At 35.5% G+C, this 72,089-nt stretch overlaps 1 protein-coding gene across 1 annotated transcript; it reads left to right on the forward strand.

Moving 5' to 3' along the window:
- The first annotated feature begins 24,996 nt into the window (after nucleotides 1-24,996).
- LOC104645658 (uncharacterized) lies at nucleotides 24,997-25,542 on the forward strand. The gene has a single exon (XM_010317532.2). The coding sequence runs from the start codon at nucleotides 24,997-24,999 to the stop codon at nucleotides 25,540-25,542; it is 546 nt and encodes a 181-aa protein (XP_010315834.2).
- Nucleotides 25,543-72,089: the final 46,547 nt, after the last annotated feature.

Raw genomic sequence — 72,089 nt, forward strand, 5'->3', positions numbered from 1 at the left:
ATGGATGAGTACGAATTCTCAAGCCCTCAAATGGTTACCATTAGCAGCCCTGTGCAGCAGCGCGAACCCCAGCAACAACTCCGGTCAGCAACTGCACGGAAATGGCGGAACTCCGTGAGTCTTCTCCTTCCTTTTGTTTTCTCTTCTCCGGCAGGGACAGCCAACAGCAGCCGCAACCGGTGACCAGCACACCTCCGGTTAGAAGCGATGGTTCAGCCCCTCCAACAGCGATCTAAAGCAATCTCTAGCTCCGGCAGAGAGCTCCGTCAAAGGCTGAAATTTGGATCGGTGGAAGACGGATCTCAAACGATTCAATGTTTATTTTCAATAGTTAGTCTAAATCTAAGTGTTAGCATGTTTTACTCCTTAATTGAGTGTGCTTCTTTTGAAAATTAGAATCAAAATACTTGTTTAATGATGATGCTTTGGCTTCCTAGAAACTCCGATGTTTTGTTAGTTTTATGCTCTCTCATCTATAATCTATAGAGTTATGGGAACTGGCCGAAATTTGAAAAGTTGAATCATTAAATTTAGAATATTATTTTTATTTTTATTGTGATTGGTTTGCTGATTACTTCAAAAATCTTATACTGCGAATATTTTTAAGGTCTGTAATATTAGTTTATCCAAAATAATTATGTTGGCGTTTGATTGTATTAATTTACTTTTTCTTTACTTGCTTTTCATGGTGTATTATGGTTAACTAATTTTGTTTTTATTAGATAAAAGTAGAATTATTTCTTACTGTCTCCATTTGAGAAGAATAATATTTTTGACTCTTCTTTATTTAAGAAAAATAGTAATATTCTTCCTAATTTTATTCTTGTCCTATTAGATTTCTTACTTGTATAGTTTTGGTGAAAAATAATTTGGAATAAAGTTAATTTTAGCTTTTCTTTATCTAAGGAAAATATTACTATTCCTAATTTTATTTCTAATTGCTTAAATTTTGGTTAAAGATATTAGGTGGCTCTCTTAAAATAATTTTTTTAATTTTTTTTAATTTTATATATATATATATATATATATATATATATATATATATATATATATATATATATATATATATATATATATTAATTTATCCCTTTTCCTTACTTGAAAATTGACTATTTTCTCACTCGTTTATATATGGTAACGTAATATTATGTTGGCCCTTCTTTGAGGAAATAATATTACTCTTACTTGTTTATATTTGACAAAAAAATATTTTTAAAATTTTCTAATTTTTAGCTCTCCTTTAAAATAAGGAATAGTATTATAATTGACTCATTAATTTATTTATTTTCTTTATGTGTTCTCCCCCCTCTTTGTTATATAAAGAGACACTCATTCATTCACTTTTCACCACAAGTTCTTTCATCACTCCTCACTCACTCATTGCTCTCTTGCTACTCTTAAAATATATTAAGATTTCGGTAAAATATTCAAGTGCTCTTCTTTGCTCCTTTGATGTGTTCGGATCGAAAGTGGGATTAAGTTGTCTACATTGCTGATTTTTCTTTTCTATTTAACCAGTTAGTATTCTGAATTAGCATTTTACTATTGGTCAGCCCTCTATTATTTTTAAATCTCGCTTTTGCATATTTATCATTTGTTGTGTGTTGGGAACAAAACGGAAAGTATCCAATTAGTTTCCTTATCCTTTCTTCATATTTGTGTTAATATGTCAATGATTATGGTTTACCCTTTTTATTTCTTATATGTGTTGCCTATATATGTACATATGAGAGTAATTTGTTACTATAAGTGTTCTATACTACAATTATTTTTCCATTGTATATGTGTTACCTTACCTATGCTAGCAGATTTTGAACTTAGAGTTCAAGATGAGTGAAGAGTGGCCTAAAATTTTTTTTTGACAAAGCCGTATTTATTTCAATGTTGTGTATATTTTTATTTTGCTATTTTTATTACAATATGTGTAAACTCTGTAACCCTACATATATATGAAATAAATTTGGGGGATCACATAAGGGAGGGGGAGATTATGTGTTAAATCATTTCGTCATAATTTGTTTGATAAATTTTTATGTGAAAAAGTAATTGTAGATCTTATCAAAAAATAAAATAAATCATCTTTGCTTAATCATTTAGTTAATCTTGCTCAATTAATGTTTGAAGTTAATTCAAATTGGTATATTAAGTAATGAGTTATGACTAATTTACTAAAATGTTAAACAAATAATTTATGAGCATTTTGTACAAAATTCTTTAATTGAATAAATATTATGCCTATAGAATCTGTGTAAATTTTTTTGAACACCTAGAAATCCTCTTCTTAGGTGTATTTTAATAACTTTTGCATGTTTAAAAATGAGAATATTTATAAATATTTTTCTGTTCATTATAAATAATAATAAATTTCCGCCTTTATTTTCTGCATGTGCTTATCCTAAAATTTGAAAACTAATTAATATTTCTGCATCGTAATTAACCCAACTTTTATCTAAAGTTGCTACTAATTATTTTCTGCAACTAATAAAAATAACAGTCTGAGAAATATTTTTGCATTAATAATATTCTGCTTTTCTGATTTCTGCATTTTCTACATAAAAAATATATTTTCAGCATTAATAATCGACATATAAATCTGTCACTGTTTTAAAAAATAATTTTCTGCATTAATAATAATATTTCACGTCTCTAAAGCAATTTTCTGCATTAATAATAAATTTATTGATGTTCTTAAAAAAATAATTTTCTGCGTTAAATAATTAAAATATATTGTCTAAAAATAATCTCTACATTAATAAATAAAATTTGCTACTTTAAAATGCTTTCAATTAATTTATTTTTTTTTGCATGCCAAACATTGTTTCTTTTTTAATAATTTATTGTATTTATAATATTCTGCTATTACTTTTGAAATAATTTTTTTGCATTTGTAATCACTTTTTTTTATTATTTTTAAAACTAATTCATGACTTCCTTTTTTTTCTGTCCTTGTAATAACTTTGGATCTCTAAAACTAATAATTGAGTATGCTCATGAAAGTCTTTCATAATTATGTATTGTTTGCAAGCGTGTCTAATTAAGATTTAGAGGTCAAATTGAAACCTATCGTGCTAAATTAACATCTTGTTTGTTTGACTTGGTGTCTAGGAGGACCTTATATTTTATTTTGTCTAAACTCACCCTATAAAGAGTCCAATGCCTGTTGGACATTAAGTTGGGACGATTAGGCACCTTATAGGTACGAAATATATGTGGTGGTGGGGTACGGGTAGTTGGCCCTATGGAGATGATGAAATCGACTCAGGCTTGAAAATACAAACTTTGGTTTTATCTGCCCCTATACTGCAGCTATCAGAAAATAAAAACAAAAGTCGAGTGCTGATCCAAATAGTCTCTTAAAGTCTCCCTTCCCTTTATCCCTTTATTTGTTTGTTTAATTATATCTATTTGGGGTAGCTTAGAAAAAAATAACAAATTTTTTGCTTATTTATTTGTCTCTTTTCTATCTTCTCGCTTATCTATTTATTAATTTTTCAGTATATTTATTTATTTATTATTATCACTTAGACTCACATGTTTAAATATTAATTAAAATAATAATATGAGCTATTTGTTCGACTTGTTATATCATAGTCTGGTATGCTCAATTACATAAAAAAATGAGCTAAATTGTTTATTTATTGCTATCACCTAGCCTTGCATGTTAAATTAATTAAAATAATAAAATATATATTTTTTTTAATATTATGTTATCACCTCTAGAATATTAAATATAAAACAAATGAAGTGACCATATTTGCTACTTGTAACCCCTCATAAATTGCATGAGATACGGTCGGGATCCACATTTGTGGACCTTGAGGGATGCCTAGTGTAAGAACCTAATATCCCCAGCAGAGTTGTCAATTTATTGCGCCTCATTTTTTTTTTATCAAAAATGTGTTTTGTGCACGACCTAACAACTCTTTTGGGATTTTGATTTGAAGAGTCCTCATCTAACGAGTTAAGGCGTCTTAGGGCACCCATCTAACATAACTAAGTCTAGCTAAGGTCAACGAACCAGAGATTAGGGTAAGGGTCTAAATTACCTCGAGGGGAAGGTGCTAGGCATCCCTCAAGGTGTCACGACCCAAAACGAGCCGCGGGTGACACTCACACTTACCCTCCTATGTGAGCGAACCAACCAATCGAAACCCCAACATTTCAACCATAATAAACAGAAAATAATGTGGAAGACTTAAAACACATTACTATAACCAATAAATAACTTCTAAAATTTAATACTTATTATTCTCAAAATCTGGAAGTCATCACCACAAGAACATTCTATCCTCAATTACTAAATCTAAGAGTATCTAGGAAGCTAAAATAAGTAAACAAATGGTCCATGTTCGAACTTCAAGGACATCAAGACATGAATGAGAGAGAATCCAGTCCGAGCTAGGAAAAATAGCTCAACCTGAAATCTGACGTGATGAAAACTGGCTAGAGTTGAGGACGAGTCGAAGTCGATGGTACGTTTGCTGCACTCCACAAATAACAAAGAGAAACATACAAGTAGGGGTCAGTACAAGGCACAAGTACTTAGGTATCATCGGCCAACTCAAAATAGAAAGCAATATATATCGAATAATAACATAAAACCAACCAAATACTTAACAATTGACAACAACAAGTACCATAACCATTGGCCACAACACCAAGCACATCTATGAGGACTCAAGCGTCCATACCATACTCATTTGGGAAACAGGTTCTTTAAACCTGAGTATATTAGCATAATTCAAGATTCACTCTCTTTACTATCCTGGTGTCGGAACGTGACACTCTGATTCCCTCAATATTCATTCATCTTACTACCCGGGTGTCGGAACGTGACACTCCGATCCCCTACTATCCTGGTGTCGGAACGTGACACTCCGATCCCCTACTACTACGTGTCTGTTCGTGACACCCGATCCTCTACTATCCTGGTGTCGGAACGTGACACTCTGATCCCCTAATTCTACGTGTCGGTTCGTGACACCCGATCCCCTAATCTCATTCTTTCAGTTCATCAAGCCTTCTTTTATACCAAGGCATCATCATTAACAAAGAGGTTTTAAGTTTTAAGATTCAACAGCCTCATCATGCTAATTCATCACAATTACATAATCACATCATGCAAGCACACAATTAAGTATATAGAAGACTTTACAATACTACGTAACACATTTCATTTGCTATTAGAGTTTACTATGAAATAGTATAAACCATAACCTACCTCTACCGAAGAATCGTGATCAAGCAATCTACTTCTCCAATGCTTTGCTTTCCTCTTCGTTTCTCCTTCTCTCGTTCGTTATCCCCTCTTCTCTTTGTTCTTTCTATTTTTCCTTATTCAAACTCTTTTTTTTACCCTAATTACCATATAATTAAGTATAAAAGATGGTAAAATAAAACCACAATTTATTTCAAAGTTATCTCCTTTAACCCCCAAGTAATTGAATTATTAACATTAAACCACTAACTTTAAAATCATAAGCAGCAATAGTCCAAAACACCCCTTAAAAACTTTTAACAGAAATCCGACCCAGTCAGGGTTACGCAGCCTGTGACGGCCCATCGTGTCTGCGACTGTCCGTCCTGCTGCTTCCATCACAAAGTTCAGAGACTCAATTACATTAAAGACTCGGCGACGGTCCGTCGTACCTACGACGGTCCGTGCTGCTATTCCGTTGAGAAGTTCAAAGAGTTGTTCTCAGTACCCAAATCTCCCGAGTCTAAGTGTTTTGGAACGAGACCCCCTCGATGGTCCGTCGTGCCCATGACGGTCTGTCGTGGGATCCGTCGACCCAGACAGCTATTACCAGAAATAAACTCTACTGCTCAAAACGACTAAACAGGCCATTACAATAAATACCAATTTACCCATCGTTCGTGCTCGAACGATCACAAGAAGAAAAACAAGGGCGAGAAAGAGTACCTGAATCTGAACAGGTGTGGATATCTTTCTTGCATATCAGCCTCCCTTCTCCCAAGTGGACTCTTCAACTGGCCGATTCTTCCATTAAACCTTAATGGATGCAATCTCCCTTGATCTCAACTTGCGGACCTCTCTATCTAAAATGGCAACAGGCTCCTCCTCATAAGACAAATTTTCATCAAGAAGAACTGAATCCCAACGAATGATGTAGTTTTCATCCCCATGGTATCTTTTCAACATAGACACATGAAATTCTGGGCGCACTCCTGACAGCCCTGGGGGCAAGGATAATTCATAAGCCTCCTCCGCCACGCGCTTCAGAACTTCAAATGGACCAATATACCTCGGACTAAGCTTACCTCGCTTACCAAACCGCATCACCCCTTTCATGGGCAAAACCTTCAGCAAAACTTGCTCACCCTCCATAAACTCCAAGTCTCTAACCTTTCGATCTGCATATTCCTTCTGTCTACTTTGAGCCGCTAAAAGCTTTTCTTGAATGCATTTCACTTTATCTAACGATCCCCTCAGAAGGTCAGTACCCCAAGGTCTAACCACAAATGCATCAAACCACCCAATGGGAGACCTACATCTTCTCCCATACAGTGCCTCAAATGGGGCCATATCAATACTTGAGTGATAGCTATTGTTGTATGAGAACTCTGCTAACGGTAAGAAGTTATCCCATTGACCACCAAACTCTATCACACATGCACGAAGCATATCCTCCAAGACCTGAATCGTTCGCCTCAGACTGACCATCGGTCTGAGGGTGAAATGCAGTACTAAGATCCAACCTAGTACCTAATTCAGCTTGCAATGTTCTCCAAAACTTAGAAGTAAACAGTATACCTCTATCTGATATGATGGAAAGTGGAACTCCATGCAACCGAACGACTTCTGAGATATAGAGCCTGGCTAACTTCTCTGCATTGTAAGTCACCTTAACCGGAATGAAGTGATCAGACTTAGTTAATCTGTCAACAATCACCCGAATAGAGTCATACTTACCCATTGTCTTTGGAAGACCAGCCACGAAGTCCATTGCAATTCTCTCCCACTTCCATTCAGGAATGGGCATTCTCTGAAGCGTCCCTCCAGGCCTCTGGTGTTCATACTTTACCTGCTGACAATTCGGGCATTGAGCAACAAAATCAACAATGTCACGCTTCATCCCACTCAACCAAAAATGCTTCTTTAAGTCACGATACATCTTGGTTGCACCAAGATGTATAGAATACCTTCAGCTATGAGCCTCTGTAAGAATAGTGTGAATCAATTCATCGACGCGGGGTACACATACCCTTCCCTTGATTCTCAAAACGCCTTCCTCATCAATTTTTGCTTCTTTAGCCTCTCCTCGCAATACCTTATCTCGAATCCGAATTAGTTTCTCATCAGTAAACTACTTTCCCTTAATCTTGTCAAGAAAGGAAGATCTTGCCTCCACACAGGCCAAGAATCCCCCCTTCTCTAGTACTTCCAGCCTCATAAAGTCATTAGCCAGAGTCTGAACCTCTCTAGCCAATGGGCGTCTAGAAACCTGCAAGTGAGCTAGACTTCCCATGCTTCCTGCCCTTCTAGTTAAAGCATCCGCCACAACATTAGATTTTCCCAAATGATACAAGATAGTGATATCATAGTCCTTCAGTAGTTCCATGCACCTCCTCTGTCTCAAATTCAAATCCTTCTCAGTAAAGACATACTGTAAACTGCGATGATCTGTATAGACTTCACACTTAACCCCATATAGATAATGTCTCCATTGCTTTAATGCAAACACTACCGCAGCCAACTCCAAATCGTGGGTCGGATAATTACGTTCATGCACCTTTAATTGCCTCGAAGCATAAGCAATTACATTCTTCTCTTGCATTAGCAATGCACCCAAACCAGAATAGGATGCATCACAATAAACAATGAAATTCTTACCTTCCACTGGCAGGGTAAGAATTGGTGCAGTAGTCAACAATGTTTTGAGCTTCTAGAAGCTTTCTTCACACTCGTCCGACCATACAAATGGAACACTCTGCTTAGTCAAGTTTGTCAATTGGGAAGCAACAGAGGAAAATCCCTTGACAAATCGATGGTAGTAGCTAGCTAAATCAACGAAGCTCCTTACCTCTGTAACATTAGTATGTCTTACCCAACTCTTCACTGCTTCAATCTTATAAGGATCCACCATCACTCCATCCTTAGAAACCACATGCCCCAAGAAGGACACTAAATCTAGCCAAAACTCACACTTGGAGAATTTGGCATAAAGCTTTTTCTCCCTTAACATTTCCAATACAATTTTCAAGTGCTCCTCATGTTCTTTCCTGCTCTTGAGTATACCAGTATATCATCAATGAATACAATGACAAAGAAATCCAGATATGGCTTAAAATCCCGTTCATCAAGCTCATGAAAGCAGCAGGTGCATTCGTAAGCCAAAACACATTACTAAAACCTCATAATGCCCATACCTGCTCGGGAAAGCAGTCTTTGGCACATCCGTTGCCCGTATTTTCAGTTGATGATAACCAGATCTCAAATTGATTTTTGAGAAGGTACAAGCACCTTGTAACTGATCGAACAAATCATCGATGCGAGGAAGAGGATACTTGTTCTTAACATTTACCTTATTCAGTTTACTGTAGTCTATGCACATCCGAAAACTTCCATCCTTCTTCTTCACAAATAAAACAGGAGCACCCCAAGGGGATGCACTTGGTCTAATAAAGCCTTTGCTTAACAATTCTTGAAGTTGGGCCTTTAACTCCCTTAACTTAGTGAGAGCCATTCTATAAGGGGGGTATGGAAATGGGGCGAGTACCTGGCTCCAGATCAATACAGAAATCAATATCTCTATCCGGTGGCATACCAGGAAGGTCTGCAGGAAACACATCCAGGAACTCACGGACTATCAAAACGGACTCAATTGAAGGTACTTGGGTAGTATCATCCCTGAGGTGTGCCAAGAAGGATAAACACCCTTTACTAACCATTCTCTTAGCACGAAGAAAGGAGATGATACGAACTGTAGTGGAAGTGTAGTCACCCTCCCACACTAACGGATCTGTCCCAGGCTTGGCCAACGATACAGTTTTAGCATTACAATCTAAGATTGCAAAATTTGGAGAAAGCCAAGTCATACCCAGAATTACATCGAAGTCAACCATTTCTAAGATAACCAAGTCTACATGAGTATTGCTTCCCACAAAAGTTACAAGACAAGACCTATACACCTTTTCAACTATCACAGACTCACCTACCGGAGTAGAAACACGAATAGGCATGTCAAGCAAATCACAATGTAAATCAAAACCAGTAGCAAATGAGGAAGATACATATGAAAATGTGGATCCAGGATCAAACAATACAGAAGCCATGCAATCACAAACCAAAAGATTACCTGTGATAACAACATCAGATGTCTCCGCTTCAGACCTCCCAGGGAAAGCATAACAATGGGTCCTATCACCTGTCTGTCCGTTGCCCCTACTATGTTGTGCTGCAGTCGCTCCGGCATGCCCGCCACCCCGGTTGGTTTGTTGACCACCATTACCTTGACCAACGCGTCCTCCAGAATGGCGGCCTCTCCTATGACCACCTCTACCTCTAACTATTGGGGGTCTGTAACTCTGTTTTGGACAAAACCTCCTAATATATCCAGTCTCTCCACATCCATAACACTCTCTGGATTCAAGCATAGGTCTCTGTGAGAACGACGGAGTCTGGGGATAACCCCCAAACTCAGGGAAGTGTTGACCGGTCTGCGGTGGACCCTCAGCTACATCCTGCAGTGAAGATTGAATAGGTCGGGCTGGGTAACCTCCTGAACCCTGCCCTGTGGAGTAAGAACCATTAAACTCGCCTCCCTTACGAAACTTCTTAGGTGTTGATGTCATGGTGAAGTTGTCTGGATTCACTCCCTCCACTTCTATCACAAAATCTACCACCTCCTGAAAGGATTTTACTGCAGTAGCTACCTGTAAGGGTGGAATCTGCAAGTCTGACCTCAATCCCTTCACAAAATGGCGAATCCTCTCTTGTGGACTAAAGCAAAGATGGGTGGCATACCTGGATAATGCACGAAACTTAGCCTCATAAGCAGTAAACGACATCCTGCCTTGCTCTAGGCTCGGGAACTCATCTCTCTTCCTATCTCTCAAAGTTCGGGGTATATACTTCTCCATAAACAAGCTAGAGAACGATGCCCAAGTCATGGGTGATGCCTGTGCTGGTTGACACTCAACATACGATCTCCACCATATTTTGGCATTTCCCTGAAACTTATAGGTTACAAATTCAACACCGAATTGCTCCACTATGCCCATCTTATGTAGCAGCTCATGACAATCAACTAGAAAATCATAGGCATCCTCGGATTCAGCACCCTTGAAAACTGGAGGTTTCAACTTCAAGAACTAAGTGAAAAGTTCATCCTGATCGCTTGTCATTATAGGCCTTATAGTCAACCGAAGAAATGTGCCTATTTCCAATGAGGCATCCATACGAGGAGCCACAACAGTTGCATGTTGTACTCCCGGAACCTGAGGTGCTTGTGCAGAAAACACTGGAGGCGTTTGGCCTTAATCGGATAACCCGCTAAGATAAGCAAGAACCTGGTTAATCATCTCTGGGGTAGGTTGGGTGGTAATTCCTCATTCTGCACTTGTTCATTTTCCCTTTCCTCACCCTCTCTTACTACTTCCTCTGTCAGTGGAAGAGTCACCTCCCTAGTACTAGCTGGACCAGGTGCTTGTCCTCTTCCTCTAGAGGACGTCCTCCCGCGACCTCTACCACGGCCTCTTGCCACTGCTCCTCTTCGAGCTACAGCCTCAGTGGCTGGTTCAGACGCATCTTGTCTTGCCGGTGTTGGTGTTGGCGCAATTGTTGCTCTAGTTCTAACCATCTGCAAAATAGAGTGAAGATGGTCAGATACCAATTTGTATCACCTAGATACCAATTGGATCCAAGTAATAGCACGAAAGAAAGAAAGAATGGAATTTTCCTAAAGTCTTATATCCTCTCAAAGAAAAGTAAAGGCGTCCCCCTACCGTTCCTTAAGACTCTACTAGACTCGTTCTTGTGTGATGAGACCAACGAACCTAATGCTCTGATACCAAGTTTTTCACGACCCAAAACGAGCCGTGAGTGGCACTCACACTTACCCTCCTATCTGAGCGAACCAACCAATCTAAACCCCAACATTTCAACCATAATAAACAGAAAATAATGCGGAAGACTTAAAACTCATTACTATAACCAATAAATAACTTCTAAAATTTAATACTTATTATTCCCAAAATCTGGAAGTCATCACCACAAGAACATTCTATCCTCAATTACTAAATCTAAGAGTATCTAGGAAGCTAAAATAAGTAAACAAATGGTTCATGTCCGAACTTCAAGGACATCAAGACAAGAATGAGAGAGAATCCAGTCCGAGCTAGGAACAATAGCTCACCCTGAAATCTGATTGGTTGGTTCGCTCACATAGTTGATTTTATGATATTACTTGGTGTATATTGTTTTCTATTTTGAGTTGGCCGATGATATCTACTCAGTACCCGTGTTTTGTACTGACCCCTACTTTTATGTTTTCTTCTTGTTTATTTGTGGAGTGCAACAAACGTGCCGTCGTCTTTAACTCAACAGTAATTCTAGCCAGTCTTCGTCACACCGGATCTTCAGGGTGAACTAACGCTTCTAGCTTGGACTGGATCTTCTCTTTCATGTCTTGATGCCTTGAATTTCCGGCATGGACTAGCTTTTATTTGTTTTAGCTTTTTAGAATACTCTTAGTTTAGTACTTTAATTATAGATGTTCTTGTGGTGATGACTTCCAGATTTTGGGGATAATAATAGTTATTGATTTTATTAATGAGTTTAAGTCTTCCGCATTACTTTATGTTGATATTACATTGAAATGTTAAGGTTTAGATTGGTTGGTTCGCTCACATAGGTGGGTAAGTGTGGGTGCCAGTCGCGGCCCGGATTTGGGTCGTGACAAGAATCGTGATCAAGCAATCTACTTCTCCAATGCTTTGCTTTCCTCTTCGTTTCTCCCTCTCTCGTTCGTTCTCCCCTCTTCTCTATGTTCTTTCTATTTTTCCTTATTCAAACTCTTTTCTTTTACCCTAATTATCATATAATTAAGTATAAAAGATGGTAAAATTAACCCACTATTTATTTCAAAGTTATCTCCTTTAACCCCAAGTAATTGAATTATTAACATTAAACCACTAACTTTAAAATCATAAGCAGGAATATACCGAAACACCCCTTAAAAACATTTAACAGAAATCCGACCCAGTCAGGGTTACGCAGCCTGTGACGGCCCGTCGTGCCTGCGACGGTCCGTCCTGCTACTTCCGTCACAAATTTCAGAGACTCAATTACATTAAAGACTCGGCGACGGTCCGTCGTACCTACGACGGTCCGTGCTTCTCTTCCGTTGCGAAGTTCAGAGAGTTGTTCTCAGTACCCAAATTTTCCGAGTCTAAGTGTTTTGGAACGAGACCCCCTCGACGGTCCGTCGTGCCCATGACGGTCCGTCGTGGGATCCGTCGACCCAGACAGCTATTACCAGAAATAAACTCTACTTCTCAAAACGACTAAACAGGTCGTTACACAAGGTCCACAAATGTGGGTCCCGACCGTATCTCATGCAATTTATAGGGGATTACAAGTAGCAAATATGGTTACTTCATTTGTTTTATATTAAATATGCTAGAGGTGATAACATAATATTAAAAAAAGGATATTTTATTATTTTAATTAAATTAACATGCAACGTTAGGTGATAGCAATAAATAAACAATTAAGCTCATTTTTTATTTAATTTATCATACGATACTATGTGATATAACAAGTTGAACAAATAGCTCATATTATTATTTTAATTATAGTTAAACATGTGTGTCTAAGTGATAACAATAAATAAGTACATATACTAAGCAATTAACAAATAGATAAGCGAGAAGATAGAAAAGAGACAAATAAATAAGCAAACAAATTTTAATATTTTTTATTTTAAGTTGACCAAATAAATATAATTAAACAAATAAATAAAGGGGTAAAAGGGAAGGGAGAATTTAAGAGATTCTTTGAATCAGCACTCGACTTTTCTTTTTATTTTCCGATAGGCTGCAGTATAGGGGTAGACAAAATCAAAGTTTGAATTTTCAAGCCTGAGTCGATGTTATCATCTCCATAGGACCAACTATCCGTACCCCACCACCACATGCATTTCGTACCTATAAGGTGCCTAATCATCTCAACTTAATGTCCAACAGGCATTGGACTCTTTATAGGGTGGGTTTAGACAAAATAAAATATAAGGTTCTCCTAGACATCAAGTCAAACAAACAAGACGTCAATTTAGCACGATAGGTTTCAATTTGACCTCTAAATTTTAATTAGACATGCCTGCAAACAACACATAATTATGAAAGATTTTCATGAGCAAATATATGACTCAATTATTAATTTTAGAGATCCAAAGTTATTACAAGGACAGAAAAAGAAGGAAGTCATTTTAAAAATAATAAAAAAAATGATTACAAATGCAAAAAAATTATTTCAAATGTAATAGTAGAATATTATAAAAACAACAAATTATTAAAAAAAGAAACAATGTTTGGCATCCGAAAAAATTTTTTGAAAGCATTATAAAGTAGCACATTTTATTTATTAACGCAGAGATTAGAACAACATATTTTATTTATTTAAGGCAGAATATTATTTTTTAAGAACATCAACAAAATTTATCATTAATGCAGCAAATTGTTTTTAGAGAGATGAAAAATTTATTATTAATGCAGCAAATTATTTTTTAAAACAATGAAAGATTTATATGTAGATTATTAACACTGAAAATATATTTTTTAAGCAGAAAATGCATAAATCAGAAAAGCATAATATTATTTATGCAGAAATATTACTCAGACTGTTATTTTTATTAGCTGCAAAAAATAATTAGTACAAACTTTAGATAAAAGATGGGTTAATTATGATGCAGAAATATTATTTATTTTGCAGATTTTAGGATAAACACATACAGAAAATAGAGGCGAAAATTTACTATTATTTATAATGAGTAGAAAAATATTTGTAAATAATCTTATTTTTAAACATGCAAAAGTTATTGAAATACACCTAAGAGCAGGATTTCTATGTGTTCAAAAAATTTATATAGATTCTATAGGAATAATATTTATTCAATTGAAGAATTTTGTACAGAATGCACACAAATTGTTTGTTTAACATTTTAACAAATTTATCATAACTCGTTACTTAAGACACCAATTTGAATTAACTTCAAACATTAATTGGACAAGATTAACTAAATGATTAAGCAACGTTGATTTATTTTATTTTTTATTTTTTTGTTAAATTTAAAGTTATTTTATCACATAAAATTTTATCAAACGAATTACGAAATTATAGGCATGTCCTCTAACGCAAATAAGTTTGCAAATAATGAGATGATTAACACATAATTTCCCCCTTACTAAGGCGATCCCCCAAATTTGTTTCATATATATGTCGGGTTAGAGAGTTATACACATACTATAATAAAAATAACAAAATGAAAAAATACACAACATTGAAATAAACAAGGCTTTGTCCAAAATTTCTTCTCGGCCACTCTTCATCTTGAACTCTAAGTTCAAAAATTGCTAACATAGGGAAGGTAACACATGTACAATGAAAAAATAATTGTAGTATAGAGCACTTGTAGTAACAAATTAGTCTCATATATACATATATAAACAAGACATATAAAAAATAAAAAGGTTAAACCATAGTCTTAGACATATTGCTACACATAAGGAGAAAGGATAGGGAAACTAATTGAATGCTTCCCGTTTTGTTTCCGACACACAACAAATGATAATTATGCAAAAGCGAGATATAAAAATAATAGAGGGTTGTCCAATAGTAAAATGCTAATTAAGAATACTAATCGGTTAAATAGAAAAGAAAAATCAGCAATGTAGACAACTTAATCCTACTTTCGACCCGAACACAGAAAATTAGCAAGGTAACAAAGAAGAGCACTTGAATATTTTACTGGAATCTTAATTTATTTTAAGAGTAGAAAGAGAGCAATTAGAGAGTGAGAGGAGTGATGAGAGAACTTGTGGTGAAAAGTGAATGAATGAGTGTCTCTTTATATAGCAAAGGGGGGGGGGGGGGGGGGGGGGGAGAACACATAAGGAAAATAAATAAATTAATCAGTCAATTATAATACTATTTTCTTATTTTAAAGGAGAGCCAAAAATCAGAAAAATTTAAAAATATTTTATCGTCAAATATTAACAAGTGGAAGTAATATTATTTCCTTAAAGAAGGGCCAAAATAATATTATGTTATCATATATAAACGAGTGAGAAGATAGTCAATTTTCAAGTAAGGAAAAGGGATCAATTAATATATATATATATATATATATATATATATATATATATATATATATATATAAATTATTTTAAGAGAGCCAACTAATTTTTTAACCAAAATGTAAGCAAGTAAGAAATAAAATTAGGAATAGTAATATTTTCCTTAGATAAAGAAAAGCTAAAATTAACACTATTCCAAATTATTTTTCACCAAAAATAGACAAGTAAGAAATCTAATAGGACAAGAATAAAATTAGGAAGAATAATATTATTTTCCTTAAATAAAGAAGAGCCAAAAATATTATTTTTCTCAAATAGAGACAAGTAAGAAATTATTCTACTTTTATTTAAGGTAAAAAAATTTAGTTAAATATAATACACCATGTAAAGCAAGCAAAGAAAAAAGTAAATTGATACAATCAAACGCAAACATAATTATTTAGGATAAACTAATATTACATACCTCAAAAACATTTGCAGTCTAAGATTTTGAACGTAATCAGCAAACCGATCACAGAAAAAAAAATCTAAAGTTAATGATTTCAACTATTCAAATTTCGGCCAGTTACCATAAATCTATAGATTATAGATGAGAGAGCATAAAACTAATAAAACATACGAATTTCTAGGAAGCCAAAGCATTCTTCATTATAATTAAATATATATTCTGATTCTAATTTTCAAATGATGCACAATTAATTAGGGAGTAAAACACGCTAACACTTAGATTTAGACTAACTATTGAAAATAAACATTGAATGTTAGAACAATTAGAAAGTTATGCATACATCAAGAGCGAATTTCTAACATTCTAGCATCAGGCAATTTAATGCAAATTATGAATAGAAAGAGGAACAACACAGAGTTGAATAGATAAACTAATAACTGATGGAAAGCAAATATCGGGGACGGATCTGTTGAGATCCGTCTTCCACCGATCCAAATTTCAGCCTTTGACGGAGCTCTTTGTCGGATCTAGAGATCGCTGCTGGAGGGGCTGCACCATCGCTTCTCGCCGGAGTTGTGCTGGTCACCGATTGCGACTGCTGATGGCCAGCCCTGCCGGAGAAGAGAAAAGAAAAGGAAGGAGAAGAATCCACGGAGTTCCGCCATTTCCGACTTTTCTCTTTCGTTCTTCACCTCTAAACCCTCTAAAAATCCATGGTTATTTCCCCATACACTTTGGATGATTAGTACTATCAATAAATAATAGATTCAATCTAAAACTACACCCGGAAGCATGAATCAAAACTTCAACAATACAACGATCAAGAATTCAATGAAAACGTCAGCAATGTTCTTCAAGAACTCAATTTATTAACATTTAATTACTTAAATTCGCTGCATTTAAACAAGATTGATGTGTGGGTAAACTAAACCAACACTATGTGATCTCACTTACCTTTTTGGGGATCGCCCACGACGAATTCCACACGCAAAGCTGAGTGTACTTGGTGATTCTTGATTTGTCTCCTCTTTTCTCTTCTTTTCTCTCTTCTCCAAACTCTAGCTTGAATTCTCTTTTTCCTAAACTGATCAAAGTATTTTTTTACCCCAAATAATTCCTAAAAATAATCAATTAAATTAGGTAAGCAAAAGACAACTTTGCCCTTTCAAAATCAGGATTGGACTTTCCTCAATCTAATAGTTCAACTTTTGAAAGGCATAACTCGTTCATACGATATCGAAGTTGTGCAAACATGGTGGAGTTTGAATGATTTTTCTAAGATCTTTCGAATCATATCAGGAACTACTCTTTACTCATCCTGAGTTAGGAGTTGTGGTCGTTTGAAAATGACCAAAACTAACTTTTCTAATTTAGACTTATCCAGAATTTCATATTCTTTCCAAAATAAGTACTTTAAGATTTTGACCTCTTTTCTAGTCGTTTCTAGTTGTGAGATGTTACACTAATCCTAGAAATACTTGCTCCCAATTAAACTACCCCTTATATTTCTTGTCTATAATCTCTGAATACATTTTATTGAATATTAATTTATATTAACAAATTTACTAGACAATACTAGAAGTCCATTGGAATAACCTATATTTTAAGTTCACTTTAAAATACTTTTTAGTTTGTTTCAAAAATAATGAACCTTTCCTTTTTTTTGCAACAATTTAACTTTAACCATTCACTTGGCATGCTTAAGACCGAAAGATTAAAGGGCATTTTGGAACATTTGACATAAATTTAATTTAGAACCACAAAGATTAAAGTCTTATTTCTTTTCATAAAATCCGCTCCAAGTCAAATTAGGCCATCCTTTTTTGAAACAGAGGGAGTATGAAATAAAAAATAAATGATACTCCCTCCGTTTCAAAAGGGATGGCTTAGTTTGACTTAGACTGGAGTTCAAGGGATTTTAAGCTTGTTCTTGAATCTCTAATGTACTTGAACATGAACTTTATCTTGATCTTGACTTTTATTTGAATTCAAGGGCTTCGAGCTTGTTCTTGAAATCGATGGTCTTGATCTTCATCATTCTTGAACTTGAATATTTATATTCTTAATCTTGTAGCTTTGTAGAGAACCAAAATGGCGTTTCTACCAAGGATTTTCTCTAGCTTCTTGTTTAGAATTTTTTGTCCCTTTTCTAAATTATGAGGCCACAATTTATAGTTTAAGAATAGAGAATTTGTGATTGGAATAGGATTCCGTTTGGCCAATTAGATTTAAGTTACATGGCATATGGGCTTTATGGAGCGGGTTTGTCATCTTTGACACATGTCATGATTCTATTGGTTTCTTATTTTACTTGGCATGCCACATCATTTGCACACGTGGCGCCAAGATGGGACTCTAGAATGAGATGAAATTGGGCTCAACAAATTGGTCTCATCCATTGTAGCCCAAATTAATTTATTTAGACTTTAGTTAAGTCCATATTTGTTGGACTTAAATATTTAAATCAAGTATATTAATCCATAATATTTATTTGGATTAATATATTTATGAATTTAATATAATTTGGATCATTTTCTAAATATATATTTAACAAATTGTAAATGATTACAAATACCCCTTGCTTCAAGTCTTGTCCAGATATTTTATCTTTTAGAGACTGGCTTGAAGCATTAACTGGTTACTAAATTCACCTTAGTTAAAAATTAATTATAATTGAATTAGGAATTGTAATCCTACTCAATTTTTTATTTATATATATTTTTTATTGTCTTAGTCAAAAAGAAATTGTGATTGAACTAGGAATTGTAATCCTACTCATTTTCATATTCATGTATGTATATATATATATATATATATATATATATATATATATATATATATTGCGCAAGCCAAAAAGGAATTGTAAGTGAACTAGGAATTGTAATTCTACTCAATTTCATATTCATATATGTATTTTATTGCCCAAGACAAAAAGAAATTGTAATTGAACTAGGAGAAGGATTTTATTCCCACCACTTGGCATCTATAAATAGAAACATTGTCTCCACTATTTTATCATCAACTACAGATTGTGAGCCTACAACGAATAGGGCATATTCAAGGTATTCTTCCTTTTTAAAAAAAAAATTGTCACTTTTTTACAGCTTGATATGTCTGTCGTAGAAAATTCATACCACATTGTAGAAAAATCGAGATCATGATATGTTTGATTTTTCAAAACTAGACTTCTCAATCTCTAACATATCCAAAATTCAGAATTTAATACCTTCAAAAACTTTCTAGATGACTTTTTGAAGTTAGCTCTAGATACTTTCATGCAAAATATTTTAGATTTGTGTGACTTTATTAAAAATCTCGTGTCTTGACTTAGGAACGACGAAATCATAATCCGCTTGATGATTTTGAATGTAGACACAAAAGTCTACAACATATCCAAGATTCAAGATTTAATACCTTCCGAATCTCAAACATCTTAACGGGTAAGAATCTCTCCTTCACTTGTACTTTCCTCATCTTCTTCTTCTTCTTCTTCTTTTTGTAGATCAACAAAAGGAATTTTATATTTTACGGAGATTACTTACTGGAAAAAAATTTTATCACACAAATATGTGTTTAATATCCCTGCCTTGAAAAAAAACTAATACTCTCAAGGTGTTACATGGCCCTGAATGCTTAATTAACTTGAAGCTTTACTAGAATACCGTGTGCTCACGCCAAGAAAAAACACAAGGTGCTACAAGGTCCCGAATGCTTAACATACTTGAAGCTTTACTAGAATACCATGTAATGCTCCCGCCCGAATGCTGAACCAACTTGAAACTTTACTAGAATACCGTGTAAAGCTCCCACCTTGAAAAAAAACTCAAGGCGTTACAAGGTCCCGAATGTTTAACCAACTTGAAGCTTTACTAGAATACCGTGCAGCGCTCCCGCCTTGAAAAAACTCAAGGTGTTACAAGGTCCCGAATGCTTAACAAACTTGAAGCTTTACTAGAATACCGTGTAACGCTCCCGCCTTGAAAAAAAATTAAGGTGTTACAAGGTCCCAAATGTTTAACCAACTTCAAGTTTTACTAGAATACCGTGTAACATTCCTGCCTTGAAAAAAATAATACTATCAAGGTGTTACTAGGTCTTGAATACTTAACGAACTTGAGGCTGGATAAACCCGTAAAGAGACCAGTTTAAGGTACAAAGGGACAAATATTGTCTACCTTAAGGCATGAGAATTTAAAGATCATTTTAAGGATAAATCCGTAGAAAGTCTAGCTTAAGGTGAAAAGGGACAAGTTTGTCCACCTTAAGGCATAGAAATTTAAAGATTCATTGAAGGATAAATGCGCAACAAGGCTAGCTTAAGGTGCAAAAGGACAAATATTTTCCAAAAAAACTCAATGTGTTACAAGGTCCCAAATGCTTAACAAACTTAGAGTTTTACTAGAATACCGTATAACGTTTTCGCCTTGAAAAAAAAATACTATCAAGGTGTTACAAGGTCTTGAATACTTACCCAACTTAAGGCTGGATAAACTCGTGAAGAGACTAGTTTAAAGTGCAAAGGTACAAATATTGTCCACCTTAATGCATGGAAATTTAAAGATTCTTTTTAGGATAAATCCGTGGAAAGTTTAGCTTAAGGTGCACAGGGACAAGTTTGTCCATCTTAAAGCATAGAAATTTAAAGATTAATTGAAGGATAAATTCGCAACGAGGATAGGTTAAGGTTAAAAGGGACAAATATTCTCCACCTTAACGCATGGAAATTTAAAGATCCTTTTTAAGTATAAACATGTGAAAAGGTCAGCTTAAGGTGCAAGGGACAAATCTTGTCCACCTTTAAGGCATGGAAATTTAAAGATCCTTTTAAGTATACACCGGTGGAAAGGCTAGATTAAGGTGAAAATGGACAAGTTTGTCCACCTTAAGGCATAGAAATTCAAAGAACCGTTGAAGGATAATCCGTAAAAAGGCTACCTTAAGGTGCAAAGGGAAAAACCTCGCCCACCTTAAAGCATGAACTTCAATTAAATGCGCATTTGGAGACTTTGGAGAGTTCTACTTACATACTTGAAGTCTTACTTTCATACTTAGAGGATTTGAATACTTCAAATAATAAAATCGAAGAATCTAAAGACTTCAATTTGCACACTTGGTCTAATTTAAAGACTTCAAGCGTACTTTTAAGAAACTCATATTTTATAAGGGTTTTTCCCCTTCATTGACCCATCAATACTTCGTACAAGTCTAAAGTTTGATGAGACAAAAGATAAAATAAAATTCATATCGCTGATTTTCATGCGAAAAAATCAAGTGGGAACATTTAATTTTTTGATGCTCATGCAACTGAACATAGAATATGGTTCTAAGCGCCTACATACCTCAATGAAGAGGATCAAGTCACAACGTAGTTCTGGCAGATTGAGTGACTTTTATTTTTTTATTTTTTTTATTTTTTTGTGATTGTGCCATACACAGTTTATACTCTTGTGGGTCAAAAGTAACATGCAGTTTAGGCTCATAACTAATGGAGCATCATCTTACTTCAAGGGTAGTACTTCTTTAGGAATTTTGCATTAATAGGACTGGTCCTTACGCCATCTGCATTAACCAGCTTGTAAGCACCATGTGAATATGCTTCTTGTACAACATAATGTCCATCCCACTTTGAGTTAAACTTGCCCCTCGACTTGTACGAAGTAATGATGGGTCTTCTTATCGCGAGAACTTGGTCTCCAAATTTGAAGCACCTCAAGCGAACCTTCTTATTAAAAGCATGAGAAAGACAAGCTTGATAACGTTTAAGGTTTTGTTGGGCTTCTAGTCTCTTTTCATCAAGAACTCATCAAGACACAACCGAGCATTTTCTTCTTCAATGAGCCCTTCTCGAATATCAAGTCATAAGGAAGGTATCTGACGCTCGAGTGGTTGGATTGCTTCAACCCCAAAAGCAAGTGAATATGGTGTTGCTTGAGTTGGAGTGCGATATGTTGTCCTATATGCCCACAAAGCTTCTTCCATTCTTTCATTCCAATCTCGTTTGGATGTAGAGACAACTTTCTTGAGCAGGTTGCATATAGTCTTTGTCGCGCTCCATTTTAGCAGAAAATGGGTTTTATGCACGACCTAACAACTCTTTTGGGATTTCGAGTTTGGAGTCGCCACCTAACGAATTAAGGCGCGTTAGGGAACCTATCTAACCTAACTAAGTCTAACTAAGGTCAACGAGCCAGAGATTAGGGTAAGGGTTCAAATTACCTCGAGGGAAAGGTGTTAGGCATCCCTCGAGGTCCACAAGTGTGGGTCCCGGCCGTATCTCATGCAATCTATGTGGGGGTTACAATTAGCAATCAAAATCACTTCATTTATTAGTTTTATTTAATCTTGCTAAGTGATAACAAATATAAACAATTGGGCCTATTTTTTATTTTTTATTTTTTATTAATTTGAGCATGCAAGGCGAAGTAATAGCAATAAATAAACAATCAAGTTTTAAGCTTATGAGACTATGTTATAAACAAAATTGGCAAATATGAAGCAATTAATATGTGCGAAAGTAAAGTTTGAAAATTGATAAGTTTTGAGTAGGAATTTTTATTTTAAAAAAATGTTTGTTTCTTTATAGGGATGATGACACGATATTGTTGATCGCGCTCCTCCACCATAGAAAAAAATTTTGATTAGAGGTCGGTCTAAAAATAGTTTATGTTTTTGAAAATGATTTAAAAGATTTAGTTTACATGTAGGCACATACATATTTACACATAAATACACATAATTCCTTTTGAAATTCATTGGTAGGTGGTACTTCTGAGGATGCGTCGGTTTAATTTAAAAATTGGAACTAGACCTCATAGTTCCTTTGACTTTCCCACTAACGATAGGTTAGAAGATAGTGCTTATAATAAATAATGTTATAATCAATTCAAAATTTTAAAGGGAGATTGAATAATGACTTTTAAGAAAATTATGTTGCAAAACTTTGTAAGTAAAAAACTAGTAGAACAATAAGTTGCATCATGAATGCGGAAATCTTCAAGAAGACAAATAAGATTACTAATTAAATAATATTAACTAATTTTGGGGGGAGGGCACAAATATGCACAAACAAATTTTATTTTTTTATGGATATGTTAAAAGTTATTTACAAGCTTATAGACATGAATTTCTAGGTGTTCAAAAAATAACACATATATGCATGATTTTTGTAAATCTAAATGATATGAACTAATTAATCCTTAGACATGGTTTCTACATGACAAGACAATGCTAAAAGTTATAACATTATTAAAACACCTAATCAGCCTACTAAATTATTATGATTTGATTTTGACATTCAAAAATTAATGGAATCTAGTTATTATTTTTTTTAAGACTTATTAACAAAAACGCCAAGCAAAATTTGAAATTGGTTAGATTATAACACCTACAAACAATAATTCTAGGTGGTTAAAGATAAACCTATAGGCATGATTTCTAAAAAAATACAAAAAAAAAAAATAATGAACAAGTAGGCATGTAAATCCCCCTCCCCTAGACGATCCCCCAAATAAATTTATATATATGATCTTTTGAGTTACAAATGTTACAACATTCGAATAAATAAAATAAGAAAGAAAAAAAATAGATTCAAATAAGAAAATAAATCATTCTTCATGGTTAATCTTCAACTTGAACTTCAAGTTTGAAACCTGTCAAAGCAGCCAAATAACTACACAAGTAATCACACTTATTAGTCAAGGTGAGACAATATGCAATTGTTTAATGACGAATTCTACATATAAACCAAAAAAATAGACAATAGCTTACACAAATGTGTGAATGTAAAGATAGTGTAAATGTTAAGAATACTAACCTGTTAAGCAAAAACAAATTGATTCAACTTTTACTCGAACAAAGTAGCAAAATAGCGAAGAAGAACACTTGAATATTTACCGAAATCTTCATGTACTTAGACTAGCAAGAGAGCAATGAGAGAATGAAGAGTGATGAGAGAGTTTGTGATTGAGAGTGAATGATTGTATGAGTTGATGATATAATGAAGGGGGGGGGGGGGGGGGGTCTTATTTATATAGCAAAGTGAGAGAAACAAATAAGGAAAAGAAATATTTAAAGGAATCAATTAAATATACTGTTTTCCTTATTTTAAAGGAGGTTCAAATCAGCCAAAAATAAAAATATATCACTTCCAAATATAAGCAAGAATAAATTAGGAAGAGAAATACTATTATTATTTATTTATTTTATTTTTTAAGGAGAGACAAATCAGATTTTTTTTAAAAAAAGAATATTTCATTACTAAGAAAAAGAGTAAGAATAAAGTAAGGAATACAATATTCTTTTACCTTAAATAAATAAGAGTCCAAAAGAATTATTTTTAAGATATTCGTTGTCAAATATAAAAACGAATAAAAAAAAGGTTAATTTTAATTGAGGAAATAAAAATCAATTAATATTATACACATAAGAGTAAAATTATTACACCAAATTTTTTTTATTTAATTTTACCTAAATCAAATATAGACTTACCAAGGAAGGATCATATAAGAGTCTATTTTGATTTTAATAAAACCAAGGGACAACAAGTAAGGACAAATGATGAATTAATAAATATTCACAAACGGCTAAATCAATAATTTTAACATGACTAGGTAAGTCAAAGATATACTACAATATGCCCTTAGCCAAGAAAATAATATAAGGTAACACAAGATAATATTATATAAAAATACCTCAAGTTCATAAACAAAGAAAGATATGCGCCAGATGTAATATTCAATCTTTATATAAATATTCACTAATAACAAAAAGAAGGGAGTTAGGAATAACATATAAGATAAATAAACGGATTAATTAGAGGGAAAAATTCATCTACCTACTAATTAATTACCATATCAGAAAAATGCAAGCATAATCAAGTACAGAATAATCACTAGTTCATGGCAATTTAAATAACAACCCAAATATATATAAGAAATTAACACGATAATCATACAACTTAAAACAGACAAAAGATAATAATAATATCATATGATTGCTTGCATAATCATCCACCATAGCTTAAAAAAATAAAGAGTTTAAGTAGAGGGTATAAAATCAATTAACTTACCTGGACGGATCTGTTAAGATCCATCTTTATTAAGCTCAAAAATCTTTAAGATATTTGTCAACATCCGCTATATGTTCTTGCCGGAGTTGGAGTTGAAGCTGCTGAAAATCGGAGAAGAGAAGGGGAGGGTCGAGGTCGTCTGGCTGCTTGTTGAGGTTGTCCTATGGCTGCTGGAACCTGCAAAAAAAAGAAGGAGAAGGGAAAGGGGGAAGAGAAGAGACGGGAGGGGAAGAGAGGAGGAGAGAACGACGGGAAAGCGGGGTTTAGGCGGGGAAGAGGGACGCTGCCAGCGGGTGCTGGCTGGTGGCCGGAGCTGCTGTTTCTTGCTGCTTTCTCTAGAAAAGGAGACGAGGAGAGTGAGGGGGTACCGCTGCCTCTTGCCGGTGGCTGCTGGCTGCGTGCAGCTACTGCTACGGGGAGAGAGAAGGAGAAGAACAGAAGAAGGGGGAGAGGGCGGAGAAGGGAGGAAAAGAGAGGGCGGGCGACGGGAAGCTGCTGCTTCCGGCGGCTGCTGGTTGGTCGGAGAAGGGGGAGAGGGATGGAAGAGATAGAGAAGAGCACCGCGGCTTCTTGGGTCACCGTCCGGCTGTCTCCCTCGCAGGAAAAATGGAGGAGAGGGAGAGAGAAGGGAGGCGGCTGGAGAGGGGAGGGAGAAGGATGGGGAGAGAGAGAAGCGGCTGGAGATAGGGAGGGGAGGAAGAGAGAGTAGAATTTTTTTAGGTTTTGATTTTAGTGTATTGAAATCAAGAAGAAAAGGGAATTTAATCACAACCGTTGATTTAATAAGAAATAAAGGTTAGGATTTGATCTAGGATTTAGTTATTTAAATGGACGAATGGTATTAAAAGATGACATTTAGAAATCAGATTTGGTTGGATGTGAAATGGTTAAAATTTGCAATAAAATTTGGCTAGAATTGAAATGAAAGAGGGGCTATGATTGAAATAAACTCTAATTGAAGTGGCAAGAATTGAAAGAAATTATGATAGAATAGGCTAGAATTTAAAATTTAAGGAAAGTCTAGGAATTATTATTTAATTAAAATACTACATATATTAAAATATTTTTATATAATTGAAAATCATTTAAATTTTAAAATATTTGGAATTCATTAATAATTTTAAAATTTTTTAATAATATTTACTATAAATTTATAAAGTAAAACATACTAAAATATATAATTTTCAAGCAAAGTCGGCTAAAAATTCTAAAATTTAAAATACGTATTTAATTGAATAGTATTCTTAAACATGGTCAAAGGTCGGTCAAAATTGGGTGTCAACAGCTGCCCCTTGGTTGATTGAGAATGAAGAATGAATTGTCAGGCAACCAACGTTGACTTAGAAGCCGATTTTGTCCGACCGACGACAGATGTCAGTGGGGTCATTTGAAACGATATAGAGTTGAAAAAGGGTACGACCGAGACTTTGGTTTTAAGTCGCCTACATATCTCTGGTTATACGAGAATCAGGTCGTGTGTAGTTCTAGATTCAAGAGCAAATGAAACTCTTAAAAGTTAAAAGGGCGCTAAGGTATTTGAAAGGCACGATATCGGCTTGAATGCATAAGATTAGAGTAGCGAGAAAAGAGAGATTGAGAGGCTAGAAGAGTGTGATAGAGAAGAAGCATGATAGAGTGAGGATATAAGCATTTGAGCAAGGTTCGGAGTATGAAAAACGAAGAATTGATAGGGTCTTCGTTGTGATAGATGATAGCATGATAATTGTAATCAAGGGCGATCGATCATATCTGCAAATTCTAGATAAAATGTTAGCTTATAAATAGATAAAGTATTGACCAATAATAATAAAATATGAGTTCTAAATAGACAAGGGGTGATAAAAAGCGTATCTATTTGAGACGTAGTGCAAGCCTTGATAGTCTTTAACTTCTTGAAAGATTGAAACCCATCTCTGAAGAATAACGTCAAACTCCAATAGATTTGATACTATAAAGATATAATAATATAAGAAAAATGTTGGTTGTAAGAGGAGTCTAAACGTCATTTTAAGGCGGACAACCTAAATATTTTATAATTCGAACAAGCCTAGATGTCCCTTTTAAGACGGACAGCCTAAATGTCCTATAAGATGGACAAACCTAAATGTCGTTTTAAGGCGGACGAGCCTAAATGTCTTATTATAAGGCGGAAGAGCCTAGATGTCACATTGTAACGCGGACGAGCCTAGATGTCGCATTTTAAGGTGGACGAACCTAGATGTGGCATTGTAAGGCGGACGAGCCTAGATGTCGCATTGTAAGGCGGACGAGCCTAAGTGAAGAGACAGTAGGTCACAGTGGCGAGTTGAATCCGAAGATATATTCATGGTAGCCTGAATGATAGATGAGTAGCGAAACGATAGTTCGAGTAGCCAAGAATTTGTCGGAGCCTTTGTGTGTAAGCAAGGGAACAGTCGTTCAGAAGGTGACTTTGTCTGTAATCTGCATAACTGTAACTTGTAATAGAGTAATTAGAGAAGAATAAGCGGTATATGTAAACATGATGCAATTTCCCATATTGACCATAAATGTTTGCCTTAAGACCATGCAAAATGATGTCTTAGGCTATGATGTCTAGGGCCATGATACGCGAAATGTATCCTCAGGCCATGAAAATACTGTCTGGAGGCCATGAAAATGATGTCTTTAGACTATGACACCTTCGGATCATGATAGACAGAAATTAAACCCTTAGGCAATGATATGATGTCTGCAGGCCATGAGGATGATGCCTTAAGACTATGATTCCTTAGGAACATGATATGCATAAAATAAGTCCTCATGCCATGGCATGAAGTCCGCAGGCCATGAAAGATGATGCCTTTGGAGGATGACGCCTTTGGGATATAAGTAATGAGTAAAGAGAGCTTATCTATTTTTGGCATCTGTTGATACTCTTGTGACTTGATTTGATTCGGGTGCATGTAAACTTCGAGCACGATGCAATCTTGATCTTATGCAAACTTCAATGCAATCTCGGGAACAATGCGATGATGCATTTCTTCGGGCACATGCAATATCGAGCACATCATATGATGCATTTCTTCGGGCACATGCAATGATGCATTTCTTCGGGCAAATGCAGTATCGAGCACATGCAATAATGGATTTCTTAAGGCACAATGCAATGATGCATTTCTTTGGGTGCAATGCAATGATGCATTTCTTCGGGCGCAATGCAATGATGCATTTCTTCGGGCACATGCATTATCGGGCACATGCAATGATGCATTATCGGGCATATGCAATGATGCATTTCTTCGGGCACAGGCAATGATGTATATCTTCGGGCACAATGCAATGATGCATTTCTTCGGGCACAATGCAATGATGCATTTCTTCGGGCACATGCTATGATGCATTCTCGAGCATAGTGCGATCTTGGGCATAATGTATTCATGCAAACCTAGATCTCAGGCATAGTGAAACTTCATAATTGAATGATGAGGGTATGTAGTAGCTTGGACATTCACCTTGTTGTCATTTGTCGGGCTCAAAAGTGGTATGTTGATTGTTGAAACTGCCTTTGTATATGTACCTGTATTTTCTACATTCAAAGAAAAATAGTTAGTTTGAAGGGGAGGTTGATCTATATCCATGATTTGGCACAGCGTGCTTCTTTGGTGTCTGATAGAATGCTCTTCGGAGTACTGTCGGAAATTTTGAGATTTTCTCAAAATTTCTGCCACAGTGTAGAACTTCTGTTATTCTGATCTGTTGTAGTTGTAGCTCGACTGTTGGATTTTTCGAGATTCTCTTAAAAAATTTTACCCAGTCTTGATTTTTAGCAATTTTGAGATCCTCTTAAAATTCTGGCCCAGTTGTTGAGAAGATGTTTTTGATGGAATTTTTGAGTTTACTCAAAAATTCTGCCCTAGTATGGAGATGTGCAAGAAGAAATATTGATGGAATTTTGAGATCCTCTCAAAAATTCTGCCCTAGTTATCAATAGAAGGGGAAAATGAAAGTTTTATTATGGTAAGACCAAACCCTATATGAGCGCCTACGTATCCTCTCTTAAACGGGAATCAGGTCTGACGTAGTTCCAAAAGATATGGCATAGGAGGCCTTTGGTACAGAGACATTTGATATGTAGGGATTGGAAATTGCATGAGAGGTGCATGATGCCAAGGAACTTGGTGCAGAGGTGTTTCGTATTGAGGAGCTTGCATAGTAGGGTGATGCGGGTGTGAAGTAAGGAGTTGAGGTTTAGGAGCATATGCATGATGTTGCGGAGGATTCTTTGGAGGCATTTGAATGGAGCTTGGTTGACTTTGATAGGTAGAGTAATCTGGAGGAGGATAATTTTTGAGAGTGACTTGACTTGCAAAAAGTGACATATCCATGTTCGTCTCCAAAGTTGGATTGGCGGAGAGTAACAACTTTGCCCACTCGCGCACGTCCAACAACTCTTCTTCTAACTTCTTTATTTTCTGATCAAGGTTTGATACCAACTTCTCACTTTTTTCAATAGTTTTGCACATAGCCTTAGCATTAGTCGCTTTCACTTTTCCTTTGCGATTCTCATTCGGGAGAGAAGGAAATGAATCATTTGACTGCCTGTGATAAACTAAGGTCTACAGATCAACCATTGGGAAAGGGTAAAATAAAAAAAATAAAAAAATAAAACCCAAGTTAGAACATTGCATAAATTGGGATATCAAACACGTTATTTAAGATAAACGCCCTAAATACAAAAGAGCCTCGTTGAGCCAGACGTAGGCCTAAGCGACACATAAGTGATGCACAGTAATTAATTCAAGCCTTATTTGCCAATTGGAGTTTGGAGTTAGACAATAAAACGACTTTCAATTATTGAAATAAATTCTATTTATTACATCAATCTAGAGATAACTAAAGGTCTAGGGATAACACATGGGGAATAAAGAGAACAAAAAAAAAGAACTTCAATTATGTTGCTCTCCAATGTTAGGCACAATCTGCTTCCTCATTTCTGGGTAATGTCATAGTCGGTGTTGAGAAGGTTGCGAGCCCATCTTCTCTCTTTTTCATCGCCAAAACCAGGAAGACCTCTTTCGCTCAAATCTCTATGCTCTATGTCTTCTAAAAGCCATACGTAATATTCAGGTGTGCAGAAGGGTTCAAAGCAGTGAGGCCGCCTAACAGTTCATTTGCTTCTAACTCTCGATTTTTTGAATATCTTCCAACCAAGTCTTCAAAATGGGATTAACTTTGACCACAATTTGTGTGTTGGTAAAATGAGGGTGAGCCATGACTCTGCAAACAAAGTAACAAACGACTTCTAAACTCCATTTTGACAAAGTTGCCTTGATTTAATTATTATGATCACGTTGACACATAAATATGCAATTTGTCTAAGGGTGTTGGGGCCCTTTAGACGAGAGGGTGACTACTAATTATGTGGATTGACACCAAGGGTCAAACCACCTAGGGCTTATGCAACATGTATGACTTAACCAGGACTTCTAAGAGTTGGCTTGACAAGGACTTGAAAGGGATTCTATGCGAGAGGCTCGTGGCTTTGCGGTAGTAAAACTATCTGTTATGTCCACGCATATGTCGGCTCTCTATAATGGGTATTTGAATAGGATTGGAGTAGTTGTGAGAGGTGCAAAGTCACAACATCACGAGAACAAAATAAAAAAGGAAGAGGGTCTCAATTGGGGGAAGTATGAGCAGGATGCCAATTATCAAAACAATAAACATTTAGCATCTAAATTGGAAAGCGGTAATATATAGGTAGTTTATAAACAATTAATAGATAAATAAGCATGAATAAAGGTAATTAAACATATAAAGATATAAAAACTACGCAAATAAAGAAAGAGGTATGGGATTAAACATGTAATTAAGCAAATAAGGGAAAAGAGAAGATGTGAAACATGGTAATAAACAATTAAGGAAAAGGGAAAGGGATGGAACATGGAGAGAAAACAGTAAATAAGGAAACAAAATAAGCTAAACATGGTAAGCACCTAACAAATCATGAAATGACAAAAATAAAATAAACCCCACATAAATAAGCAATTAACACGTAATGGTAAGAACCTAATGTCCCCAGCGAAGTCGTCATTCTGTCGCGCCCCATTTTCGCAGAAAACGGGTTTTGTGCACGACCTAACAACTCTTTTGGGATTTCGAGTTTGGAGTCGTCACCTAACGAATTAAGGCGCGTTAGGGCACCTATCAACGAGCCAAAGATTAGGGTAAGGGTTCAAATTACCTCGAGGGGAAGGTGTTAGGCATCCCTCGAGGTCCACAAGCGTGGGTCCCGGCCGTATCTCATGCAATCTATGTGGGGGTTACAATTAGCAATCAGAGTCACTTCATTTATTAGTTTTATTTAATCTTGCTAAGTGATAACAATTATAAACAATTGGGCCTATTTTTTATTTTTTATTTTTTATTAATTTGAGCTTGCAAGGCTAAGTTATAGCAATAAATAAACAATCAAGTTTTAAGCTTATGAGACTATGTTATAAACAAAATTGGCAAATATGAAGCAATTAATATGTGCGAAAGTAAAGTTTGAAAATTGATAAGTTTTGAGTAGGAATTTTTATTTTAAAAAAATGTTTGTTTCTTTATAGGGATGATGCCACGATATTGTTGATCGCGCTCCTCCACCATAGAAACAATTTATGATTTGAGGTCGGTCTAAAAATAGTTTATGTTTTTGAAAATGATATAAAAGATTTAGTTTACATGTAGGCACATAAATATTTACACATAAATACACATAATTCCTTTTGAAATTCATGGGCAGGTGGTACTTCTGAGGATGCGTCGGTTTAATTTAAAAATTGGAACTAGACCTCATAGTTCCTTTGACTTTCCCACTAACGATAGATTAGGAGATAGTGCTTATAATAAATAATGTCATAATCAATCCAAAATTTTAAAGGGAGATTGAATAATGACTTTTAAGAAAATTATGTTGCAAAACTTTGTAAGTAAAAAACTAGTAGAACAATAAAGTTGCATCATGAATGCGCAAATCTTCAAGAAGACAAATAGGATTACTAAGTAAATAATATTAACTAATTTTGGGGGGAGGGCACAAATATGCACAAACAAATTTTATTTTTTTATGGATATGTTAAAAGTTATTTACAAGCCTATAGACATTAATTTCTAGGTGTTCAAAAAATAACACATATATGCATGATTTTTGTAAATCTAAATGATATGAACAGATTAATCCTTAGGCATGGTTTCTACATAAAAAGACAATGCTAAAAGTTATAACATTATTAAAACACCTAATCAGCCTACTAAATTATTATGATTTGATTTTAACATTCAAAAATTAATGGAATCTAGTTATTATTATTATTTTTTAAGACTTATTAACAAAAACGCCAAGCAAAATTGAAAAATTGGTTAGATTATAACACCTACAAACAATAATTCTAGGTGGTTAAAGATAAACCTATAGGCATGATTTCTAAAAAAAATACAAAAAAAAAATAATGGACAAGTAGGCATGTAAATCCCCCTCCCCTAGACGATCCCCCAAATAAATTTATATATATGATGTTTTGGGTTACAAATGTTACAACATTCGAATAAATAAAATAAGAATAAAAAATAGATTCAAATAAGCAAATAAATCTTTCTTCATGGTTAATCTTCAACTTGAACTTCAAGTTTGAAACCTGTCAAAGCAGTCAAATAACTACACAACTAATCACACTTATTAGTCAAGGTGAGACAATATGCATTTGTTTAATGATGAATTCTATACATAAACAAAAAAAACAGACAATAGCTTACACAAATGTGTGAATGTAAAGATAGTGTAAATGTTAAGAATACTAACCAGTTAAGCAAAAACAAATTGATTCAACTTTTACTCGAACAAAGTAGCAAAATAGCAAAGAAGAACACTTGAATATTTACCCGAATCTTAATGTATTTAGAGTAGCAAGAGAGCAATGAGAGAATGAAGAGTGATGAGAGAGTTTGTGATTGAGAGTGAATGATTGTATGAGTTGATGAAATAATGAAGGGAGGGGTCTTATTTATATAGCAAAGAGAGGGAAACAAATAAGGAAAAGAAATATTTAAAGGAATCAATTAAATATACTGTTTTCCTTATTTTAAAGGAGGTTCAAATCAGTCAAAAATAAAAATATATCACTTCCAAATATAAGCAAGAATAAATTAGGAAGAGAAATATTATTATTATTATTATTTATTTATTTTATTTTTTAAGGAGAGACAAATCAGATTTTTTTTAAAAAGAATATTTCATTACTAAAAAAAAGAGTAAGAATAAAGTAAGGAAGACAATATTCTTTTACCTTAAATAAATAAGAGTCCAAAATAATTATTTTAAAGGTATTCTTTGCCAAATATAAAAACGAATAATCAAAAGGTTAATTTTAATTGAGGAAATAAAAATCAATTAACATTATACACATAAGAGTAAAATTATTACACCAAATTTTTTTTTATTTAATTTTACCTAAATCAAATATAGACTTACCAAGGAAGGGTCATATAAGAGTCTATTTTGATTGTAATAAAGCCAAGGGACAACAAGTAAGGACAAATGATGAATTAATAAATATTCACAAACGACTAAATCAATAATTTTAACATGACTAGGGAAGTCAGATATACTACAATATGCCCTTAGCAAAGAAAATAATTTAAGGTAACACAAGATAATATTATATAAAAATACCTCAAGTTCATAAGCAAAGAAAGATATGCACCAGATGTAATATTCAATCTTTGTACAAATATTCACTAATAACAAAAAAAAGGGAGTTAGGAACAACGTATAAGATAAATAAACGGATTAACTAGAGGGAAAAATTCATCTACCTACTAATTAATTACCGTATCAGAAAAATGCAAGCATAATCAAGTACAGAATAATCACTAGTTCATGGCTATTTAAATAACAACCCAAATATATTTGATAAATTAACACGATAATCATACAACTTAAAATAGACAAAAGATAATAATAATATCTTATGATTGCTTGCATAATCATCCACCATAGCTTAAAAAAATAAAGAGTTGAAGTAGAGGGTATAAAATCAATTAACTTACCTGGACGGATCTGTTAAGATCCGTCTTTATTAAGCTCAAAAATCTTTAAGATATTTGTCGACATCCGCTATATGTTCTTGCCGGAGTTGGAGTTGAAGTTGCTGAAAATCGGAGAAGAGAGGGGGAGGGTCGAGGTCATCTGGCTGCTTGTTGAGGCTGTCCTATGGCTGCTGGAACCTGCAAAAAAAAAGAAGGAGAAGGGAAAGGGGGAAGAGAAGAGACGGGAGGGGAAGAGAGGAGGAGAGAACGACGGGAGAGCGGGGTTTAGGCGAGGAAGAGGGAAGCTGCCAGCGGCTACTGGCTGGTGGCCGGAGCTGCTGTTTCTTGTTGCTTTCTGTAGAAAAGGAGACGAGGAGAGTGAGGAGGTAGGGCTGCCTCTTGCCGGTGGCTGCTGGCTACGTGCAGCTGCTGCTACGGGGAGAGAGAAGGAGAATAAGTGAAGAAGGGGGAGAGGGCGGAGAAGGGAGGAGAAGAGAGGGCGAGCGACGGGAAGCTGCTGCTTCCGGTGGCTGCTGGTTGGTCGGAGCAGGGGAGAGGGATGGCAGAGAGAGAGAAGAGCAGCGGGGCTGCTTGGGTCACTGTCCGGCTGTCTCCCTCGCCGGAAAAATGGAGGAGAGGGAGAGAGAAGGGAGAAGGGAGGCGGCTGGAGAGGGGAGGGAGAAGGATGGGGGAGAGAGAGAGAAGCGGCTGGAGAGAGGGAGGGGAGGAAGAGAGAGTAGAAATTTTTTAGGTTTTGATTTTAGTGTATTGAAATCAAGAAGAAAAGGGAATTTAATCACAACTTTGATTTAATAAGAAATAAAGGTTTGGATTTGATCTAGGATTTATTTATTTAAATGGACGAATGGAATTAAAAGATGACATTTAGAAATCAGATTTTGTTGGATGTGAAATGGTTAAAATTTGCAATAAAATTTGGCTAGAATTGAAATGAAAGAGGGGCTATGATTGAAATAAACTCTAATTGAAGTTGCTAGAATTGAAAGAAATTATGATAGAATAGGCTAGAATTTAAAATTTAAGGAAAGTCTAGGAATTACTATTTAATTAAAATACTACATATATTAAAATATTTTTATATAATTGAAAATCATTTAAATTTTAAAATATTTGGAATTCATTAATAATTTTAAAATATTTTAATAATATTTACGATAATTTTATAAAGTAAAACATACTAAAATATATAATTTTCAAGCAAAGTCTGCTAAAAATTTTAAAATTTAAAATACGTATTTAATTGAATAGTATTCTTAAACATGGTCAAAGGTCGGTCAAAATTGGGTGTCAACAGTCTTGTTGAATGTTTCAGCAAGACCATTGGAGGCATCATGATACATAGAATATTTACAATGCTTAAAGCCAAAGAGATCACAAATCTTGTTCATTAACTTGTTATCAAATAGCTTGTCATTGTTTGTTATTATAGAGAGAGGGATGCTAAAGCCATTGATAATATTCACTCGGATAAAATTTCCAACATTCTCTTTCTTCACCTCTTTAAGAGCGACAACTTCAGCCCATTTTGAAAAGTAATCAATTTCAGCCAAGATGTACAAGTGTCCACCAGAAGACTTTGGTAATGGTCCCACAATATCCAATCCTCAAGCGTCAAACGGCCAAGTTGCGATAGTTGGGTGCAATACTTCGGGCGACTGATGTATGAAATTCTCATTAAATTGACAAGCATCACACCTCCGAGCATAATTTAAGCAATCCTTCACCATGGATAGATAATAATAACCCATCCTCTTTATGTGAAAGTGATGTTTTGTTCCAGAATATGCTTCTTGTAGAGCTTGAATTGTTTCTTCCTCTCCCAAACATCGTAATAGTACACCCTCAAATGATCTTCTATATAATATTTCCTCTTAGTAAAGGAAATGAGGTGCACGATGACGAATGTCAGTCCTTCTCTTTGGATTTTCTGGAAGTATCACATAACACATGTAGTCAATAATGGGTTGTCTCCAATCTTCCTATGCGAACGACAACGAGATGCTCAAGCTTCTTTTCAATATATTCTTCCTCATTTGGTGGTGGTACTATCCATTTTTGACAAATAGTAACTTGTGTTTGATCAAGAAGGGTTAGTGTTGAAGTTAGGGCAGCCAATACATCAGCTTTTTTTATTTTCCATTCTACGCACGTGTTGAAGGGTTACTTCTCCAAGCCATCCTATCAACTTTTGAGCATATTCATGATAAGGGCGCAATTCAGGTTTCTTCACCTCATAATTTCTCAATAGTTGGTTGATCACCAACTGAGAGTCATCAAAGACTTGTAGTTGTAATTGCTTCATGTCGATGGTCATATCAAGTCCAAGTATCAGCGCTTGGTTTTCAACGATATTATTAGAGCACCAATGTTTTAATGTAAAGGATAATGGTATAATCTCTTCATGTGAAGTGATGAATACTACGCTAGCGCCAGCTCCACCATGATATGCAGCTCCATCAAAGTACATTTTCAAAGGAGGTTGAATTTCAATAGACATCGCATCTTCATAAGGAAGCTCATCAGTTAACTCTCAATCGTCACGTATCGGATGGTCTACAAGAAATCTGCTAATGCTTGTCTCTTCACGGATTTTTGAGGGATGTACACAATCTCTATTGTTGAAATTGGAGGTACCATCTTTCTAGTCGGTCACTAAGGACAGGTTTTGACATAACAAAATTGATGGAATTTGCTTTAGAAATAAGGCGGACAACATGAGCTTGAAAATAATGCTTCATCTTTTGAATCGAGAAGACAAGTTTCAAGCATAACTTTTGAATTGGCGAATAATGTAGCTCATTCGACGTCATCGTTCTACTTAAGTAATAAAGAGAATTTTCTTTGCCTTCACTATTCTCGTGAGCTAACAGGGCTCCTAAAGACCTTTCTTGTGCTGCAATGTAGAGTATCAATGGTTTTCCAAGTATAGGGGCTGCAAAAACCAAAGGTTTCGCTAGATAAGATTTGATATTTTTAAATGCATCGCTACATGTTTGGTCCCAATTAAAAGGATCTCCTTTCTTCATGAGGTGACCGAATGGTTGACATCTCCCCGCTAGATTTGAGATGAATCTCCTCAAGTAGGCTAACTTTCCTTGGAGACTTTTTAACTCATGAATATTTCGAGGCTCATGCATCTTTGATATTGCATCGACTTTGGCTTTATCAATTTCGATTCCTTGATGTCTCACAATAAAGCCAAGGAACTTGCTGGAAGTAACTCCGAAGGCACATTTCAGTGGATTCATCCTCAAATTAATATCTTCGGAGCAACTCAAATACCATTCTTAAGTCTGTCAAATGATCACCCGTCTTTCTCAACTTCACTACCAAGTCATCAACATAGCATTTGACATTTTTATGAAGCAAGTCATCAAAGATTTTTTGCATAGCCCTTTGAGTGTGGCACCAGCACTCTCTAAACCAAATGACATCACTTTGTAGCAATAAATACCTTTTGGCGTGCGAAATGCGGTGAGTTCTTTGTCTTTTGGTCCCATACGGATTTGATTATATCCAGAAGAACCATCCATGAAGAACATTGACTCATAACAGTGGTGGCGTCAATCATCAACACAAACTCGAATTTGACCATTCTTCTTCCTCACAGGAACAATACTTGAAATCCATGTAAGATATTTGACCTCACCAATAAAGTTTGTCTCAATGAGTTTGTTAGCTTCATTTTCTATCAATGGAACCAAGTCTGGTCTAAAATGTCTTTGAGCTTGCTTAACAGGATGAGAACCATTTTTGACTGCCAATTGATGGACCACTACTCTAGGATTTAATCCAGGCATTTACTTATAACTCCAAGCGAAAACATCCCTATATTCTTTTAGTATATTCATGCAAGTGATTTCTTCATCAACTTCTAGAAACGCACTCAAGTAAGTTGGCCTTGGGTCTTCCTCAGTAAGAAGGTCAACTTCCTTCAAAGGATCTATTGTGATCTTTACTCCTTCTTCAAGTTCAGGTTGAGCACCTCTAGCATCTTCCTCTTCCAAAATATCATTCATTGACAGATATATGACAACACGAGAAATACCTTCTACCTCTTCATCAATCTTCATTTGAGGCAAAGAATCATACTCATTTTGGATTGTAACATGATTTGAGGAACCTACACTTTCTTCATCTTCCTCGCGCTCTTTGGTGTAAACACAGTGTGAGCATTTCCTTGAGTTCCTTCTTACATGAAACCACAAGTTCCACTCGTTGCCTTATTCTAGAAGGAATAAAACTTCTGAAATCCTTTCGAATCAAATGTGAAGTAGGCGTTGTAACTTTTAAATAACTTCTCAGATTTTTGTTATTCTTCTTCAAAGGACCTAACCTCTCCAGCACAGAAGTTCTTGCAGTCGCTTCCCCAAGTCGATCAAAGATGGAAGGCATTTTATTGGGAGCAGTGACTTCATCTTTAAGCTATATGATTATTGTTGGCCCTTCTTATGGAAATGAGAATTGGCGGTGGTTAGTTATAACCTAGGCCTTCATGTGCTTGCCTAGTTGTATCTTTTAATGGAAGTTTCACTAGCGCCAATGGCTCATAAGGGTTGTATCCCACCTTCACAAATAACTTGTAAGCATTGGGATCAAAACCTTCTTTTGTGCTTTTTGTAGGAAGTGTCATATCTTGCACTTGATCATGAGTGATTGACTTTACTGACAACTTTGAAGACAAGTTTATTGCATGAAGAGTTAGCCCTCTCAATGCATTTTCTTGAAGGTTAGATGGTTGATCTTGTTCTTTATTCGCTTTTGGAGTATAGCATAGCCTAGAAGTCAGCTTCTTCTTCGAAGACATGATCTTCCCTTCATTAAGAATGGGACAAGGGTCATTTAGTGTCAATTTTTACCTTTTCGACAGCCGCACCAACTCTTTTGCTTATGATCCATTCTGACTTGATTGATTTGATGTCATTGTATTTGGCCCCTTTAACAACATAACTTCTCAAATAGAATTTCGCATCGGCAAAGTATGTCTCAACTTTGACGAAAGGATTATCATATGCAACTATCTTCATTTCAATTCCACCTTCAAGATATTTCAAACATTGATAGTACGAAAATGAGACAATTCTATTCTCATGTAACCAATGCCTACCAAGTAATATATTTTATGATGTCTTTGCGTCGATCAAATGTATCCATGCCCTTGATCGCAACTCTTCCACGTGGATCTCTAATTTAATAGAGCCTATGGACCTCTACCCACCCCCCATTCCGATCAAATCCATGTATCAACAGATGACATTCTGTCACGACCCAAAACGAGTCATCCAACCAAGAAATTTAAATCCCAACATGTACCAATAATTCAACTGCAAATAAAAAAATATTGCGAAAGCTCCAAATTATATTAACTATCATTTCCCAAAATCTGAAAGTCATCACAACAAGGACATCTAATCTCTAATTTCTAAGTCTAAGAATATCAAAGACACCAAAATAAATGAATAAAATGGTATGTGTCCGAAAGTATAGGACATCATGTCATGACCGAAAGAATCCAACACGCGCTTGAATGAATAAATCACCCTGGAACTTGATATGCGGGAGGCTGGCTAGAGTTGAGGGAAATCTAAAGTCATAGGTACACTCACTACATTTCATAAAAGGAAAACAAAGAAAAACACAAGTAGGACTCAATACGGGGGCAACATGTACTGAGTAGGTATCATCGGCCAACCCAAAATAGGAACTAATATACAATAAATAATAGTGTGAACTCAACTATAGCACTTAACAGGTGATAAACAACATACAACATGAACAAGTATCAACAACATTAAAGTAAGCCCATAATAAGTCAATGATATTAAAATCACACATGAGGACTCATGCCTCCAAACCAAACCATTTTAGGAGTTGAGTTCTTTGAGATTGAGTATCTTCCATTAATTCAACATATTTTTCCTTTAATATTATCGTGTCGGAACGTGACACTCCGATCCAAGAATATCGTGCCGGAATGTGACACTCCGATCAAAAAATACCGTGTCGGAACGTGACACTCCGATCCAAGAATACCGTGTCGGAACTTGACACTCCGATCCAATACCATTAATTTATCATTTAATATCACCACTTTTTCATTCGTTAATAATATTTCATCGAGCCTTCTTTATTTAAGGCATTACTTCGATAGAGATGGTTTAAGATTATAAATTCCATGGTCTCGGGTTTTCAGGCCAAACACAAAAAAAAACACGACCAAGCCACACAATCACTCAATCAAGTAAATAGAAGACTTCACAATATCATTCAATGCATATCAATCACTATTAAGAGTTTATTATCAAATAGCATAAACCATAACCTACCTCCACCGAGAATTGAAGTCAAGCAAGCTACTTCTCCAATACTTTTCCTTTCCTCAATGCCTTCGAACTTTTCCAATCTATCAATTTATATATGAATAATATATAATTTAACGAGTCTATAAACACTTATATTATTTATGTCTAGCCTAGACCCGAAACCTTCACCCAATTTTATAATCAATTTACTAAAGTTTAAGCGTAAGGATAAATCTTAATTTCTCAAATTAGCATACTTTCATGCCATTCAATTATCATATTCCTTCCACTTCCAAACATAAAATAATAATTGTCAAATTTCATCCGGTTATTAGCATCCCACGGCTTATAACTAAAGATGTCAATTTGTCTCCCAAAAGTCACAATAATCAATTTATATTGTTAATCCACCTGCAATTAATATCCAACAATTATATTATTCCCCCAAAATTCAAACTACATTATGACTTAGTTCCTAAGTATTCCTATTCAATTTATCCAATTTCCATTCACACCCCACATGGTACTAATAATAAAACTAATGATATAACTCAATATTGTAATAACTCCATCAATAATTACAATCTCATGTCATGCTACTCAATACATTAGCCGCATACGTTCATTAAAGAAGAGAGTCAAAAGGAACCATATTCCAATTTCTCATAATTTACCCCATATCTCTAATCATTGGCTTAACATTATCCCTTAATCAATTACCATCATTAATCCAACTGATAAATAACAATTTAACACATTCAATTGGTAACCCATGTCGTACAGAAGCATCTTTTCCCAATTCAAATCTCTTTTTCAACCTACCACTATGTTGTTAAGAGTTATCTATTTGCCAAGACTTAATTATATAAACACAAAGCGACAATTATACGTAAACAAAATTAAAAGAGTAACTTAGGATACCTGACACCGTGCAATCAATTTTTCTGCCAGAGCTTTTGGTTTTTGTTTCACGCCATTTTCTGTTCTTCCACAATTTATCTTTTACCCTAATATAATATATGATTAACTATAAGAGTAGTAAAAGAGGTCCACTACTAATTTTAATGTTATCTTCTTTAACAACCAACTAAATTAATTATTAAAATGACCCCACTAAATTTATAAATGTAGTTACAGATTGTCCAAATACTCATTTAGAATATATCGAAAAGTATTTTATGGATTAAAAAGTTCTAAAACTCAAAACGACCAAATGGGTCATTACATTAGATACCAATTTACCCGTGTTCGTCCTCGAACAATAAAAAGAAGGAAAAGGTGGAAAGGATAGATGTCTAAACGATTCCTTCAAAATATTAGCACTCAATGTCTCATCTAGAAAGTATCAAACGAACCAACTGGAGAACTACACATGCTCCAATACAATGTCTCAAATGGGGTCATCTGAATACTCCAATGATAAATATTGTTGTATGTAAGCTCAACTACCAACAAAACAATTTTCAAATGAACTCTTCAACTGACCGATTATTCTACTAGACATTGCCACAACCATCTGAATAAATATTTTCTAACATAACCATGATAAAATTTTTAATCGGTATTGGTTACAGCCAGGAGTGAATCTGAACCAATTACCAAACACTCGTAATTCATCAACCATCAAAGGTACTTATTAAGATTACATCTTCACATATAATATTTCCTCGAGCGTAAGCTATAAAAATGATCTTTAGACATCAAGTAGTCATCAAGGAGAATCATATTCTAAACCTTGCCCAGATTGAAGTAGTTGGTCACATAAGAATGGACATAACCAAGGCGAATAACTCTAGATAGCCTTCCCATAGTAATCACATTAAACCTTGCTAAAGCCAACACTATTAATATTATCAAAACAATCTAACCATACTAATCATTTTTGTAGTTTCAAACCGCTATTAGTATCAAAATCTTCTTAGAAAACACATTGTTGTCTCCAAAAATTTCAAACTATGATGACTCCCTCTCTTTATATTTAAGCATTTTATGACAAATTCGAATCCCAAATAAGGCTAATAAACTAATTTAAAATTTGATAGTACTTTTTCATCGAGATAAAACTATTAAATTTCACCATATACCATATTTTAGCTACCATTCCATATCATCATATACCTCATGCCAACACTTAAGGAAATTCTTGATCACCCAAATTATTTTGTATACTATAAGCTCATAACTTATATTCACCATCAAATATCTATATAACACATCATAACATTCTATATAATCCCATCAATAGAGTAGTATTAATCCACCTCTAAATTCTTAATAACTTTATAGAATTATATCTCACGTTGTACATTATTCTTAAGTCATCAATCATAATATAAGAAATTTAACCCTACTTAAAACACTAATTTTTCATACCTCGTTGTTTGTTACTCAGACCAAAACTCCCTCTTTATAAAAATCGATGATAAACTCCTAGTAAGTTTGCACTGAACCCTTTCACACTCACAATCATATCCAAATTCATTGGCAAAAATCAATACAACCTTCAACTACACTCCAAAGGTTTATACGAGAGGTCTTATTTCTTCATTTTTCTCAAATTCTTCCAAAGGTGCAAAATTCTAAATATATCGACCCTTCAATATATCAGACTTTTGTTTCTCTAGCATGCTTACCGATGTCCACCTTATATCAACAATTCATGATGTTTTACTTCACACTTCAAATCAAAACTTTGAGGGACAACCTCCCTTAGATCCTTTAAAAATCAAAAGTAACAAACTTTACGACTCCAATCATGTGTAAGTCCTTTCAAACGGTTGATACCCAAGGCAATCAATCATTTATTACCTTCAAAATTTATACCTTGACAAACCATATCACCAGGAATGCAGTCTTAAAAATTGAAATTATGAATCCAATTGTGTAACCCAATGCTCTTATTTATCTACATTTGCTTATACTTTGAAGACTTTTATGGATTCTTGTATCTTAGCTTATCATTGATCGCCTCTCGATCGATCTTAATGTATCCCTCACTAAAAAAATCGATCACACTCATTACTAATTCAACACTACAACAATACTCATCAACCTACTCAAAAATACATTTTCTTTAGTTCTTGTAATCAGAGAAAATATTCCTGTTCTCACCTATTTCTGAAGGCTACGTATTCCATTAATTTTATTTTATTTTAATTATGACTCTAGCTCTTTTAAATTCTATTCGAGCAGTGCCCAACATCTTAAACTCAGGTATACCAATCACATTCAAGGGGCTAACACAATTTTATACGCACTTTCTTACTAAAATCTTCAACCTACTTCACCCAAAGTATACTCACTAGGACTTTCTTTCCACATAAGTTTGTCATTCTCGTATCAATTTATCCTTTGACGATCAAGACAAGATAACCATTTCTTATTCAAACCCCTCAAAATACATTTTACAACCTAAATGTATTAATATTGTACCAAAGATCCACCACCAAATTTTTTCTTTAAAAAATAATGCTCAATCCAAACGTTCGTAGTAATAAACTAATTGATTTCTCAAATTTGAAAGCAACAACAATCTCACTATCTAAACATGTCATACCACTAATAATTCCTTAAGTAGTTATTATTCATACTTGACAATTGATGTATTCATTTTTACGTAACATTAGTACCGTACCATAAAGGTCTTTAAATTAATCACTAGAACACATCATACCCGATTTACCCATTGAATTACTATAAAACATTCTCAAATCCATTATGTCTCTACCCCTAAGCAATTTCCATTCTTTCCTAGATCAGGTCAATAACAAAATTAACACACTTCATAAATCTAACAAAGTAAGCATTGGCACTATAGAAGTAGTCATATCATGACCCTTCTTAATATACAATCAATCCATGGGATCGTACTAAATATCTCGACCTCAATTAGTGTAACTTAATTTCTTCATTCGCTAAACAACTCATATATGTTATGATAACTTTACTAGCTGTATGTTTCAAAGTAATGGTGTTCATTATCTTTCCATCCCTTACGAAACTTCTTAAATGTTCTGACATTGGCAAAGTCATTTAGATTTACCCCCGCTACCTCTTATCCTTCAAATTACGAGATATATACTTCACCATGAAGAAGACAAAAAAAATTCTTTCAAATCATAGGTAGTATCTTTATTGGTTAGTACTCAATATAAGACCATCACCACATTTTGCACCTCCCAGAAAATAGTAAGTCAAAACTCAATACTAAGTCTCTCTACTATATTCATTTTATGAAACAACTGAAACAATCAACAATAAAAGCATAAGTATCTTCATAATCAATACCCATGAAGAATTCAACTATATGAACTTGAAAAGAATCATGTTGATCACTAGTCATTACAAGCCCTGTAGTCAATTGAGAAAATATACCTATTTCCAAGGACACATTTTGTTTTCATGTTGTTGCTATTTCAACTTCTAATACTAACCACATGTGAAACATAGTGAACAAGTTCAGATACCAATTTGTATCAACTAGATACCAATTGGATTCAAGTAGTAGCACGAAAGGAAGAAAGAAATGAGTTTTCCTAAAGTCCTATAGCTTCTCGAAGAAAAGTAAAGGGGTCCCCGTACCGTTCTGCAAGACTCTAATAGACTTGTCCTTATGTGATGAGATCACCGAACCTAACGCTCTGATACTTTCACTAAGTTCCTAGTCGTGATCCAAGTTCCTTCAATGTGTGGATAGGGAAAATGTTGACTACAGATCCTTCATCTATTAAGATTCTATTTATCTTCTTCTCTAGCACATGACCCATCATATACAAAGGACGATTATGTAGTGCTTCACCAAATAAGAGATCATTATCTGTAAATGTGATTTTAGTATCACATGCATGTACTTCTTGGGAAGAAGCTTCAATAGATTTTTCAGAAAATGAAAGAGACATCATTGCTGAGATTTCCCTTGTTGGTTTTTCTTCGTTACTAGGACACACTTTGGTAAGAATTCACTTGTTGTTCCTTCTTTTCCAGTAGGAGGCACCTTCATTGTTTCTTCTCTATCAGGACTTTATGTCGAATGAGCTTTGTAAGGATCCTCTAGAGTCACGGGACGTCGAGGGTTTTGGTAGTGATGCACTTCTACCTTTGCCCTTTTGAGGCGCTTGATTGATTTTTGCTTCTTCAATTTGTCCACCATTTTTCCTCTAACCAGTTGCTTGGATGATTCTTTTCGTAAGCTTGACTTGTTGTGTCTTTTCCTAGTTACAAGAATCCAACCTTCATCACCATCTATGTCAACTTCCTGGTCTATTGTCTCTTCTTCATGCTTTTCGGAGATATATATTTGGACCGGATCAAGTGAGTCAAACGTGATAGAGATGTGGTTAGAACTAGTTTTCTCAATATTTAAGACAATTTTATTTTCATTAACCAATCGCATCACTCTATCATTGAATACAAAACATTTTTCAAGATGATGACTCACAAGTATATGATACTTGGAATAATTTAGGTCATCAGCTTTTCCGGCTTTATCAGGTCGCTTCATCTCTGGCAAGTCGATGAGCTTTAACTCAAGAAATTCATCTAAAATTCATAAACGTCAAAATCCAAAAAGGGATAATTTTTTCTTGCATCTCCCTTAGTGTTGATTTTTTATTTGAATGTGCTTGGAAAGTCATTCTCACATTTTGCTTTATGCCCGGTGAAATTTGCAGGCAACACATTTACACTCATGGATTCTTTGTTGTCATTTCTGGGCACAAATTTGCTCCATCTCTTTGGTTCCTGCTTGTCTCTTCCTTTGCGAAGATCATGGACAATAGTCATATCTTTACCAGCAGAGGATATGCTCAACTCCATATCATGAGCACGAGTACATAAATCTTCGAAGGATTTTGGTTTTATTCCTTGCAAGATGTAAAGAAGCTCCCAGTGTATTCCTTGAATACACATTTCAATTGCAGAAACTTCACTAAGTATTTCCTTGCAATTTAGTCTCACGTTCCTCCATCGATTTATGAAATCTATAACCGGTTCATCCTTCCTGTGGCAAGTATTCTTGAGTTCTACCATGCTCACCGTATGCCTTGTGCTATGGAAGCGATTGAGAAACTCATGTTCGAGTTGCTCTCAATTATCAATAGAATTAGGTTTGAGATCCGTGTACCAATCAAAGGCATTTCCTTTAGAGGGCGGCAAAATTGTTTGACAAGATGGTCTCCATAGGTTCCGGTGTTATTACATGTCTCCACGAAGTGTGCGACATGTTAATTCAAGTTTCCTTTTCCCTTAAATTGTTAAAATTTGGGAGGTTGATAACCAGCAGGCGTTTTAAAGTTATAAATCCTAGTAGTGTATGGCTTAGCGTACACATGAGAAGAATTGGTGGATACTTCATACTTATATTTGATAGCGCCTTCAATAAGCTCCTTCAAGCGATCGAGTGGGATCATTCCTTCAAAAGAAACTAGCATCTTTTTAACAAGCTGGGCTTTCTTCGTAGGATCTTCGATTTTTTGAACTTCAATACCCTTTCCAGTCACATGCATTGCATATCCATCTAAAAGTCCTTCCATCCTACCCATCAACTTATCAATTTTATACTCTTGGTGTTGTACATGCTTTGTCTATCCTTCAACCAACTTCGTCAGATTTGCGAGTTGTTCCTCAGGATAGGAAGCATCAGTCGCCATCGTTTGCATGATCATTGGAGATGCAAGAGAGTATCATGGATTATCGCTTAAGTTAATCTTCAGCGAACTCATGTTACGTGATGTATGTGGAGATGATTCATAAGTCGAATCACAGTTATCCCTTGTGTAGAGTTCTTGGAATCACATTGCTTAAGTAGAGCCAATGTCTTCTTGATCTTTTCAGCAACACTGATTTCTCATTCTAGAGCATTTGTGAAGGAACTTGCTCCTTTTGGAGTCGAAGACCCAAAAAAAGGAGTTGATGTGGACGACCCTTGAAGTGTTTAATGTTCTAGTGTAGTAGTTTTGCTTCTCGTAACAACTACGAAACATTCAAAGGTGACACAAAAGATGCCTTCAACTTCAGTAGATAACTTGAAGCTAGTGGCCTTAAAGGCAGTTGATCGAGAGTTGTTGTTCATGGAAGCCATCTCGATATTCTTTGACGCTTGAAAGTTGAGATGAGAGGTAGAGATTGTCCCACTGGTCTTGCCACAATTTGTAGACAGTAAAATTGGCGTCGATAAAACAATAATCAAGAATGAAAAATTACAGCAACAATCATTTTATTATTTCAAGTGTGAGTGTTACAATCTCTATGATTCCTCTGAATTCGCCTTTCAAATATAAATTCAAGGGCTTTTAAGTTTGTTCCTAAATATCTAATGAACTTGAAATTTATCTTGATCTTGAATTTTATTTCAATATTAGGGCTTCGAGCTTGTTCTTGAATTCGATGGTCTTGTCCTTGATCGTTCTTGACCTTGAATGCTTGAATTCTTAAACTTGTATCTTTGTAGAGAATTAAATGGCATTTGTATCACGGATTTTCTCTAGCTTCTTGTTTAAAAAAATTTTCTGTCCGTTTTCTGAACTACGAGGACCCTTATTTATAGTATTAGAATAGAGGAGTTGCGATTGGAATAGGATTTCGTTCGGCCAATCAAATTTAATTGACATGGCATATGGACTTTATGGAGTGAGCTTTTCATCTTTGACAAATGGCATAATTCTATTGGTTTCTTATTTGACTTGGCATGCCACATCATTTGCACACGTGGCGCCAAGATGGGCCTCTAGAATGAGATGAAATTGAGCTCAACAAATTGAGCTCATTCATTGTAGCCCAAATCAATTAATTTAGACTTTCATTAAGTCCATGTTTGTTGAACTTAAATATTTAACTCAAGTATATTAATCCATAATATTTATTTGGATTAATATATTTACGAATTTAATATAATCTGAATCATTTTATAAATTTATATTTACTAAATTTTAAGTGATTATAATGATATTTTACAAATATAGAGATAGGGAAAGAGAAGATTTTTGGATAAATATTCTTTACAAATAATTGGCGAAAAAACTACTGGAATTTATAATAACAATACAACCAAATATGTTTTCATAAATGACATGTGCATCTTAATTATGCGAGATTTAATTTGGACACACATTTTCTATTAAAAAATTCTTTTTTATTTTTTGTGTAAAATTTTCATTAAACCAAAAATATCTATTAAACAATGGCATTTTAGTAATTTTATATTATTTAAGGGTGAAGTAATAATTGTATAATTAATGACCAAAATGAAAATCTAAAAAAACCCATACATGTCTTTACTTTTTAAAATTGACCCATAAAGATATTTTTATAATTGTATTAAAATGAAGAGTTCCTATTAATTAACTTTTTACAAACAATAATAAATGTTAAGCTTGTTTTGACATGTTTTTAAAAGAAAATTATGAACTAATTTAAAATAAAATGTGTTTCAATAGTTAATATTTTTGTTCCTAAAATTACTTTAAAGAATTATTGCATAACATAATATTTGTTATAGAATATAATCACTAAATTTATATCTTGATTATTATAATAATCTTTAAAATGATGTATCAATATTTTTCAATTAATTTGAAGACATATAAAATTTCGTGACTAAAAGAATAAACAATGTTTGACAATTTGACAGGGAAAATATATATAGAATATTTTCTTATATCAAATATGATAAACTATTTGACATGAAAAATTTGACAATAAAAAAATAATATTCAAATTCTGAGGAAATTAAAATACAAACTAAAGAAAAATGAGTAGTTAAAAAATAAAGAAAAGACAAAATTAAAAAAGTCAATAGAAAAGGGTTGAGAAATATAAAGGAAGAAAAAAAAATTCTATTATATAGAAGAGTGAAGTGAGAGGACGACAAAGGTAAAAATGTAATTTTACTCTAACAAAAATCTATTAAGAAAGATAATAAATAATTCTAGAAATATTTTTCTTTATATAATAAAGTGAATAATGATCAAGAATAAAAATATAATTTCATACTAACAAAAATCTACCTAGAATGATAACAAGAAAATTAAATAGTTGTAGAAACATCTTAAGTATTGTTAACCATTTACTTATTTTGTTATTACTTCACTTTCTTTTCTTTTATGAGTTATTGTGATATATCTATTTTATTATTACTATTGTAATGACCCGGAAGGTCATTTTTGGAAATTTTGAATATTCGCTTAACTTGAATTATTAGATAGTTAGTGGGTTAAAGTGATAATTTATTTAAAACCCTATACTAGTTGTCCCTCATATATATAAAATATAAATTGGTCAAATTTAGTACTTTTACTATAATTATTATTTAAAGAAATAGGAGGAAAAGAAAACTACCCTAGAATAACATTCGTGCAACCTCGGCAACGCAGATTCGACCAAAAGGTAAGCGAATCTTTTCAATTTATGCCTCCTTTATCTTATTATCCTATATATGCAATGTTAATGATTTGTATTAAATGGGACTGAATGAATTTTTAAAGTTGACATTTAGTGTGGATTTGGTTGAATTAAGGAAATTATATTTTATTCTTTTCATAAAGTGATAATAGAAATTATATTAGTATTATAATGTGGGTTTGAAAAAGGGTGAAATATTTGAGTTTTGAAAGAATGAATGGTATATTAGATTTATTTAATTCTTTTCCAGATTTGATTAGCATTGTCTGCCTCTTTTGGATCAATTTTAAGTAGGGATTTGGCATGATAGTTGGCCAAATAATGGATAGCCAATGATGACATGATGATGAGGATATAATTGAGAAGCATTAAGAATTACTATATTAGTAAATATATGCATAAGGATACACTGCATGGCTGAAGCAGTGTGTCCATAATTTTTCCATTTTTAGCGTGAGAGCTACATGTAGTGTAGCTTTATATATATATATATATATTTTATTTTTTATGACTTATAGAGATGATATTGTTTTTTTTTGTTATGTAATGAGTCAAGAAAATTAAATATTGGTATATTATATTATATGAAAACTATTAAGGTTGTATTAATTTGAAAATATGATAGTTGAAATGTGAGTTGGCATCAAGAATTATGAACTTGGTCATAAAATTGAGTGAATTTAAAGGTCAAAGTTAAAAACATAATAATGTAGGTGTTGTTAGTTTTGAAACCTTATTACGAATATATGCTTGAATAGATTCCATTGGTTCGAAAGCTCAAAGGAAGGGGAAGGTTCAAGCCCCGGAGTGATCATTCGATTGTCTAAGGCAAGTGGATTTCTAAACTCTTGTTAAGCGTACGAAATTCGTGTATTTCCTTGTGTGATGTTGAGAATGATTTGGAGACTTGTTGTTTATTTGTTGGTGTTGTATTTCTTGTTGTAAATTGTGCTTTGTTATCAAATGGTTATTTCCTCCTTTTAATTTGAGCATGTCATTTGCATTGTATCTGAGACATGGTTGTGGTAAGAGGATGATGTACTATTTTCGAGGGTCGTATCGCGCGCCGCGATGGATATTATATTTCGAGGGACGTATCGCGCGCCGCGAAGGTTACTATTTATCGAGGGTCGTGTTGTGCGCCGCGACAGATGCATGGACAGATATGTCCCCCATGGGTCCCGGACTGAGAGACAGCGGGTGTGTATCGTTAGGGAAGACATGCATCACTATACTTGACATTGCATCTCATGGCATTACACATTTTATTATTGATGAACTTGAACATGTGTTTTGTTGATCTTGTGAGTGTTTCTCTGTGAAGCTTGTGACTGTTGAATATTGAGTTGTTATTGAGAATGTGTAAACTGATAGAGTGTGGTTATTGAGTTGTGTGTTTGGTAAACTGTAAACTATTAGACTGTAGCGTGGAGGTTTAGATATGGTGTAAGAAGTGCCCGTATTTTGTTCACTTAACTTGTGTTTAGAGGTTTGCTTGTTGGGTACCGCGTGGTTTGGTACTCACCCCTTGCTTCTACAAATTTTTGTAGGATACGAGCCTGGATTTTTGTGATACCTTCCATTCTCTTCGTTTCCGAGGCATCTTGTGGAGGATTGTGAGGTAGCTGCTTGTCATCTCAGCGAACTTTCCTACTCCAGTTTATGATTTTGTTTTTACTTGAAAGACAACTTCATTTTAGACTTCTATTTTATTTCAATTCTAATTTTTACATTAGAGGCTTGTGCACGTGACAACCTGGTTTTGGGGATTGAATTAATATGACTTGGTTTTCTTTTATAGAAATTGTTGTTGGATTGTCATTTACTTCCGCACTTTGTTAGATATTGGGTTTTAGGCTGACTTGTCTTGGTGGGATAAGACAAGTGCCATCACACCTATTTTTGGGTCGTGATAAAATGGTATCAGAGCCCCGGGTTCATAGGTCTCACGTGTATACAAGCCGTGTCTACGTAGAGTCTCAAGGATCAGTACGGAGACGTCTGTACTTATCTTTGAGAGGCTACAAGGATTACTAGGAAAACTTCTTTTTGTTCATTCTTTCTCATCGTGCGTAGTCACCTTCTTTAGTACTGAGTTGTTGTATACTCTTTTGACAGATGACGAGAACTAGAACTAATGTTACCGGTGGTAGAGGGGAGGCACTTCCCAAGGCAATTGTTGAGGCCCCAGCTAGAGGTAGGGGTAGATCTCGAGCTAGAGGTTGTGCTAGTAGTACGACAGTAGCCAGAGGTCGTGACCGTGGAGCAGCACCATTGATAGGTCGTGCTAGAGAGGTCTCTACAGAACCTCAGATTGATGGCAGGGAGGACCAGGTTCCTCCAGATCCTGTAGTCACACCTTTGCTTCAGCATACACTATTGAGGGTGTTAAGTGTGCTAGAGGGCTTTTCTCAGGGTGGTGGAGCGACTACCACACCACATGACTCTCGTACTAGAGAGGGGGCTCAGACCCAAGAGCAGCAACAAGCTCCAGTTGTTCAGGATGCGGTGGGGCAACTACCAGTAGATCCCGCGGTTCAGAATGATATTGCACCAGCAGTTGGGGGTCAAGTTGCATCGATGGTTGTTCTGACAGAGGATGAGCAGCATAGGTATGAGAGATTTCGAAAGATGGACCCACCTCAGTTTCAGGGTGGGAAGAGCGAGGACGCTCATGAGTTTCTAACTACCTGCCGAGAGTTACTAGAGGCGGTTGGATTAGCTGAGTCACATGGGGTTCGATATGCTACACTCCAGCTTCGTGGACCAGCGAGAGATTGGTGGAGGACTTATTTCGGATGTTTGCCAGTTGGATCTCCTCCAGTGACTTGGGAGCAGTTTGCTAGCGCATTCCAAGATCATTTTATCCCATGGAGCGTGAGAGAGGAGAGTCGCTTGAGGTTTGAGAGTCTGAGACAGGATGGTTTATCGGTTACAGAGTATGAGACGCGTTTTTGCCAGTTGTCTAGGCATGCGTTGGCCATTATTCCAAATGAGACAGAGAGGATCCGCAGATTTGTGAGGGGATTGACTTTCTCTATCAGGTCAGCTGTGTTTCGGACATCTAGGGAGGGGACTTCTTTCTAGTCTATTGTGAGCACCGCCAAAGAGGCGGAATTGATGGAGAGAGAGGAGTTTGGGGACCCTAAAAGAGCTCGTATATCAGGTCAGTTTCAGGGTGCCTCATCTGGAGGTAGGGGATCACAGAGAGTGAGTGGTTCTTTTCAGCAACGGGGACCTATTCATGCATCTATGCCGACATTTGAGGGTGGCCAAACATCTAGGGGTTCTTATGGCCGAGGTCAGGGCTCGTACGGTTCACAGCAGCGACCTATAGGGCGAGGAAATTATAGTGGATTTTCAGGGTCCACACAACAGTTCCCAGGTTAGAAATTTTGTTTTACTTGTGGAGATCCCGATCATCTAATGCGGCAGTGTACTTCACAAAGGGGTTGTGGTGGGCCTCGACCTAATTCTTCATTCCAGACTAGACCACCAGCACCACAGGGTAGAGGTCGTGGCAGAGTTCAGTCAGGCAGAGGTGATAGAGTTTCTAGTAGTGGTGTTGCAGCTTAGCAGAGTGGGGGCAGAGGTACCACCCAGGATGGAGGCGGACGAGGAGGCCACTGCTATGCTTTCCCCGGGAGACCTGAGGCGGAGACCTCCGATGCTGTTATTACAGGTATCATCCCAGTATGCCATCGACCTGTGTCTGTGTTGTTTGATCCAGGTTCTACATTCTCTTATGTGTCTACGTATTTTGCTACTAAGTTTGATATGATATGTGATAGTATGACTGTACCTATTCGTTTTTCTACACCCGTGGGTAAGCCCTTAGTGGTGGATCGAGTGTATCGATCCTGTCTTGTTTCTTTGGCTGGGTATGACACTTGGGTAGACTTAATCATTCTGAGGATGGTGGACTTTGATGTTATCTTGGGTATGGATTGGCTTTCTCCTTATCATGCTGTCCTTGATTGTAATGCTAAGACTGTGACTTTAGCAATGCCTGGTATTCCGAGGGTTGAGTGGAAGAGTGCTAGTGGTTCTTATCCTAGCAAGGTCATCTCTTTTATCCGTGCTCAGAAATTGGTGGAGAGGGGGTGTTTGTCTTACTTAGCGTTTATTCGGGATACTAGTGTTGAACCACCTTCCATGGACTCTGTTCCCGTGGTTCAGGAGTTTCTCGATGTATTTCCTTCTGATCTTCCAGGTGTTCCTCCCGATAGGGATATCAATTTTGCTATTGATTTGGAGCCGGGCACTAAGCCTATTTCTATACCTCCATATTGTATGGCCCCAGCAGAGTTGAAAGAATTGAAGGATCAGTTGCAAGATTTATTGTGTAAGGGTTTTATTCGCCCTAGTGTATCACCTTGGGGTGCCCCTATATTGTTTGTGAAGAAGAAGGATGGGACTATGAGAATGTGTATTGATTACAGACAGTTGAACAAGGTAACAGTTAAGAATAAGTATCCTCTTCCGCGTATTGATGACTTATTTGATCAGTTAGAGGGAGCATCATTGTTCTCAAAAATTGATTTGAGGTCTTGGTATCATCAGTTGAAGATTAGGGCATCAGATATCCCTAAGACGGCTTTTCGGACCCGGTATGGGCATTATGAGTTTCTAGTGATGTCCTTTGGATTGACTAATGCCCTTGCAGCATTCATGGAGTTGATGAATGGGGTGTTTCGACCATACCTTGATTCTTTTGTGATTGTTTTCATCGATGACATCTTGGTTTACTCTAAGACTGAGGAGGACCATGTCCGACACCTGAGGATTGTACTTCAGAGGTTGAGAGAAGAGAAGTTGTATGCCAAGTTCTCAAAGTGTGAGTTCTGGCGTACTTCTGTGACATTCTTGGGACACGTGGTGTCCAAGGAGGGTATTAGAGTAGATCCGGCCAAGATTGAGGCAGTTAGAGGCTGGACGCGACCTACTTCACCTACTGAGATTAGGAGTTTTGTGGGATTGGCAGGCTATTATCGACGATTTGTTCAGAGTTTCTCTACTATTGCAGCTCCATTGACTAGATTGACTCGACAGGATGTGAGTTTTCAGTGGTCTGATGAGTGTGAGGAGAGCTTTCAAAAGCCCAAGACTTTGTTGACTTCTGCTCCTGTGTTGACTCTACCTGAGGAAGGTGTAGACTTTACTGTGTATTGTGATGCTTCAGGAGTTGGTTTGGGTGGTGTGTTGATGCAGAAGGGGAAAGTGATTGCTTATGCTTCTAGGCAGTTGAAATCCCATGAGAAGAACTACCCTACTCATGATTTGGAGTTGGCGGCTGTGGTATTTGTACTTAAGTTATGGCGTCATTATTTGTATGGGGTGCATTGTGAGATCTTCACTGATCATTAGAGTCTTCAGTATATCTTTAGCCAGAGGGATTTGAACTTGAGGCAACGAAGATGGCTTGAGTTGCTGAAAGACTATGATGTGACCATTCTGTATCATCCAGGAAAGGCCAATGTTGTGGCCGATGCTCTGAGTAGGAAGACTCCTAGCATGGGGAGTCTTGCAGCTCTTAGTATTATGGAGAGACCATTGGCTAGAGATGTGCAGATATTAGCTAACAGCCTTGTCCGCTTGCAGATTTCAGAAGAGAGTGATGGGATGATTGCTTTTATTGAGGCTCGGTCTTCTTTAGTCGAGCAAATCCGTGCACACCAGTTTGATGATGAAAAATTATGTCTCATTCGAGACAAAGTATTGAGAGGGGAAGCTAAGGAGGCTGTCCTTGATTCTGATGGTGTATTGCGGATCGGAGGCAGAATTTATGTGCCCAGGACAGGCGATTTGATTAGATTGATTCTTGAGGAGGCCCATTGTTCTCGGTATTCCATCCATCCGGGAGCGGCGAAGATGTATCATGATCTGAGTCAACATTATTGGTGGTGTGTGATGAAGAGAGATATTTCAGACTTTGTTTCGAGGTGTTTGACTTGCCAGCAGGTCAAGTGTGAGCACCAGCGACCCAGGGGTGTATCTCAGAGGATGCCTATTCCTACTTGGAAGTGGGAGCGGATTACTATGGACTTTGTTGTGGGTTAACCTACCACAGTGGGTGGTTATGACTCTATTTGGGTTGTTGTTGATAGGCTGACCAAGTCTGCCCACTTCATCTCGGTTCGGGTGAAGTATACAGCAGAAAAGTTAGCTGAGCTATATATCAGTCAGATTGTGCGACTACATGGAGTTCCTATTTCTATCATATCAGATCGAGGTTCACTATTTACTTCTCATTTCTGGAAGGCATTACAACATGGTCTGGGTACTCAGTTAGATATGAGTACGGCATTTCACCCTTAAACAGATGGTCAATCTGAGCGAACCATTCAGGTATTGGAAGATATGCTTCGAGCGTGTGTGATCGATTTTGGTGCAAGATGGGATCGACATTTACCCTTAGCGGAGTTCGCCTATAATAACAGTTATCACTCTAGTATCCAAATGGCCCCATTTGAGGCATTGTATGGTAGACGGTGTAGATCTCCTATTGGTTGGTTTGATTCGGCGGAGATGGACTCTTTGGATACAGACTTGATTAGAGATGCTATGGAGCAAGTTCGCATGATTTAGTATAGATTATTGACAGCTCAGAGTCGACAAAAGAGTTATGCAGACCGGAGAGTTAGAGCCTTGGTGTTTATGGAGGGTGATCATGTTTGGCTTCGAGTATCACCCATGAAGGGTGTGATGAGGTTTGGAAAGAAGGGCAAGCTTAGCCCTAGGTTCATTGGACCTTTTGAGATTTTGAGCCGAGTGGGAGAGGTGGCCTATAAGTTGGCCTTGCCACCTAGTTTGTCGGCAGTTCATCCTGTTTTCCATGTCTCAATGCTTCGGAAGTATATTCCAGATGAATCTCATGTGATTTCACTCGATTCTATGGAGCTGGATCCAGACTTGACATTTGAGGAGGAGCCTATAGCTATTTTGGATAGGCAAATTTGAAAGCTTAGGACCAAAGATATTGCTTCAGTGAAGGTGCAATGGAAGCACCGATCAGTGGGAGAGGCAACTTGGGAGACTGAGTCTGACATGCATGCCAGATATCCTCAACTTTTTGAAGCTTCAGGTAATTACTTTTACTCTATGTTCGAGGACGAACATGATTTTTAGTGGTGGATAATGTAATGACCCGGAAGGTCATTTTTGGAAACTTTGAATATTCGCTTAACTTGAATTAATAGATAATTAGTGGGTTAAAGTGATAATTTATTTAAAACCCTATACTAGTTGTCCCTCATATATATAAAATATAAATTGGTGAAATTTAGTACTTTTACTATAATTATTATTTAAAGAAATAGGAGGAAAAGAAAACAACCCTAGAATAACATTCGTGCAACCTCGGCAACGCAGATTCGACCAAAAGGTAAGCGAATCTTTTCAATTTATGCCTCCTTTATCTTATTATCCTATATATGCAATGTTAATGATTTGTATTAAATGGGACTGAATGAATTTTTAAAGTTGACATTTAGTGTGGATTTGGTTGAATTAAGGAAATTATATTTTATTCTTTTCATAAAGTGATGATAGAAATTATATTAGTATTATAATGTGGTTTGAAAAAGGGTGAAATATTTGAGTTTTGAAAGAATGAATGGTATATTAGATTTATTTAATTTTTTTCCAGATTTGATTAGCATCGTCTGCCTCTTTTGGATCAATTTTAAATAGGGATTTGGCATGATAGTTGGCCAAATAATGGATGGCCAATGATGACATGATGATGAGGATATAATTGAGAAGCATTAAGAATTACTATATTATTAAATATATGCATAAGGATACACTGCATGGCTGAAGCAGTGTGTCCATAATTTTTCCATTTTTAGCGTGAGAGCTACATGTAGTGTAGCTTTATATATATATATATATATATATATATATATATATATATATATATGTATATATATATATATTTTTTATGACTTATAGAGATGATATTTTTTTTTTTGTTATGTAATGAGTCAAGAAAATTAAATATTGGTATATTATATTATATGAAAACTATTAAGGTTGTATTAATTTGAAAATATGATAGTTGAAATGTGAGTTGGCATCAAGAATTATGAACTTGGTCATAAAATTGAGTGAATTTAAAGGTCAAAGTTAAAAACATAATAATGTAGGTGTTGTTAGTTCTGAAACCTTATTACGAATATATGCTTGAATAGATTCCATTGGTTCGGAAGCTCAAAGGAAGGGGAAGGTTCAAGCCCCGGAGTGATCATTCGATTGTCTAAGGCAAGTGGATTTCTAAACTCTTGTTAAGCGTACGAAATTCGTGTATTTCCTTGTGTGATGTTGAGAATGATTTGGAGACTTGTTGTTTATTTGTTGGTGTTGTATTTCTTGTTGTAAATTGTGCTTTGTTATCAAATGGTTATTTCCTCCTTTTAATTTGAGCATGTCATTTGCATTGTATCTGAGACATGGTTGTGGTAAGAGGATGATGTACTATTTTCGAGGGTCGTATCACGCGCCGCGATGGATATTATATTTCGAGGGATGTATCGCGCGCCGCGAAGGTTACTATTTATCGAGGGTCGTATCGTGCGCCGCGATAGATGCATGGACAGATATGTCCCCCATGGGTCCCGGACTGAGAGACAGCGGGTGTGTATCGTTAGGGAAGACATGCATCACTATACTTGACATTGCATCTCATGGCATTACACATTTTATTATTGATGAACTTGAACATGTGTTTTGTTGATCTTGTGAGTGTTTCTCTGTGAAGCTTGTGACTGTTGAATATTGAGTTGTTATTGAGAATGTGTAAACTGATAGAGTGTGGTTATTGAGTTGTGTGTTTGGTAAACTGTAAACTATTAGACTGTAACGTGGAGGTTTAGATATGGTGTAAGAAGTGTCCGTATTTTGTTCACTTAACTTGTGTTTAGAGGTTTGCTTGTTGGGTACCGCGTGGTTTGGTACTCACCCCTTGCTTCTACAAATTTTTGTAGGATACGAGCCTGGATTTTTGTGATACCTTCCATTCTCTTCGTTTCCGAGGCATCTTGTGGAGGATTGTGAGGTAGCTGCTTGTCATCTCAGCGAACTTTCCTACTCCAGTTTATGATTTTGTTTTTACTTGAAAGACAACTTCATTTTAGACTTCTATTTTATTTCAATTCTAATTGTTACATTAGAGGCTTGTGCACGTGACAACCTGGTTTGGGGATTGAATTAATATGACTTGGTTTTCTTTTATAGAAATTGTTGTTGGATTGTCATTTACTTCCGCACTTTGTTAGATATTGGGTTTTAGGCTGTCTTGTCTTGGTGGGATAAGACAAGTGTCATCACACCTATTTTTGGGTCGTGACAACTATAGTTTAATTCTTAATTTTTTCTATTTATTATGCTTATCAAAAATGCCTATTTTTTACAGAAAAAATTATTATAAATTAATTATTTCCATCTTTGTTTTGGCTCTAACTAATATACTTGAAAATAAATAAGTGTGATAAAAATTAAAAATATATAAGATTAAAATTACAGAAAAAGATGTTAAAAAGTAATTTACATATGAAATTGAATAGGATTATATATTTGTACTAAAGACGACTAAGAATTAAAATATAATTTCATTGTAACAAAAATAATTAATTTTAGAAATATCTTTCTATATATGAAGTGCATGATGATCAAAGGTAAAAAAAAAATCTAACTTCATGCAAACAAAAATCTGCCAATAATAAAAAAATTAAAATAGTTCTAGAATTATCTTTAGTTATTATTATTAGTATTACCTCATGTTTGGTATTTCTCCATTTTTTATGAATTATTGATATCTATTCATTATATGAAAGTAAATAAATTATGATTACGATTAGCTCTTAATAATTCTATATCAAATATAATATTAGGTGGAATCAATCAAAAATAAAATTAAAATTTATATGTATATTTAAATTTTGTGTATTGAAATATTTCTAAATTTTGTGATCTAAAATATGCTATATAAAATAGTTTAAATTCACAAGTTATTTTCTTTTTGAGATAAAATAAAAAAATAAGTTAATATAAATTGAAAAGGGGGGATCATATATTATATATATGTTATTATTAATATGATCTTTCGTATAAAATTGCATATATTGTTTGAAAATGATGTAAGAACAACTAAAAATATGTGAGAATCATATAAGAAATTCTGTTGACTTTCCTAAAATCACTTCTATCATATAAATGAAATAAATAGAATAACATACGTTTTTTGAAAATGACATAAAAGGTACATAAATTAACAATTTAAAATAATTTTTTGAAAAAACACATATAACAAACTTAGTTCATTTTTTATCTTCATTTATGTCAAATAAATTGGAAGAAAATAATAATCATACGTTGGATCGCGCTGGCGAGGACACTTAATATCTAGTTTTAATATAGAAATATAATGATTTGAAAACTTTAATTCTTCGTTCTAATTTCTAATTTATTACATATTTGAAAATTACATTAAAAAACTCAAAAACGCAATGTAACAATTTAAGATATTTTTAATTAAAAACATAAAAAAAAAATTGATTGACTCCCTTATTCTTATCGAAACAAAAAAAAGTTACATATATTGTTTGAAAATAAAGTAAAAACTTAAAAATACTATGAATCACAGTAAAATGACAACTAAAAATATGTGAGACTTATATAAGAAACTGGATTGACTTTCCTAAAATCACTTGTCTCACATAAAATAAAACTGATGTAGCAACATATATTATTCGAAAATGACACAAAAGGTATATAAATTAATAATTTAAAATATTTATAAAAAACACATATAAAAAATTTAGTTCGCTTTTTCTAATTTCATTTTTATCACATAAATTGAAAGGAAAAAATCAACAAATGTTGGGTTTGCGCTAGTGCGGGCACCTAATATCTAGTATATATAATATATATATATATAATATATATATATATATATATACACACACACACACACTAGAAGGGAGGCCCGTGCATCACACGGGGCACCAAGCCCAAGAATTTATATATTTTTAAATCTTAAATTCTATTTAAGGGGAAATGGTTAATAATTTGGGGTTTAGAAATGCTCCTATAGTTACAAAATGGCTAAAAAAATGTCCCTTTTCTGAATAAATGTATCTTTTTAAAAAAACATCTTCTTTCTAATTAAAATATTATTAAGAAATACTATTTTTATTTTCTTTCTTCTGAAATCACTTAACAAATATAAGTATAGGAAATATTTTTTTTTCTTTTTAATCTCATTTTATCAATTAAAATATAATAATTTCATGTGACCTTTCGATAGATAATATATGTCATATATATAAGATCATAGTATACCTATCATTTATATAGCAATAAAAATATTTTCATTTTTTATTTTTTTTCTGATTAAAGTAAGAGAAACATTAACTAATATTTTTAAAAAATTAATTGAAAAAAAATGTGTCAAAACGAAAATAATAATATATTTATTTGAAAAATGAGGTTTTTGACCTATTAAATGAAAATCATGACAATTTTGGATCAAAATATTGATGGCAAGAACATTTGTGGATCAAACTACCAACAAAGGACATTTTTGTTCTTTTCGCATAGTGTAGGAAAATTTTTTAGCCAAAATATTGACGGTAAAGATATTTTTGTGTCAAACTATAAACAAAAGACATTTTTAATCCATTCATGTAGTTGAAGAGTATTTTTTATCATTTTCCCTTTATTTAATGTATAACCTTTTGTCATAAAGGGACAAAATGAAGGTGGAAGTAGTAATCGACAAGAAACAAATGTTAATACACAAAGGCTACTCAAATAGAGATATCATGTAAGATACAAAATTCACATCGTTAAAGAACTCTCATTACACGTCTTATCTCATAATAATCGCAATATATGAGAAATAATTTTAATTTCAATACATGAGAAATAATTATTAAAAGATTGACAGACCTGTAAATATAATGGGTGTGTTTTTGAATTTTCTCATATTTGGTTGGAACAAAAGTTTTAAAAATTGTTTTCCAAATCAACTCATTTTCCTCGAAATAAGGAAAATGTCTTCTTTCAAAAGTTAAGAAAAACATTTTCCAAAACTATCTTCCAACTTCAAATTACATTTTTTTTTTAAAAAAAACATCGAATTCTAAAAAATATTTTCAATTTCAAAATTTTATTTTTTCATCTCGATGCTGGACCCCCACCCCACCCGTACCCTCCACCCCCACCCCCATCCCTCACCCCTCACTCTGACCCCCCCCCCCCCCCCCCAAAAAAATGGTTTTGTTTTCAAAAAATATTTTCAACTTCAAAATTTCATTTCTTCACCCTACGCTTGACTCCACCCCCTTACAAACCCCCGTCCCCCCTCTCCGGACTCCATTATAATAAAATCAAACACATATAGCATAATATCATTTGTAGCCTAATGATTTTTTTCATCTAGTAATTGTAAGGAATGCAGCTTGATTTTACATGTGTTTAAACTTTTGTATTGCTCTCTGGTTTCCTTGGTGTCCACATGTCTTATTAGAACATGAGTTGTCTGTCCACTTTTATACCTAGAGCTAAAGGACTTGTGACATTTACAGAAATGTTGTAAACCTTGTGATAAAAGTACTCCTATCAAAGGAAAGAAATGTGGTTTGTAATAGAAAGTGTAAACGATGAGCTAACCTATTGAAAGTTAAGTTGGAAAAGTTTGTTGGATTTTTGCAGATAGGAGTGAGCTCATAGAAATTTATAAATCATGAATTCAATCATAGAACAATATTAAGTAACTAATTTTACAAGATCCAATGAGAAGCCTAGGCTATAACCATTTTTTTACAACATAATTGTGCTACTTACCTTTCCAAATTTTGTTCGTAAATTTTTTCCGTATTCTAATCAAACGCATCTTCTAAGTGGAAAGCAATCAAATGACCATATTTTATACGATCATCAGTGACAATTAATTTTTAATCGTCGCTAAACATATATTTTTATCTACAATTAATACTCTCTTTATATATGCCCCTAAAACCTTAAATAATATTGATTTTAATTAATGACAATTAACTAATGTCGTTAAAGATTTTAACGCTCTTTATTAATATCAATATTTATTAATTTTTATTAGAGTGGTGAAATTCTTGAATATACAAAAGAAGAAAATCACTCGAGTATATAAAAGATGGAACTACTCAAAATTATATAACCACAAATTAAAATAGAACTTCAGTTTTTGGGGAACCTAGATTTTGATTCAAATATGTAATACATTATGCTCAATAATGTTCTAGTCCAGTTGAAAGCAATATTCAAATCGAATAAATTTCATAGTATTTTGACATAGAAATTGAAGTCATAATAAGCTTGTATGGCTCATGTCTTTCCTTATAAATTAGTGCATTGTTACAAATAGGAGTAATCCTCTCTTAGCAATTTAGTTCAGGCCACAAGTTTTTAGACCAAAAAAAGACGTGAGAAATCTTATGTTTTGCAATTGACTTAGCATTTCAAAATCATGTTATGCAAATATTTGTAGTTTAAAGCAATCCTTTTTTTAAAAAAACAATAATGACTTTATCAATGAGTATCAAAATGCTACAACAGAAAGGACAATAATCTTTATTATCTTTTCTTAGTATAGTTTAATTAATCACCTCAAGAATAATAAAGCTCAATAATTGTTAGAAACTGATTCTTTTAACATTAGCCAATAATTACTACTCCTACTTACTATTAAAGTTAATGAATGATGCATGCTCGCTTATTTTAAGGACTGGGTGCGATATTATAAGTAAGATGATGTTAATATCAGGTACAGAAGTATTTCCTTACCAATGATGTTTTGTTCCTTTAATTTCCATGTAAGGTAAGTACACTCTAATACAAATTTCAGTAGACAAAACTTTTGAATCTTACTATCTTTTCAACTTGGCATTCAAAAACATACAATACATTCGCGTTTTAGCAAACTTTAGATAAAAAAACATTAAGTTTTGTACAAAACCTACAGCTTCATATTATCATGTGAATTGTCTTGACATCCTTAATTCCCAGAATATTTACCTACAAATTATCAAAACATAACATACCCTCAATTTTTGTTACTGAATTGTATAACATATAGTATTATTAGGTCATAAAAAAATACTCGCAATGGAAATGAACTATAGGTATTGTGTCATTGTTGGTGAGTTCAAACTTGTATCTCCTACTTGAATACCATTTGCATTTATTATATGAGTTCATCCCCTTTTAATTGCAAAGTGATGTCTTGTTCTCCCTATCCACACTGACCATGATCTTCGTTTTTCATCGATAAGTATCATCTCACGTCTCCTCATCAAGCCATTTGATTTTACAAAATCCATGGGAAGATACTGCTCCAATATACAGATCAATACGCGTTAGAACACATGTATTATACAAACTAAAATATGTTTAAAATTATCACTCTAACTGAAGGAATATTAATTGTATTAAAATGTTAAGGGAATACGTGGGGGATATATATAGGAGATATAGGAAGGAGTACTAATCCTAATAGGACTAGGATTAAGGAGTACTAATCCTAATAGGACTAGGATTAGTACACAGTAAATACTAATATTATTTTATGCTATTTATTTAATACTATCTGTTATTATCCCCCCTCAAGCTGAGCTGAGCGGAAGCGAACGGAAGCTTGGAACTGAGGTAATCGTGTTGTCGGCTCGGTAGAGGCTTGGTGAGAATATCAGCCGGTTGTTCTTCAGTGGGTACATACTGCACAGTCATGGTACCGGCCTGAACTTCATCGCGAACAAAGAGACAATCGGTATCAACATGCTTCATTCTGGTCTGTAGAACGGAATTCTTGGCCACACAGATGGTTGATTTGTTGTCACAATAGAGAGCAGGAATATTGTGAGTGGCGCGGAGTTCGCGAATAATATATGTGACCCACATGGTCTCAGCAGCAAGAAGAGCAAGGGCGTGGTATTCAGCTTCAGTCGAGGACCGAGAGACCTTGGGTTGTTTTTTTGTACACCAAGAGATCAGGTTCGGCCCCAAAAAAATGAGAAACCCCGATGTAGATTTTCTGTCATTTTTATCATTCGCCCAATCTGAATCTGAGAAACCCCGAAGCTCCAAGTCCCCGGGTCGAATGAGTAAACCACGACCAAGAGTGCCAAAAATGTACCTAAGAATGTGTTTTAGACAATGGTAATCATGTTCACTTGGTTGATGCATGCGCTGAGCAACTCGGTTGATAGCAAACTGGATGTCAGGACGGGTAATGGCCAGATACTGTAGAGCCCCAATGAGGCTGCGGAAGTGGGTGATATCGGCAAAGGGGGTGTCGGCTCCATTCGTAGATGAAGAGACTGCCATCGTTGTTGGTTGACTGGTGCATTTTTCCAGTCCAGCTTTCTGCAACAGATCTCGAGCATATTTTTACTGATGAAGAAACAAGCCGCTGCCTGTCCGAGAAACCTCCATTCCCAGAAAATAATGTAACGGGCCAAGGTCCTTCATTTTGAAGGTAGTATGCATAGCTCGAGTGACATCCTGAATGAGAGCTGCAGTAGAGCCTGTAATAATGATATCATCTACATAGACAAGAAGAATGACTGCACCGTGTGCTGAATGTCGAGTAAACAGACTCGTGTCGTGTACGCAACACGTGAAGCCGAGTCCCTGGAGGAACGTTTTAAGACGTGTGTACCACGCACAGGGGGCTTACTTGAGCCCATACAGAGACTTTTGGAGTTTGCAAACATGTTGAGGGAAGCGGGGATCAACATAGCCCGGTGGTTGCGTCATGTAGATAGTTTCATCAAGCATGCCATGAAGAAAAGCATTGGAAACATCCAACTGATTGATGAGCCAATTGTTGCGCACGGCGAGTGACAGTACCAGGCGAATGGTTTCTTGCCGAATAACAGGACTGAATATGTCGAAGTAATCAAGCCCATACTCCTAATTGTAGCCTTTAGCAACCAAACGAGCCTTGTACCTGGAAATACTGCTATCTGTATTGTGTTTAATTTTTTACACCCATTTACAGCCCACTGGGTGCCGCCCATGGGGCTTAGGTACAAGAACCCAAGTTTTCTGATCAGTCAAAGCCTTAAACTCGTCATCCATAGCATGACGCCAATAAGCATTTTTTGAGGCAACAGAGTAGGTTGTTGGTTCACTATCGGGAAGGGGTGTATTTGGTAGTATGGTAGCCTGAAAGGTTTTGGGTTTAAAGATACCGGCTTTGCCACGGGTTAACATGGGATGAGTATTGGGTGGTGGCACGGGCGGTGGTGATTCGGGGGTGGCCGGGAAGGACCCAAAACGGATCGGGCTAGAGATGTTGTGGGTATGGGGTGGTTCGGGTTGGTTGTGAGTGTGGGTGGTGGTTGCGGGTGTATTGTGGGTGACGGTCGAAGGGGTGATGAGGGGTGGTTGGGTAGTGGGTGGAGGTGTGGGTGAAGGTGGTGAGGGACCTTGTGAGTATGTTGAAAAAAGGGGAAGGACGCCAATGAATGATGTATTTGTGGAGGAGGAAATAGACTCGTGGGGAAACTCATTTTCGACAAATTTGACATGACGAGATATGTAGACTTTATGAGTTTGTGGGTCAAGACATCGATAACCCTTGGAGGTAGGATGATAGCCCAAAAAAATACAAGGACGGGATCGGGGTTGTAATTTGTGAGGACGGGATCGGGGTTGTAATTTGTGAGTAATATGAGGGCGTAGCCAAGGGTAGGCAAGACACCCAAAGACGCGGAGGTTGGTATAATTGGGAAGTTCTTGGTAAAGGAGTTGATAGGGTGATTTGTTGGAGAGGGTGTGACTGGGCATTCTATTAATGAGGTAGTTTGTGGTGGCTAGAGCTTCTACCCAAAAGGAGACAGGGAGATGAGATTGATGTAGAAGAGTAACCACCGTTTCAATGAGATGGCGATGCTTACGCTCAGCCACCCCATTCTGTTCGGGAGTGTATGGACAGGAGGTTTGATGTATAATTCCCAGGGATTGCAGAAACTGGCCAAAGATGTTATTTACATATTCCTTTCCATTGTCACTTCGAAAAAGTTTAACATGAGAATTGAATTGTGTTTTGACCATTTTTTCAAAAGTGACAAAGGTGGTGTATGCCTGTGATTTGTGTTTTAGTGGGTACAACCAAGTGTATTATGTAAAATCATCCACAAAACAAATATAATAGCGAAAACCAGCAAATGAAGGAATAGCAGTAGGACCCCATAGGTCAGAATGAATAAGTTGAAAAGGTGCAGTTGTACGCTTCTCAGATTAAGTAAAAGGTAATTTATGAGATTTAGCCATTGAACAGGAGTCACAATTGTTTACATGAATGGAAGAAAAGCCTAATTGAGACATTAAAGAATTTATTATTTGAGTAGACGGGTGACCCAAAGGACTGTGCCACAACAGACTGTGGCCATCAGCCGAAAGAGCCACCGGAGCCACAGGAACGTTTTCTGAAACTGGGTGGGAAGACGAATTTGTGCCAGGAAGAACGTACAGACCATGCTCACAGGGGCCCTGAAAAATCACCCTCTTGGTAGTATTATCTAGGATCTGAAAATCATTAGAGGGAAACAAGAGTGAGCAATTATTGTCTTTTGTGAATTGGTGAACTAAAAAGAGATTGGTTTTAATAGAAGGGACGTGGGTAAGGTTACCTAGGTGAAAGATAGTTGTGGGGGTTTTAATGGTACCCGTGCCAGTGTAAGAAATATTAAGGGACTCACCGTTTCCAACAGTAATACCATTGGAGCCATGATATGGATTTGGAGCGTTAAGCTTGGATAGATCAGAAGTAACGTGCATGTTGGCCCCAGTATCCAACAGCCATTCAGAGGAATAGCCGGCTTGAGATGCATAATTGGCACGGTTATCACTATTTCGGCTCTCCTCATACCGAAACCAGCAACGAACAGCGGTGTGTCCTGTTTTCTGACAGATTTGACAAGTTGGACGATCCCGCTCGTAAGTGCCCTGCCCGCCGCTGGCGCGGCCTCCGCTATTTCTGTTGTAGCCGCTGCGGCTCCCCTGCCGGCCGCCACCACGCCCCCCGTGATAGTTCTGGCTTGCGGTGAGGGCGGTGGCCGGCTCCATAACAGCGGCTTCTCGGAGAAGAAGTTTGTTGTAACGACCTGTTTAGTCGTTTTGAGCAGCAGATTTTATTTCTGGAAAAACTGGCTGAGACGACGGATCCCACGACGGACCGTCATGGGCACGACGGACCGTCGAGGGGGTCTCGTTCCAAAACACTTAGTTTCTGAAATTTGGGTACTGAAATCGACTCTCTGAACTTCGTGACGGAATGGCAGGACGGACCGTCACAGGCGTGACGGGCCGTCACGAATCCTTTAGTGAAAAATTATCTCTGAACTCTGTGACGACTCAGCAGGACAGACCGTCGAAGGCACGATGTCCCGTCACAGGCTGTGTAATCCCAGGCTGGGTCGGATTTCTGTTAAATATTTTAAGGGGCGTTTTGGACTATTCCTGCTTATAATTATAAAGTTAGTGGGTAATACTAATAATTCAATTACTTGGGGGTTAAAGGAGATAACCTTGAATTAATTAGTGGGTTACTTTTGTCATCTTTTATACTTAATTATATGCTAATTAAGGTAAAAGAAAGAGGGTTGAATAAGAAAAATAGAAAGAACAGAGAGAGGGAGAGGAACGATCGAGAGAGAGGAGAAACGAAGAGGAAAACAAAGCTTTGGAGAATTTGCTTGTTTGATCACTAATCTTCGGTGGAGGTAGGTTATGGTTTTTATGCTATTTGTAGTAGACTCTTAATAGCGAATGATATGTGTTGGGTAGTATTATAAAACCTTCTATATGCTTAATTGTGTGCTTACATGATGTGATTATATAATTGTGATGATTAAGCATGATGAGTCTATTGAATCTTTAATCCTAAATTTACCTTGTTAATGATGATGTCTTGGTATAAAAGAAGGCTTGATGAACTAAAGTAATGAGATTGATGATGCCTTGGTATAAGAGAAGGCTTGATGAACTAAAGTAATGAGATTGATGATGCCTTGGTATAAGAGAAGGCTTGATGAATTAATAGAATGAGATTAGTGGAGCGGGTGTCACGAACCGACACGTAGAATTAGGGGATCGGGTGTCACGAACTGACACGTAGAATTAGGGGATCGGGTGTCACGAACCGACACGTAGAATTAGGGGATCGGAGTGTCACGTACCGACACAAGAGGAATAAAGATAATGAATCTTGAAATTATGTTAATAAATTCGAATGAAAAGAACCTATATCTCAAATGAGTATGGTGTGGAGACTTGAGTTCTCATAGGTATGTTTGATGTGGTTACACATGATTTGTGAACTTGTTGCTTTCACCTGTTGAGGAATATGGTTGATTTTATGTTATTATCTGATATATACTGTTTTCTATTTTGAGTTGGCCGATGATATCTACTCAGTACTTGTATTTGTACTGACCCCTACTTGTGTGTTTCTTTCTTTGTTATTGTGGAGTACAGCAAACGTACCGTCGTCTTCAACTCAACCGCAACTCTAGCCAGTCTTCATTACACCGGATTTCAGGGTGAGCTAACGCTTCTAGCTTGGACTTGATCTTCTTCTTCATGTCTTGATGCCTTGAAGTTCCGGCATGGACTAGCTTTATATTTATTTTAGCTTTCTAGATACTCTTAGAATTAGGAATTCGAGGATAGATGTTCTTGTGATGATGACTTCCACATTTTGGGGATATTAATTGATAAATTTTAGAAGTTGTTAATTGATTTCGTTAATGAGTACAAGTCTTCCGCATTATTTTCTATTTATTATTGGTAGATGATTGGGGTCTAGATTGTTTGGTTCGCTCACATAGGAGGATAAATGTGGGTGTCACTCACGACACGATTTGGGTCGTGACATTTGCTCTCCAGATCCACGTTGATTTCTTCACTTTTTAGCCATGAAGAGAGAGTAGCCAGGTCAACGGGCGTTGGACTGATGCGAACCGCCTGTTTAATGGAGGAGTAAGCTAATGGGAGCCCCCGAACGACGCACATGATGAGATCTTTTTCGGGAATGATTTCGTTCACGGTGTCGAGGGCTGTGATGATGGTGGAGACCTCGTCTAAATACTCCGCCATAGTTTTCGTGCCTTTGGTAATTGTGTGGAGACGATCACGCAATTGAAAAATATGAGAGTAGGAAATTGATGCATAGCGTGTTGCGAGGGCCGTCCATAGGGCTGAAGCAGTTGTGTAGGATCGGACGTGTTTCTAAACCGTGGGAGAGATGACCGCAATCAAACATGATCAGATCTGGCCATCCACGGCTTTCCAGGCGGCATGGGCCGGATTGGTTTTTTCTGATTTGTCCGTGGCGATGATGACTACCGGCGGCAGTTCTGTGCTTCCATCGACGTATTTGAGAAGGTAATTGGTTTCAAGGGCTGTAAGAATGGTGATTTTCCATGTAGGGTAATTTATGTCTGATAATTTTTCGGGAATCAGGGCATGAAGATGCCTGAGAAGGAGTTTAACGCCAGAAGGAAGTGAATCGAGAGGATCCACCTCGGTTGTCATGGCTGCCACCGCCCAAGAGAAGAGAGGGAATGATCGGTGCCCTAAAGAGAAAAAACAAACTTAGAGAAAAGAAGATCTAGGTTTTATGGCTCTTGATACCATGAAGGAATATTGATTGTATTAAAGTGTTAAGGGAATACATGGGAGATATATATATAGGAGATATAGGAAGGAGTACTAATCCTAATAGGACTAGGATTAGTACACAGTAAATACTAATATTATTTTATACTATTTATTTAATACTATCTGTTATTACTTACCAAAACAGGATTGTTGATGGTGTAAGGTTTAATAGTAGATATAAAATGAGAGTTGGCATCAACAGATACTTGTGGCAGCAACTTTCTTTTAGCTTTCGATTTTTTCTTCTTTACTTCAGGCTGGAGGGATGAACTCTCTCTCAAATCTAGTTTTATCAATTCGAAAACAACAATGTCATAACTGAAATCACATTAAGTTGAAGGGAAAAAGGAGATTTAGAGTTGATATACCTCTTGTTATAAATAGAAAGAGTATATGTGAACCACTTTTGTAACGAGGGATATATCAGCTCTAACAGTTAAGGAGTAAATTAGACCTTTTCCCCGCAATTGAAAGAGAAGGGCTTAGATGAGAAACTTGCCATGAATTCTAAATATAGGTGTTTCTCCTTTGGAGATTATCAAATATGAAGTACTCTCCTTCCTTTAAGCAATTTTAATGCAGAATTCGCGCCATCCATTTCCAATGTGGGTGTTTTGGCCGTTTGTATACACATCAAATGTCCATGATCGTTGCTTGTACTTCACTAGTATCTTACATTTCCTGTTGTTGAGTCTGTTTTTTATCGCGAATTGTCTTGGAATACACTGAAACGGTAGACATATAAACCATCAATATGTATTTGTGTTTTACACTTATGAATGATCAAAGAAATGTAGTTGTTCTCATAAGCTTATGCAGGAAGTGAGTTTCATCTTTTTGTGTTCGTTCTTTGTTCTTTGGCATAATACATAAACAAACGCTCAGAGTTGGTCTCAGCTGGCAAGTAAGCACCTCAACTTGCTCTCAACTGACAACTAAACACTCCAACTCATGGACACTCAACCCAACACTAACATGACACTAAATTTTGGAGGTGTCTCTAAATGATCATTCTATAAGTTGGAATGTTCAACTGACACAATAAAAACGAGTTGAGACATGTCTAGATATGCAACACAAAGTTGGAGTGTGTTTAAGGAAAAATTTGAGTGTTTTTTATTTATTCCGCTTTTTTTGCAACACAATAATCAAAATATAATGTATACTTGTGAACTTACCAGAAAATGCTTTGAAAGGGAATAAGGTCTAATAGAACAAATGAAATGAGAGTCACTAAGATCCATGTCTTTATAAGCAGCTTCTTCATCAGAGAAACCCTTGCCTGAAAACAAGATGAAATTCATAGAAAAAGAAAAAAATGATTCGACTCTCCAAACAGTAATACCATCACATAAAATAGAACGGAGGAAGTACTAGCCAACTATAAGATGAGAAACTTGCCTTGAAACTTTCTTATGGGAGTTTCTACATTACTAATAACTCGAAATCTCCATATTGTTTTCTCTCCATTATTAACGATCTCAAATAATATACGGTCTCCATCATTTAAGCAATTATCACCACTGAATCTTCCCCATCCATCCGCAACATAAACTTTAGTGTTGCAAGACTTTAGCATTAAGTTCCACAACTTTGTTTGTGTTTCATCAATATAATCAAACCATACTTCTTGTAGTCGTTGATGAAACCATTTGCAAATGCAAAATCTTTTGAAATTCACTAACATAGTGTATAGACAATTACACACACATTAGTTAACGTACAGTTCAACTGTAATTTATTATATTTGATTACATCAATAGAAATTTACCATAAAACCTCTCGAAAGGCAATATTGCCTAAT

The sequence above is a fragment of the Solanum lycopersicum genome, chromosome 2 (genome assembly GCF_036512215.1).
Source record: "Solanum lycopersicum chromosome 2, SLM_r2.1".
In the NCBI taxonomy this organism is placed as follows: Eukaryota; Viridiplantae; Streptophyta; class Magnoliopsida; order Solanales; family Solanaceae; genus Solanum; species Solanum lycopersicum.

Bases quoted from the DNA above. Each gene is read 5' to 3' on its own strand.
- LOC104645658 (XM_010317532.2), top strand. From the start codon at position 24,997: ATGGCTGCTGGAACCTGCAAAAAAAAGAAGGAGAAGGGAAAGGGGGAA.